The sequence below is a fragment of the Bufo bufo genome, chromosome 5, assembly GCF_905171765.1.
Source record: "Bufo bufo chromosome 5, aBufBuf1.1, whole genome shotgun sequence".
NCBI classification, from domain to species: Eukaryota; Metazoa; Chordata; class Amphibia; order Anura; family Bufonidae; genus Bufo; species Bufo bufo.
Window position 1 is genome coordinate 55,755,406 of NC_053393.1, and position 72,089 is coordinate 55,827,494.

The following is a 72,089-nucleotide window of genomic DNA, read 5'->3' on the forward strand; positions in this document are numbered from 1 at the left end:
TAGGAGATGAAGTAGAATGATGAGAGAGGCAGTAGTTGAACCAAACAGGAACTGTACTTGTAAATTGTAATCTTGCAATAGGTATCATCCAATAGCAGCACTTTGTCATAAATACAGATGGTAAAGCTGTAAATCCCAATAACAGGCTCAGTGAGGCGGTGTATGTAGGTTCCAGCTCAACTGTGTAGAAGTGATGATCTTACTTGTACTTGGTTCCTGATCTTGCTCTGGTTACTCAGCCTTTTAATAATGGTTTGGATCCTCTGTAAGTAAATATTCAGCAATATTCAGCACTTCAGTAATTCAGCAACCCAAGGGCGTTCTCTCTCATGGCAGGCAAACTCTCTGCTCCAGTCTTTGAAAAGGTTGCAAAAGATACAGCAATTATTCCCTTAGTCCCCGGAAGTGTCCCTAGACGGGGTATTACAGTAAAGGATCAATAAGTCCTAGTCTTGGACTACAAAGGTTGAAGTAGCCTCACTCCCTGGGCAAAGCCCAGGAGGACATAGCCAAGTATGGCTCCTCTCCTCCTAACCCCTCACTCCTTCTTCTATCACATCTCTCTAACTCCCTCTAATTTCCTGTGTGCTGACCTATATACATGGTATGAAAGTGACACCTATTGTTGGATGTATGTTATGCTTTGAACCATCCTGAAATGGGAATTTAACAGTATTGACAAAGAAAAATACAATAAATAGTGCAAAATGACATGTCTGCGGCTCTAGTGACTGACTGGGGGTGAGAGAAGCCTCAGTCAGTGGCTGCAGCTCATGCTCAGACAGCGCAGTGTTGCTGTCTGAGCGTGAGCTACTGCAAGGGTGGACAGCCCTGTATCCGTCCAGGCCCTGTGCCGGACGGAGGACAGGGAGCCAGAAAACCGGACTGTCCGGCCACCCTAATGTCATGCTTTAACCTAGCAACGCCCCTGATGTAGCACTTCCTGTTTCTGTATCCAACCATACCCATGATGCACTTCTCCTTTCTCTGATGTAGCTCTATTACCACCCCTAACAATGCCCAGCTATTTATAGCCCCTCCCACCAAGCTAGTTACATAGACACTCCCCTATCACTACCCCTAACAACGCCCAACTAGTTTATAGCTCCTCCCACCCAGCTAATTACATAGACAGTCTCCTATCCTTGCCCCTAACAACACCCAGCTAGTTTATAGCTCCTCCCACCAAGCTAGTTACATAGACACTCCCCTATCACTGCCCCGCTCATGGACATAACATCGCAGGAAATAAGAAAGAGCTACATGGACATAGTCATGTGACCACAGCCCAGAGCGGGAGATAGGAGCAATAAAGGTAAAAGAAATACATTACAAAATTTCAGCTACCTTTATAAAATGTTTATTTTAAAGGACAGTATCTTTGCCTAACCTGTAGTCTCTGACTTAGCCTGTTCCATGTATGAGAGACTGTTGTAGCCATTAAGCTTATTCCCTTAAGTGAGACTGTAACCACTAAGCCAGATGCCTTGCCTCTCACAAGACCAATGTTACCATCAAGTTTCTTACCCCACATGAGTTCAGTAAAAGCTGTTGTTCTAGGCTATGCTGTGTGCACCTGTTCCTTCCGCAGTCCTTGGGTGGGACCACTGATGAACCAAAAATATCCTGGCTTAAGGCCCCTTTCACACGAGCGAGTGAACGGGTTAAAAAAAAATAAAAAATAATTTAACTCACCTTAGTCCACTTGATCGCGATGCTGGCATCTCCTTCTGTCCCCTTTACTGAATAGAACCTGTGGTGAGCATTAATTATAGGTCAAGGACCTTTGATGACATCACTCCGGTCATCACATGGTACGTCACATGATCTTTTACCATGATGGATCACCATGGTAAAAGATCATGTGACGTAACATGTGATGACCGGAGTGACGTCATCAAAGGTCCTGTTACAGTAATTAATGCTCACCACAGGTCCTATTCAACAAAGGAGAAAGAAGCAGATGCCGGACTACGCGATCAAGTGGACTAAGGTGAGTTAAATTAAAAAAAATAATAATTTAACCCCTCCAGCGCTAGTTTACTATGCATTCTGTATTCAGAATGCTATTATTTTTCCTTATAACTATGTTATAAGGGAAAATAATACAATCTACAGAACACCGATCCCAAGCCCGAACTTCTGTGAAGAAGTTCGGGTTTGGGTACCAAACATGCGTGATTTTTCTCACGCGAGTACAAAACGCATTACAATGTTTTGCACTCACGCGGAAAAATCGCGGGTGTTCCCGCAACGCACCCGCACATTTTCCCGCAACGCCCGTGTGAAAGAGGCCTAAGGTCTGACCCCCTTACCTGTTATTGAAAGAAAATACAGTCACAAAGAACTGAATGTATTTATCACATCATTCTATAATAGTTCTTTATCGGATATCTGTCATGTTGTGCATATAGTTCTATGGAGACCAATTCACTGATCTACAAGCCATAAAACACAAATTATGTTTGAGTGTATCATGGACAATAGAAAGAAAAGTCCATGGTGTACAAATTTCCTGGCTCCGAAATACACCAGAAGCACCTGCAGTAGGTCAAACATTGACAATGCTTCCGAATGCTGAAATAAATGTGCCAATGATCAAAATGTCAAGTCACATTAGACAGCAAAGTCATCTGGATGGTTTATAAGCCTTGAGGTCAAAGCACTGATAGAGTGGAGAGCATATATCTGAGATATTATCTCTGCATGACGCCAGTGGAGAAATGGCATAGAGCCATGCGTAGCTTATAAACTGCAAACACTAAAAAGGAAACATAAATATGAATGCAAAAAAGTCTAAAGCCTTAACTTGTAGTTCAGTTGTAGGCGCTGTATATGGTACCTCGACATATGAGCTTTCCTGTCAGGTAGTTTCTACACATGTAGTGAGCAGTATGTTTGTGTGTAGGTCTTCAAATAATAGTGGTCCATACATGGGTTAATACTCTAAAGTGTGTATGTGTGTGTGTGTGTTTTTGTGTGCTGTGCTTTCTGTGTGTATTTATAGGCTGTGCTCTACTGTGATGGTGGCATTACTCATGTGAAGAGGTATAACTGTTATGTGGATCAGAATGGGCATTATTAGTGTGAAAGGGGCACAGTGGGCATAACTACTTTGAAGGGGGCACAGAGGGCATTGCTACTGTGAAGGGGCACAGAGGGCATTACTACTGTGAAGGGGCATAACTGTTATGGGGGCATAGTGAGGGCATAGCTACTCTGAAATGTCACAGATAGGGTATAACTATTGTGAAAAGGGCACAGAGAGGGCATAACTACTGTGGGGGCACAATGAGGGCATAACTACTGTGGGGGCACAATGAGGGCATAACTACTGTGAAGGAGGCACAATGAAGGGATATGTACTTTAAGAGGGGCACAATGTAGGCACAACTACTGTGAAGCAGGGGCGGACATACCGCCTGTGCAGCTGGTTCAGCTGCACAGGGGCCCAGCGTGCGAGGGGGCCCATACAGCTTGGACTGGTCCACTGGTGAGTGGGGCCCCTTCCTGAACTTTAGACTGAAAGATAATGTGCTGCTCAGGGACTGACAGGTTTTAGTGTAATCAGCACTCCTGGTCAGTAAGGCTGTGTCCACAGGGTCTGACTTTTACAAAATCGTGGCAAACAACAACGCATTTTTAAGTGATTTTCTTTAAAATAGGACCTTGTGGACCCAACCTTACTGACCAGGAGAGCTGATTGGTCTGAAAACTGTCACTCAAAAGCACTGACAGGCTCTCCTCCAATGGGCCAGCACTGCTAATCAGTGAGGAAGAAAGGACCCACTGCTGCTGTGTGGAGACCGAGCCCTGCTACTGAGCCTGGCTGAGGACACGAGAACCAGCAATACAGCCAGGAGGTGAGGAAGGGATCTGTATGTAACGTAGTGTGTAGTAATGTGTATGTGACAGTGCCTGCATGTGTGAGGATGTATGACCGTGTGTATGTGACAGTGCCTGCATGTGTGAGGATGTATGACAGTGCCTGCATGTGTACAAGTGTGTATGTGACAGTGCCTGCATGTGTACAAGTGTGTATGTGACAGTGCCTGCATTTGTACAAGTGTGTATGTGACAGTGCCTGCATGTGTGAGGATGCATGACCGTGTGTATGTGAGTGCCTGCATGTGTGAGGATGTTTGAAAAAGAGCGGTTGCATGTATGAAAGTCCAGTATGTGTGTTAGGGCTCATTCAGATGGCCGTATGAAGGAGTCCGCATCTGTTCTGCAATTTTGCAGAATGGGTGTGGATCCAATCATTTCAACGGGTACGCAGAAGATGCGTGCGTCACATCGTGTGTTGTCCACATCCATGTCCTCTCCGCAGCCCCGCAAAAACGATACAACATGTCCTATTTTTGACTGCAATTGCAGACAAGAATAGGCATTTTCTATCATAGGACGCACACGGCCAGTCTCCGTGTTTTGTGGATCCGTAATTTGCGGACTGTAAAGCACAGCTGTCGAAATGGGCCCTTAGGCTGGCACCACAACGTGGCTGTGGCTGCAACACACATTGTGCAGCCAAAGATTGCAGCGATACTACAATACATCACCACTAGTAAATGTAAATGAGGTCTTGACTAGAGTTGAGCGAACACCTGGATGTTCGGGTTCGAGAAGTTCGGCCGAACTTCCCGGAAATGTTTGGGTTCGGGATCCGAACCCGACCCGAACTTTGTCCCGAACCACATTGAAGTCAAAGGGGACCCGAACTTTTCGGCACTAAAAAGGCTGTAAAACAGCCCAGGAAAGAGCTAGAGGGCTGCAAAAGGCAGCAACATGTAGGTAAATCCCTTGCAAACAAATGTGGATAGGGAAATGAATTAAAATTAAAAAAAAAAAAAAAAAAATTAACCAATATCAATTTGACAGAGGTCCCATAGCAGAGAATCTGTCTTCACGTCAGCAGAGAATCAGTCTCTTCATGCCATAGCAGAGAATCTGGCTTCATGTCAGCAGAGAATCAGTCTCTTCATGCCATAGCAGAGAATCAGGCTTCACGTCACCCCCCACTGGAACAGGCCATTGTCACATATTTAGGCCCAGGCAGAGGAGAGAGGTCCCGTAACAGAGAATCTGGCTTCATGTCAGCACAGAATCAGTCTTCATGTAATAGCAGAGAATCAGGCTTCACGTCACCCACCACTGGAACAGGCCACTGTCACATATTTAGGCCCCGGCACCCAGGCAGAGGAGAGAGGTCCCGTAACAGAGAATCTGGCTTCATGTCAGCACAGAATCAGTCTTCATGTTATAGCAGAGAATCAGGCTTCACGTCACCCACCACTGAAACAGGCCACTGTCACATATTTAGGCCCCGGCACCCAGACAGAGGAGAGAGGTCCCGTAACAGAGAATCTGGCTTCATGTCAGCACAGAATCAGTCTTTGTCATAGCAGAGAATCAGGCTTCACGTCACCCACCACTGGAACAGGCCACTGTCACATATTTAGGCCCAGGCACCCAGGCAGAGGAGAGAGGTCCCGTAACATAGAATCTGGCTTCATGTCAGCACAGAATCAGTCTTCATGTTATAGTAGAGAATCAGGCTTCACGTCACCCACCACTGGAACAGGCCACTGTCACATATTTAGGCCCCGGCACCCAGACAGAGGAGAGGTTCATTCAACTTTGGGTTGCCCCGCAATATAATGGTAAAATGAAAATAAAAATAGGATTGAATGAGGAAGTGCCCTGGAGTACAATAATATATTGTTAAGGGGAGGTAGTTAATGTCTAATCTGCACAAGGGATGGACAGGTCCTGTGGGATCCATGCCTGGTTCATTTTTATGAACGTCAGCTTGTCCACATTGGCTGTAGACAGGCGGCTGCGTTTGTCTGTAATGACGCCCCCTGCCGTGCTGAATACACGTTCAGACAAAACGCTGGCCGCCGGGCAGGCCAGCACCTCCAAGGCATAAAAGGCTAGCTCTGGCCACGTGGACAATTTGGAGACCCAGAAGTTGAATGGGGCCGAACCATCAGTCAGTACGTGGAGGGGTGTGCACAGGTACTGTTCCACCATCTTATTGAAATGTTGCCTCCTGCTAACACGTTCCGTATCAGGTGGTGGTGCAGTTAGCTGTGGCGTGGTGACAAAACTTTTCCACATCTCTGCCATGCTAACCCTGCCCTCAGAGGAGCTGGCCGTGACACAGCTGCGTTGGCGACCTCTTGCTCCTCCTCTGCCTTCGCCTTGGGCTTCCACTTGTTCCCCTGTGACATTTGGGAATGCTCTCAGTAGCGCGTCTACCAACGTGCGCTTGTACTCGCGCATCTTACTATCACGCTCCAGTGCATGAAGTAAGGTGGGCACATTGTCTTTGTACCGTGGATCCAGCAGGGTGGCAACCCAGTAGTCCGCACACGTTAAAATGTGGGCAACTCTGCTGTTGTTGCGCAGGCACTGCAGCATGTAGTCGCTCATGTGTGCCAGGCTGCCCAGAGGTAAGGACATGGTGTCATAAACTCCATTGTAACCAATTTAACCACTTACTTACAATAAATACAACACTCAAAGTAATATTAATCAATTTATTTTATTTTCTTTCTTTTATTTGTTGGATAAAATTGGCCACGGTGTTACTTACGTTACTTAAAAGATATTTAAACAGAATTAAATCTGAAAAACCAATTCAATAAATATTAACTCCACCTAGTCCACTCAAAGAGTGACTATTACTCCATATAAATAATTAAAATCCACCTAGTCCACTCAAAGAGTGACTATTACCCCAAAGCTAACACCGTGACATAAATTTTAAAAGGGGATGGGGGGGAGGGGGTTTCTTCGCTTGCTGCTCACCAACTGACGATTAACCGTGCGATCCTTTTCTTTTATAGGTACTCACGTGCAGACCGTTGAACCATTCTCCAATCAAGAAGAAGATATTCCTTCCAGTCCAGATCGCACGAGGCATCTGTTACAGCAAAGACCCAGATCGCTATAGCATCTGTTACCAGGTAAGAATATGATTATTATTAATTGCACATGCATTTAAAGATGCCATGACACCATGTCACCCCTAATTGCATGCACAATCAGGTCTGTCCATGGTGTCATAAACTCCATTGTAACCAATTTAACCTCTTACTTACAATAAATACAACACTCAAAGTAATATTAATCAATTTATTTTATTTTATTTCTTTTATTTGTTTGATAAAATTGGCCACGGTGTTACTTACGTTACTTAAAAGATATTTAAACAGAATTAAATCTGAAAAACCAATTCAATAAATCTTAACTCCACCTAGTCCACTCAAAGAGTGACTATTACCCCACACCGCCAAATAGCGAAGCTAGATGGCTAATTAACACCGCAGCCTTTCTCCACCAAATTTTGCAATCCAACATTAAAAATGTCTAATCCTAAATCAGATAATGAATGGTTTTCTATATTATATAATCCTGCTGTGAACCCTTCTAATTCAATATGTCTATAAGACAACTTATTATGTAACCCCATGAACTTTCCAATATTCCTATTGATTCGTATTCTTATTTTTTCCATAAAAGATAATTGGGATGAATTCCAATCCCAATTTGGTATAATTTCAGAGAATGCTATTTTTGAGTATGGTAATAATGTTTGAATTTTACAAATTGTATCCTGTATATCTTTTAATAATATATGTGTGCTTATTCTGCCCAAGTCATCAGTACCTATATGAAAAATAATCAAATCGGGCGTAGGCCAAGTTAAAGAAAAAGAGCAACATAACGAGTAAATTTCCTGAATTCTGATACCATAAATACCTCTCCAAAACACAACCACTTTATTTCCAAAACCTAAATTATCGGATTTAAAACGCATCGTAGAACGATCACGTGCCAAAGAAATAAGCTGGTTTCCTATGATCCATACGATCTTTAAATCTGAAAAATATTAAAATAATAATTCAGGTCTAATATATAGTTGGTATCTGTTGGATTTCCATCTTCCAATTCGTTTTATTACTTTTTCCTTAAGTCCTAAAGAATGAGCATAAGTGGCTGCCCCTACACGAAATGAATGAGCAGATATTTTTTCCTGCTCTAATTGTAATTGAGACTTACATTTTGATAATATATAATTAAATGGAAATTTCGTTAGTGGGGATTTGTCAAAATGCATGAATAATGGACCTGGAATTACCCCTCTAGTTTGTAACCAATCCTTTATGGCTGAGACTGGGCATAATTCTGGAAAAGGGTATTTATTTAACATGCACCAATCGCCTTTACCCAACTGATCTGTTTTGGATTTTTTAATAAATATTTTTATTTTATTTTCATATAGGCATATATCCTTGAGGAGCAGCGGGGCCTCTGAAATTCTGTTTACTGCCGTTATCTCACTGATTCGGAAAGCTCCGAAAAAAGTCAGCAAGAATACAGCTTTAAATAGAACATTTTCATAATGATAAGAACAAATTTTTGGTAAGTATAATATAAAAAATGTTAAATTTTTTATAGATAAAGGTTTTGTTCTAACTGTGGTATTTTTTACTCGTTTAATTCCTTTTATGATCTGTTTTACTAAAAAATTATTTGAAAAAGGAGGAATATTAAGAACTTTTTGAAAGAACGAAATACCGTAAATCATTTTTTGAATATAATCCCCTTTTTTATCTTCCTTAAATAATTTTTGAATAAATAATAATAATTGCATATAATCATTCTCAGTTTCTTCAAAATTATTGACCGAGCAAAATTGCTGCCATTTAAACCATGCAGCTGAATATGCAGCCCATGTTGTGCTTGCTACCGAATTTTTTAGGAGCTTGTCTATAAATTCGCCATCAAGTCCCATAGTTGTGTTGGACATTCTATTCCTTCTTTGTCCGCATCTGGATTGAGATCCCAGAATAGTGTCATGTTCTGTCGGGACAAAGCGTCGGCAATAATATTATTCCTACCTTCAATGTATCTAGCTTTAAGCCAAATATTATTTTGCAAACATGTTAAAACGATTAGTCTAAGTAAACCGATAACAAAGGTAGAATGTGCGGATAGACAATTTATAGCGAATACTACACCTTTGTTATTTGAAAATAATAATATTTGTCTGTGTTTAAAATGTTCACTCCAAATAGATAAAGCAATCCAAACTGGGACAAGCTCTAAAAAATTTATGTTTTTCATGAATGGCTTTTCATGCCATTCTAATGGCCAACTACTGGCAGACCAGTGTGTACCATAACAAACTCCATAACCTACTGACATAGCTGCGTCAGTAAATAAATGGAGAGAATCCGAATCCACGAATTCATATTGCCAGACTGTACGTCCATTAAAATTTTCAAGAAAGCTTATCCACATGCGAATATCCTCTTTTAATTGATAGGACAATCGTATGTGATCGTATGGGTTTTTTACACCAGCCGTGGCAGCGTATAGTCTTTTAGAAAATATTCTGCCCATAGGAATAACTCTGGAAATAAAATTCAAAGAACCTAATACTGATTGCAATCGCTTGAGTGTAATTTTTTTTGTTGATAACATATTAATAAGCTGAACCCTTGTGGCGAATAATTTTTCCTCTGGAATTTTGAATTCCATTTTTTCTGAATCAATAAAGATTCCAAGGAATTTAATGTTTGTTGTTGGCAATACTGTTTTTTCTTTAGCTAATGTAATATTAAAATATTCTGCTATTCCACAAAAAGTATTCAGCAGATTAATGCATTCATCTGTTCCTTCCTTGCCGATGAATAAAAAATCATCCAGATAATGAATTGTATATCCAGAGTTATAATACTTTTCTACCATCCATTGTAAGAAGGTAGAAAAGGCTTCAAAATAATTGCAAGAAAGAGAGAACCCCATTGGAAGAGCTTTATCAAAATAAAATTTACCGTCGAAATGGAAACCTAGTGAATTGTAACCAGCTGGATTGATAGGTAATAGTCTAAATGCTGACTTAATATCAGTTTTAGCCATCTGAGCATTTCTGCCTGCCTTACGTAATAGAGATAAAGCCATATCAAAAGATGCATAATACCTTGGGGTGTCTTCTTTCCAAAATGGGGTAACTTGTGGGGTAGTTATACTGCCCTGGCATTTTAGGGGCCCTAATGCGTGAGAAGTAGTTTGAAATCAAAATGTGTAAAAAATGCCCTGTGAAATCCTAAAGGTGCTCTTTGGAATGTGGGCCCCTTTGCCCACCTAGGCTGCAAAAAAGTGTCACACATGTGGTGTTTTTCTACTGTCTGGGCATTGTAGAACCTCAGGAAACATGACAGGTGCTAAGAAAGTCAGAGCTGCTTCAAAAAGCGGAAATTCACATTTTTGTACCATAGTTTGTAAACGCTATAACTTTTACCCAAACCATTTTTTTTTTTTACCCAAACATTCTTTTCTTATCAAAGACATGTAGAACTATAAATTTTGAGAAAAATTCGGCGCAGGCGCTCTGAGATGAGGAGGCTCGTATCCTCAGCACTCCCTCAGTGCGCCTGCGCCGATGACATCACCGAAAGAGAAGACGTCATTGGCGCAGGCGCACTGAGGGAGTGCTGAGGATACGAGCCTCCTCATCTCAGAGCGCCTGCGCCGAATGACGCGAGGTGCGCGATGTTTGAATTACTGACAGGGCCGGCCGGAGGAGGAGATCCCGGCTGGCCCTGTCAATCAACACGGCGAGGGGGCGGATTTCTGCAGCAGCTACCAGCAAGTAGACGCCCTACTTGCTGGTAGAGCCCTCATTTACATATTATAAAAGTTCGTTTTATAAAGAATCGGCCGCATGAAAGTAAGTAAGAGCATTATATTCTGCTATATCGCACTATGAGGAATCTAACTATCCAAAAAAAAAAAAATGAGTTTTGCGGGGTGACAGAAACCCTTTAAAGTCTATAGCCATTCACACTAAAATATGAACCCATAAAGTCTGCTGTATCATTCTCTGGTCTGAATAAGAATGTACACTCAGTCTCCATGATAGTGATTATAGGAAGCAGGGCACATAACACTGCATATTGGCCGTGTGATGATAACATGGGAGGACGGGCCGTTTAGAACCCGGGGCTACATTGACCTTGTTATGTCAGTTCCATCTCTGAGCTCAGGGTTTGTAATGAAAGAGGAAGAAGTTGCAGTTGTTACTGGTGCCAAGAATTACTCATGATATCAGAGGAAATTGCCCTAAAATACATAGATCTGCAGAAAATTATATTCACATTGAAGGGAATCTGACACTAAGATGTTCACTCTAGGCTAGCTCTGCTGAATGTAATGAGTAGTGTAGTGATCCATTGCTTCATTCGGGAGAAAAACATACTTTTAATCCAAGATTTTTTTAACCCCTTAGGTACTGAGCTCATTTTCACCTTAAGGACCAGGCCATTTTTTGCAAATCTGACCAGTGTCACTTTATGTGGTGATAACTTTAAAACGCTTTGACTTATCCAGGCCATTCTGAGATTGTTTTTTTGTCACATATTGTACTTCATGACACTGGTAAAATGGAGTCAAAAAAATTCATTTTTATTTATAAAAAAATACCAAATTTACCAAACATTTGAAAAAAGTTGCAAATTTTTAAGTTTTAATTTCTCTACTTCTATAATACATAGTAATACCTACAAAAATAGTTATTACTTTACATTCCCCATATGTCTACTTCATGTTTGGATCATTTTGGGAATTACATTTTATTTTTTGGGGATGTTACAAGGCTTACCGTAGAGGTTTAGAAGCAAATCTTGAAATTTCTCAGACATTTTCAAAAACCCACCTTTTAAGAACCAGTTCAGGTCTGAAGTCACTTTGTGAGGCTTACATAAAATGACCCCATTTTATAAACTACACCCCTCAAGGTGTTCAAAACTGATTTTATAAACTTTGTTAACCCTTTAGGTGTTCCACAAGAATTAATGAAAAATTGAGATACAATTTAAAAATTTCACTTTTTTGGCAGATTTTCCATTTAAATATTTTTTTTCCAGTTACATAGCAAGGATTAACAGCTGAACAAAACTCAAAATGTATGGCCCTGATTCTGTAGTTTACAGAAACACCCCATATGTGGTCGTAAACTGCTGTATGGGCACACGGCAGGGCGCAGAAGGAAAGGAATGCCATACGGTTTTTGGAAGGCAGATTTTGCTGGACAGCTTTTTTGACACCATGTCCCATTTGAAGCCCCCCTGATGCACCCCTAGAGTAGAAACTCCAAAAAAGTGACCCCATTTTAGAAACTACGGGATAAAGTGGCAGTTTTGTTGGTACTAGTTTAGGGTACGTATGATTTTTGGTTGCTCTATATTACACTTTTGTGAGGCAAGGTAACAAGAAATAGCTGTTTTGGCACCGTTTTTATTTTTTGTTATTTACAACATTCATCTGACAGGTTAGATCATGTGGTATTTTTATAGAGCAGGTTGTCACGGACGCGGCGATACCTAATATGTATACAATTTTTTCTATTTATGTAAGTTTTACACAATGATTTCATTTTTGAAACAAAAAAAATCATGTTTTAGTGTTTCCATAGTCTGAGAGCCATAGTGTTTTCAGTTTTTGGGCGATTATCTTGGGTAGGGTATTATTTTTGTGGGATGAGATGACGGTTTGATTGGCACTATTTTGGGGTGCGTATGACTTTTTGATCGCTTGCTATTACACTTTTTGTGATGTAAGGTGACAAAAAATGGCTTTTTTTTTACACCGTTTTTTTTTTTTACGGTGTTCACCTGAGGGGTTAGGTCATGTCATTTTTTTTAGAGCAGGTTAACTTTTAAACAATAACAGCTTTTTTAAAACCCAAAAAAATGATGTTTTAGTGTCTCATATTCTGAGCCATAATTTTTTTATTTTTTGGGAGATTGTCTTAGGTAGGGGCTCATTTTTTGCGGGATGAGGTGACGGTTAGATTAGTACTATTTTGGTGGTCATACGCATTTTGATCGCTTGCTGTTGTACTTTTTGTGATGTAAGTTGACAAAAAAATGGTTTATTTAACACAGTTTTTATTTTTTATTATTTACGGTGTTCATCTGAAGGGTTAGGTCATGTGATATGTTTATAGAGCCGGTCGATACGGAAGCGTTTTCACCAATTTATTTTTACTTTATTTGGGGGAAATTACGTTTTTTGTTTTTTTTTACTTGAAACTTTACATTTTTGGGGGGAAAACTTTATTTTTTCAACTTTTTTTTTCACTTTATTTTCTGTCCCACTTTGGGACTCCAACATTTGGGGGTCTAATCTCCTTAACAATGCATTCCAATACTTCTGTATTGGAATGCATTGGCTGTATGAGTAATACAGTGTGTATTACTCATACAGGTTCATGCCTGTGAGATCCAAGGTCTGGATCTCACAGGCTCGTCACGGGAAGGCAGCGCCGATGCCTAAGGAAGGCATTGCGCTGCCTTCCATGACATCGGGTCCCCCTTACAGCCGGACGGGGACTTGATGGCGTTTCCGATCACCGCCGCAACCACTCTTAAAAGCCGCAAACCGCAGGTCTGAATTGACCCCCCCGCGCATTTTCCCAGGGTGCCTGCTCAATGATTTGAGCAGGCACCTTGTTCCGATCACCGCCTGCCGGGTGGCGGTGATCGGAACTACACATGACGTATCGGTACGTCATGTGTCCTTAAGTACCAGGTTAACTGATGACTTAACCTCTGGATCAGTATCTGATCGGTGAGGATCCTGAACCCAGGACCCCCACTAATCAACTGTTTGAGAAAGCACTGAGCTCACAGTGGCACTGCAGCCTTCTCCAGCTTTTCCTAGGCCAGTGACGTCACATTCATCAGTTACATGACCTAGGAGCAGCTCAGTCCCATTGAAGTGAGTTTGGCTGTGAGTGATACCAAGCATAGCCACCACACAATGTATGGCGCTGTGCTTGGCAAGCTGAGAGAAGGCTGCGGCTCTACCACAAGCGTCTATTCCTTTTCAAACAGTTGACTGGTGGGAGTCCCGGGTGTTGATGGATGGATAGGTCATCAGTTAAAAAATCGCAGAAAATTCCTGTAAACCCTAAACCACTCTGTGCACCATTGCTCCTCCCTCTCCTTGTTGATTGATAGGGCCTGGCAAAATGACTATGCAGTAATCTAGCCCTGAGGGGGTGGGGCTTAGGCCTCTTTCACAAGGGCGTTGCGGGAAAATGTGCGGGTGCGTTACGGGAACACTCGCGATTTTTCCGCGCGAGTGCAAAACATTGTCTTCTCAGGGCATTCCATAGGTCCCATCCTTAGAAGGTGGGCTCTGAGTGTCAGGAGTCCACTCGTAGAGGGAGGGGTACTGTCACCGCCAGATCTCTAAGAATTTCTGATAGACGTTCTTCAGTACCTCCTGCATGATGTTCTTTTGTTTTGCTTTCGCTTTGACATCTCTTCTCCCTCTCCCAGCTGTCATCTATTAGCAGTGATTGACTCCCTATATATCTCCTCCCATACTGCTTCACTTTGCGGTTTATACTACTTCCTGGATTGGGTTCACTGCTTTAAGTTGCTACTGCTGGTTCCTCAAGATAAGTCTATTTCTGTATTTGTGTTTTCCTGTTGGCTTGATTCTAGGTGACCCTGACTCCCTCCATATTGAGTGCAGGGAGCCGGTGGTCGTGTCCCCTCACTATTATAGGGTTTGCAGGTGTCACTCAGTCTAAGGTACGTGGACATGCAACTTTCTATCATTGAGATCTTTGCATGGGCTGAGCAGTGAGGGAGAGCTCTAGGGCATTAATAGGGCTCACCCTTTTGTTCCTTAGTTTGGGATCAAGTCAGTCGGATCTTTATTTGTTACTTATTGTTTCCTGCAACACCATCCGTGACACAATTCCATTCGTCCCCTTCTCTGACCCTGACCAGGTTGTATGCCCCTCTTCAATCCAACTTGGAAAAAACTTTAGCCCCAACAATCTGGTTAAACAGGTCCGGGATAGGAGGAAGCGGATAAGGGTCACAAACTGTGATACTGTTCAGCTCCCTGAAATCCAGACGTGGTCTTAAAGAACCATCTTTCTTCTTAACAAAAAAGAAACCAGCGGCAACAGGTGACTTCGAGGGTCGTATGTGTCCCTTTCTCAGGCTCTCAGCGATATAAGTACGCATAGCGACTCTTTCAGGTTGGGAGAGATTGTATAAACGAGATTTAGGCAGCTTGGCGCCTGGGATGAGATTAATAGGGCAATCGTACTCCCAGTGAGGGGGCAGCTCCTGAACACCACTCTCAGAAAACACATCCGAAAATTCAGAAAGAAAAGATGGTACAGTCTTAGTAGAAACCTCTGAACGAGACGTCGAGAGGCAATTCTCTCTGCAAAAGTCACTCCAACCATTTATTTGCCTCGCTTGCCAATCAATGGTGGGGTTATGTTTAGTGAGCCAGGGTAGCCCCAACACTAGAGGAGTAGGTAACCCGCTAAGGACGAAACATGACACATCCTCAACATGAGCATCACCCACAGTCAAACGGATATTGTGAACTATGCCCTTTAATGATTTTTGAGAAAGTGGAGCGGAATCAATAGCAAAAACAGGTATGTCCTTTCCCAAAGTGCATACCTGGAAACCATGTGTTATAGCAAATTGATTATCAATGAGATTGACAGCTGCTCCACTATCTACAAAAATCTCACAAACAATATTCTTGCTCTCTAGCGCCACCCTGGCAGGTAGGACAAAACGGGAACTACAAGCAAACGGAAAACCTTCAATTTCCGCATCAACCTTGCCAATAGTAACAGATGGAACGTTTTTAGAGGACTTTTTTCTTTTTGTTTCTTTATTATTCTCTAAAAACTCCCTGAATCTCCTAGAGGGACAAACATTTGCCAAATGATTTATACCTCCACAACAGAAAGAAACCCTCCTCTGAGAGCTGAATCCTCTGTTGTTAGAGGCAAGCAAACCCAGCTGCATGGGCTCCTGCTCAAATGGGATTGAGAGAGACTGAGACCCCGGCGCACTGAATGAGACCGCCTCACTGTCCTTGGAGTGAGTATGACAGGAAGGAGTGATCTCTCCTCTCTCTCTAAGACGCCTGTCAATACGAACAGCCCGAGACATGGCGGACTCTAAGGAGGTAGGTCTCTCATGAAAGGCAAATGCATCCTTCAATCCCTCTGAAAGACAATGGCAAAATTGACTTCAGAGTGCAGCATCATTCCAACCAGTATCAGCTGCCCATCTCTGAAATTCTGCATAAAAGACACAGTTTAGATTCAGCCTGAGCAATACGATCCGGATCATCATATATCTGACCCAGGGCTACAAAAAATTCATCCACTGATCGGAGGGGCCGTGCCCCCACCGGCAGCGAACAGGCCCAAGACTGATGTCACAACCAGACAGCTGAGAAGCTCTGAGAGAAGCCTTTCAGAACCTTCTCCTTGATTTTTCTTTGTTTTGGTTTTCAGTTCCTCATCTCGTTAGCCTCTCTCAGCTGTCATGTGTTTGGACTGATTGCATCCCTTTAAATTACTCCCCATAATGCAATAGTGTGCGGCTTATACAACTTCCTGGAGTGTGTGTGCATGCTGTTCCTATTGCCCAGTCTTCTACAAAGATAAGTGTTGTACTTTTATTTGTGATTTTCTGTTTGCTGGATCTCAGTTGACCCTGACTCCCTCCGTGTCTAGTGTAGGGAGCCGGTGGTCGTGTCCCCTCACTATTGTAGGGTGTTCAGGTGGTAGATAGTCGAGGTACGTGGATATGCGACCATCCACCTTTGGGGTGTTCGCATGGGCTGAGCAGTCAGGGAGAGTGATAGGTCTCATGCAGGGGTCTCCCTTTTGTTCCTTAGTTTTGTATCCAGTGAGTCATAGATTCTTTTGCTTTGTCTTGTTTTCTGTACACCATCCGTGACAACTGAGCGTTATCCCTGAGCAGTGAGATGATAATCCCCACCCTCTGCTCCTCATCACCAGAGGAATGGGGAAGTAGGCGAAAATGGAGATTGCAAGCCTCTCTAAAACAAACAAAATTCTCACTACCCCCAGAGAAGGTATCTGGAAGCGAGATCTTAGGCTCAGAACAAACTCCATGAATGCAAGCAGAACCGGTCACCTGAAACTGAGATACAGTTTTACGGAGCTCTGCGACCTCCAGTGAAAGACCCCGCTTGCGGTCCGTCAAGACTAAAACCGGATCCATGCTTAAGACGGTTTTGGGTGGTTTATAATGTCACGGATGGTGTTGCAGGAAACAATAAGTAACAAATAAAGATCCGACTGACTTGATCCCAAACTAAGGAACAAAAGGGTGAGCCCTATTAATGCCCTAGAGCTCTCCCTCACTGCTCAGCCCATGTAAAGATCTCAATGATAGAAAGTTGCATGTCCACGTACCTTAGACTGAGTGACACCTGCAAACCCTATAATAGTGAGGGGACACGACCACCGGCTCCCCGCACTCAATATGGAGGGAGTCAGGGTCACCTAGAATCAAGCCAACAGGAAAACACAAATACAGAAATAGACTTATCTTGAGGAACCAGCAGTAGCAACTTCAAGCAATGAACCCAATCCAGGAAGTAGTATAAACCGCAAAGTGAAGCAGTATGGGAGAAGATATATAGGGAGGCAATCACTGCTAATAGATGACAGCTGGGAGAGGGAGAAGAGATGTCAAAGCGAAAGCAAAACAAAAGAACATCATGCAGGAGGTACTGAAGAACGTCTATCAGAACTCAGAGATCTGGAGGTGACAGGCTGGGGGGGGGGACCGAGGACGACATTATTCTGGACGATGAGCAGGAGCCAGGCCACTCCACCACTTCCAGTTTAGTGCAAATGGGGGTCTTCATGCTCCAGTGTTTGAAGAGGGACCCCCGTATAAAAAGCAGAAAGGGCAAGGACCAGTACAATGTACTTAGACCCCAGCTGCAAACACAAAATGGGGGACATGTTACCATCATCACAGAGGGCTGTCAGAATGCAGCACTTCCAGGCTTTGCTTCGAGAAATGCTGCATTCTGCTTTTGCGGACGCTGGCAGAGGAATTACCACTCACAGAAAAACAGTTGCGGGTACCAATCCAACAGCGCATGCAAGAAGAGGGCGGTTTTAAGATGTGTTGGTCACTTCAGATATGAGATCATTTTTGCAGCTAACCCATCGACAGCCGACCTCTGGATCCAGCATCAGGGAACGCCTAGACCGACAGGTGTCCGACTACATCGGGTTAATGGCTGATGTGGACGCTATGAGAAGCGAGGAACCCCTGGACTACTGGTTGTGCAGGCTTGACTTGTGGCCAGAGCTGGCACAATTTGCATGGAACTGTTGGCTTGCCCCTCATCCATAGTACTGTCTGAAAGGACGTTCAGCGCAGCAGGGGGGTTTGTGAATCGTGAACGATAAGCGCACTCGCCTAGCTGAAGAAAGTGTGGACTACCTTACATTTCTAAAAATGAATGAGGCATGGATCTCGGAGGAATTCAACACCTGTGACGACCATGTTTAAGTGAATTTCCTTATGCCAGCCCACACATATCCTACAACACCAATAACAAAGAATGGTCCCCGTCTTATGTAAATAATGAGATATAAAAGGCCTTTTCTGTCGTTGAATACCTAATGTTTTGGGTCTCAGAGGAATTCAACACGTGTTTCAATTATCATTAGGGTTTTTTTTTCCATAGGAGGGATTTCTTTAGCCATGTTTTTAATTCAATTTTATATTTTTAGTTCTTTTAGACATATGTATTTGACCCGTATTTGTACTAGCCTTCAGTAAAATTAATATCCGTTGACCGTGTAATCTACCTCCAGCCACATACTTACTTGTTCTTTTCTGTCTGCTGAATACATAATTTTTGGGGCCTGTAGTCCACTGGCCTACTGTAAAATTGATATCCAATGACCGTGTAATCTACCTCCAGCCACATACTTACTTGTTCTTTTCTGTCTGCTGAATGCATAATTTTTGGGGCCTTTAGTCCACCGGCCTGCTGTAAAATTGATATCCAATGACCGTTTAATCTACCTCCAGTCACATACTTACTACTTCTTTTCTGTCCAGTGAATGCATAATTTTTGGGGCCTGTAGTCCACTGGCCTGCTGTAAACTTGATATCCAATGACCGTGTAATCTACCTCCAGCCACATACTTGTTCTTTTCATTCTGCTGAATGAATAATTTTTGGGGCCTGTAGTCCACTGGCCTGTTGTAAAATTGATATCCAATGACCGTGTAATCTACCTACAGCCACATACAACCTTGTTCTTTTCTTTGTGCTGAATACATAATTTTTGGGGCCTTTAGTCCACCGGCCTGCTGTAAAATTGATATTCAATGACCGTTTAATCTACCACCAGCCACATACATACTTGTTCTTTTATGTCCAGTGAATGCATAATTTTTGGGGCCTGTAGTCCACTGGCCTGCTATAAAATTTATATCTAATTACCGTGTAATCTATCTTCAACCACATACTTACTTGTTCTTTTCTGTACGGTGAATGCATAATTTTTGGGGCCTGTAGTCCACTGGCCTGCTGTAAAATTGATATCCAATGACTGTGTAATCTACCTCCAGCCACATACTTACTTGTTCTTTTCTTTCTGCTGAATGCATAATTTTTGGGGCCTGTAGTCCACTGGCCTGTTGTAAAATTGATATCCAATGACCATATAATCTACCTCCAGCCACATAGTTACTTGTTATTTTCTGTATGGTGAATGCATAATTTTTGGGGCCTGTAGTCCACTGGCCTGCTGTACAATTGATATCCTATTACCGTGTAATCTACCTCCAGCCACATAATTACTTGTTCTTTTCTGTACGGTGAATGAATAATTGTTGGGGCCTCGGAGGAATTCAACACCAGTGACGACCACGTGTTATCGAATTTCAATTTTTTCAAGAGGGGGATTTCGTTAGCCATGTTTTTAATCCAATTTTATATTTTTAGTTCTTTAAACATATGTATTTGACCTGTATTTGTACTGGTCTGCAGTAAAATTGATATCCATTGACCTTGAAATATACCTCCGGCCACATAATCAATTGATCTTTTCTGTCCGCTAAATGCCTAATGTTTGGGGCCTGTAGTCCAGTGGCCTACAGTAAATTTTTTATCCATTGACCGCATAATGTACCTCGAGCCACATAATCAGAATTTCTTTTATGTCAGATGAATGCTTAATTTTTAAGGCCTGTACTCCCGTGGGCTAATATAAAAATTTTATAGACTCCAACAGGGCACATTTCTGAGAATTTCCCTTTAAGACACATAAAAATATCTCCTGATTAAGATACATATTTTTAGTTGGAATTTTTGTCATTGATCCCCCTCTAATATGTCACTGCCTATGTTGTGGGACTATTTGTACACTTCTACTAAGTATTTAGTGGCTGCAAATATGAGCTGAAGGTTTTTCAGGTTCGCCTGCCATTAAAGTGAATTGGGTCCGCCGCAAACTTGCAGTTCGCAAACATTTGATCATGTTCACGTGATCGCGTTCGCGAACCGTCCTGGCCGATGTTCGTCTATCACTAATTGCAGCTTAGCGCCATTGATGTGAATGGGGCTGAGCTGCAATATCACTCATGACCTGTGGACAGGTGTGGCGCTGTTTGTGGTAGAAAGCAGCCATGTTATTTTCTAATTCCTTTGATGTACATTTTGGGAGACAATATGGTTAAAAATGGGACAATTGGGAGTTATGCCAAGGGCAGAAAATGGCATAATTTTAGCAGGCATTAAAATAGATACCTGAGCACTGACAGTCTCTGGATTTTCTAGGATGGGTGTTAGGGGGGGGGGATACGTATGGCAGGGTTGCTGTAGCATGCTTTCTGAGCAGAAGAGGGCACACGTATGGCAGATGGACTTTTACCTATGAACGAACACACCAATATGGAAGGCTTAGTGTATAAATACCTTCAGGTAGCAGACCAATAAAAAACATCAAACCAGAATTTATACAATTAAGTAAAAAGCGGATACTGCAAAAATTGCGGCACAATTTCCACCCCTGTTATGGCGGTGTACCTATTTTCACACCTCTGTACAGCACATCAGAGGATGCTGGAAGTGTATGGAGACACTGATTGAAAAGATGATATATAATATATGATGTATATAAAGGATTGGATACATAACATGGTGCTAGATAGTGTTACTTCATATAATCCACACAGTAAAGTCTCTTACTGCCATCTATTGGTAATATTTTGTATTGCAATACAAGGAATGAGACTTAAAGGAAACATGTAACCAAAAATTGTATCCACCACTTAAAAATCAGATAGTATCGCATATCTTTTTTTCTTGATATCTTTTTATTTTTTGATTGCAGATTTTTTTATTCTATTTCCTAAACATGTTTATGGGGCGGCCATCCCGCCTGAGCTCTTCTTAACAGCATTTAGAAAGCATTAAGAAAATTGCTTTACGGCAGCTCCATGGTCCATAGACACAATGGTCAGGAGGGGACCTCAGTGACTTCTATGGGAGAGTTTTCTAGACATGCTCTGTGACCTGTGCAGAGGACATTGTACAAGGAAAAAATAGCTTTGCCAATTGCCTGTTGTGAATGGAGAATCCTGTCTTATCTGTACACAGAGGTGATATCATTACAGACAGGATTAGAATGATAGATAAGCATATAACTATAGTAAGGTGATCTGTACAGACCAAGAAGTGGCGCCTATTATTAGGCTTAGTGGCTGCAGGTTTTTCTTTTTTTTCTTTAAATATATACTGTATACAATTATGTTAAATGTAAAAATGCTATTTAAATAATAGGTAATTTTCTGATGACACATTTCCTTTAAAATAATTATTGCAGTTTTTTAAAATAAGTTTTTAAATCTGTGTCTGGCTCTTTTGGTCCACCGCACTCCAGTCACTGCATATAAACTTCTGCCACCGAGAGGGGTTACATGTTCTGCTGTAGCAATGCAAGCAGTGCAACCGAAGTTACTGGAACCGAGAGGCGGAAGAATTCTGTTTTTCTTGATCTAATTATCTATCTAAAGTCCATCTAATATTTGTATATCTGTCTATCCAAAATAACCATAAATAAGTCAGCACTGCAATATAAATTACACTCTGTTTGTCACATTATGTTTTTGTTATTTTACTGACAAGGACCTTGAGCCAAGGGTCTAGAGAGGATTTGTGCAACGTGACACCCGCCAGGGCCGATCGTGTCCCACGTTTTTTAGGAATGCGTCCTGGATAATGTTGCTCCCCAGGGTTAGGCTCCGTAGCAATTAAGAGTGGAGTCATAGCTGGTGGAAAATAAGCCGAGTCCAGACTTGATAAAGTTTAATGACTTTACTTGAATAAACTTGCATCCAGACAATAATTGGTCTTTCTCTTGCTAGAATAAATTTTGGGGTAAACTGGAAGGCAAACTTGGATACCTTGCTTATTCTCTCTGCTGTGCCAATCTCTGGCTTCGGTCTGGTAGCTGGACTTTCTCAAAATTCTGGTACCTTTGAGTGGGGTATTGACCCCCTCATAAAACTCAGTCTATAAACTGTAAAGAGTTATGTGCTCTATGAGCTGCTTCCCTTGCGAGACTCCTGCTGCAGAAGGGGGAGGAGCATTTGTAACACCCCAGAGTTGTGTTACTACACGCCTCTACCCCGCTACTACCTTCTAAGAGCTTTTACACTGTCATCAGATGTGATTTTGCTTATGTCCTCCAGAAATGTGCATAAAGCTATGTTAAATGTAATGGTTCATGTAATTATCCTGTTTACCAGCGGGTGGCAGCATCATTGGCAGAGATAGTCTTAATGTTATGGCAGGTCAGAGTGGAACATTCCTGTTCTATTCTGCCCCCCCCCCCTTCTAGAGAGAGTTGAGCTAGTCCCTCTTCCTGCAGCACGGGAGGGAAAAAACAATTAGAACCAGATATAGTTTACCCCCTGCATAGAGAAGACAGCAAGGACCTAGTCTCAGCTGTGACTTGGCCATATACCCAGTCTAAGCACCTTCAGCACTGCTGGATGAGAAAGCATAAACTACAGACCACTCCAGAGTTCCAGGAAGAAAGCATCCCCTAAGAATCCATCTCTGAGATAAGTCCAGAATCCTAGGAGAAGCCAATTCCTGCTCAGTTAGTCTGTTCCCACACAGCAGAAGTTACAGATAAGTGCAGAAGCTAATCCTGCCACAGTTACAGAGCTATCAAACGTTTATCCTGCAAGCTCCACATTTAAAAGCAGAAGTACTCATTCCTGCCAATCCTTGCCAAAACCTGCTGGGACCAAGAGACCAAAGCTGTATACCATTTGGATTCAAGTTATTTCAAGTAAAGCAACGTTTGAACTTCATCTAAAGGTTTGGACATAATTTATTCTGCAAAGTTCCTCTATTAATCCTACTATCACTACACTCAAATTTATTGCAAGTGAGCCAGGAGCCAGGAGTCCGGCCGTACCCCGGTAGGAGACATTTTGACACAACTCTCACAAAACTATAGAGACATTATGGGCCATTACACCACTCTGGCATTCCTAATCTGGGATGCGCGTTATAACACATTGGAAGGGCCCTGGGATAGTATCCTGCGCACGCTGCAATTGGCGTCATGACAAATACAGAATATTATCCACCCGTACCTGGCCAGTGCACATTCCCCTCACTTGAAGCAAGCTATAGTTAGTTGAGAACTGGAGAGAGACAAGACATTTGTCTCTCTCCAGTTCTTAACTAACTATAGCTTGCTTCAACTCTTCCCTTGGTAGGAAGCAGGGCTAGCCCACTTCTAACCAAAAGGGGGAGAATGGAATGGGAAGTTCCATTCTATCTAAAGAGCTCTCTGCCAGATACACTGCCACTCGCTGGACAACCAGGCACAAGACATGAAATACGATACATAAGTTACATAGCCATGTTATTAATGCACAATATCAAAGGCCCTGGAATCAAATATACAGATGACATTAATGGTTAGCCATTAGAGACAGTAGCAGGGTGAAGGAATGGTAGTGCCCGCTCTGGGGTGATACACTGGCACCTGGTCTTTTGTACTAATTGTGTTAGTATCTATCTATCTATCTATCTATCTATCTATCTATCTATCTATCTATCTATCTATCCTCACTCAGACTCAGACTCTTTTTTTGGACCACAACCCAAGTGTGAACAGAACCTTATTCTATTGATCAGTCTAGCAAGCCTATTTATAACCAGTGCAATTCAATATTGCTACATGATAAAACATGAAAAAGCCCAAGGACGTGAATATTTTCCATTAGAAGCACTTGACATTCCCTATAAATTTATGAGTACAAGTTTGTGTCTGTATTTGATTTTAGACTCTATTTTTTCAAGTTGTTCTTTTGCAGGTCTGGAAAGCACTCAAAGTAATAGCTGTTTAGAACACCGCTGTGATATATATATATATATATATATATATATATATATATATATATAGTAGAGAGAGCTCGTGAACTTGTGTCAGCGCAGTAACAACCCTGGAGGCTGATAACCTGAGTGACTCAGAAACCAGAAGCTCAGTAAAACTTCGAAGTCGAAAAGAAATGCTGGCAAAACAAACTAGAAAAATATACTGTATGTTCCTGTAGATAAATTCAACTGGAGATGCTTTATTGTGATGGTATCTACAACATTCATCATTAAAACCTTGTTCTACTACAGTAAGGCTAAAATCACACGGCCATGGTGAACTCCACATCGCGGTGTGGACCCATTGACATCTATGGGTCCACGATCTGCAAGATACAGCGAAAGACAGGACATGTCATATCTTTTTTTAGCACAGAGGCATGGACCCAGAAACTCACAGAAGCCTTTTTGTGGGCTTCCGTGTCCATGCCTCCAAGATACGACATGTCCTATCTTTCGCCGAATCTTTCAGATCAAGGACCCATTAAAGTCAATGGGTCCGCACCATGATGTGAAGTTCACACGGCTGGTGGCCGTGTTTTTCGGGGCCTTCAGTTTGCGGTATGCAACACAGGCATTACAGCACCACGGCCATGTGAATGTTGTCTAATAGGTAATATGACTATATTTACTCCTGTAGCCTCCTCTTTTTATATTCCGCATGGAGTAGTACTTAAAGCCTATGTACACCTTTGGAGGCCAATTTTTTTTTATGATTACATGTTTCTCAGTTTTGGCTAAAAATCATATTTTCAATTGGCCTTTATTCAAAATATTGAGCCGTTATGTCACAAAGGGTTAAATGTTTTTCTAGTTGTGTGACTAGTATGTTCACTTTGTGCCAGTCATCTAATAAACCTTGTCTCTAAACTACTAAGAGGTCATAAACACTTTCTTAAGCCACATTCTTATCAGTAAGAACTGAGCTATAATGAGAACAGAGATAAGGAGCCCGTCAGCCCCCCAACTGACGGAAAAGACAGAAAATCCAAAGGGTGATAGTAGAGCATCTCAGCTCTGTACAGAAAAAAGGAAGCCATATTTTTAATAAAGACCAATTTATAAAAAAAATGTTTTTTACTCAAAATGAGCACAATGCAATAATTAAAAAAAAAATGCCCCCAAAGGTGTACATAGCCTTTAAAGTTGCTTAGCAACCATTTGACTTTCTTTTGGTGACACCCATATAAGTACATGAAGTCATGTCTACTGAACTGCTCACAGGAAGTTCTTTCTGCTGTATAATAAACTATAGTGGCATAACAAATGCAGTTAAAGAGGGTGCAACTACGACTGGGTCCAGAGGGGAAGAAGGACTCACTGAAGACCAATATTAATTTCAACTGAATCTGTGTCCTCAGGGAGTAGACCCAGTTAAAAGTATGATGGAGCAAAGAGCCATTGACTCCCTCCCTGTCACTTTAGTATATTTGTTCAAAGGGAGGGGCACACGGACGCACAAAGAAGTACTTTGCTACTGTAGGAGCACATAGGGGATATTACTGCTGTGCGGGGGCCAAAAAGAGGAACATGCAGTTGTGTGGGGCAATTGCGTGGGAGTACATATTGAGGTATTGCTGTGTGGGATGCACAAAGGGCACTATTATTGGGTGGGGTACCCTGGAGGGCACTATTAGTGTGTGGGCAGTCTGTGCACTATTTCTGCTTGGTGAACACTATTACATTGTGGAACAGAAAAGGGGCATTATGGCATTATTACCACCTGGGGCACTAAAGGGCACATTATTACTGCCTGGGACACCAAGGGGGATTATTCCTGTCTGGGAAGTTTCTGTAGAGGTGGGTAAAAGGTAGGGAGGGTGCTGGAAAAGCGATGATCCAAAATGTTGCATGTTTTTCAATGTACTATTAGTTGTTATACTATGTTTTGAGTATGAATGTATACTATGAATTGTAGGTAATCCCAGGAGATTGACAATAGTCTCCAGGAAGGGGAGGGCCCACACCCCTGGGCTTGGCTCTTTCCTGTGGAGTGCATTCATCTGGAGGTAGATATTGGTAGTGTTAGCAGAATACAGAGACTGCAGTCCTGTGGCATACACAGTCAGCATTTTGGGACCCAGAGAATACTCCAGAAAACGTATGCAACTGAGAGTAGAAGAAAACTATTCAGAAGGTTGAGCAGCCAAAAAACAGGGTGCATGGAAGTAGTCTGTGAAGGTAACACACATTTATGGCTCTTGGACTTCACAGCCCTCTGGCTCCCAGTCATACCAGTGTGACAGATTGTGCATCTGTCTTAGGGCTCATGCACACAACCGTGTCATTTTTTGCGGTCCGCAAAAAATGGATGCTGCCCGTGTGCCTACCGCAATTTGCGGAACGGAACAGGAGGCCCATTATAGAAATGCTTATTCTTGTCCGCAAAACAGACAAGAATAGGACATGCCTCATAATTTTTGTGGGGCCACGGAATGGAGCAACGGATGCGGACAGCACACAGAGTGCTGTCCGCATCTTTTGCGGACCCATTAAAATGAATGGTTCCGTATACGGAATCAAAATACCCCCATATACGGAACACAAAAAACATTTGTGTGCATGAGCCCTTAGGGTTAACACCCCACAGTGGGAATTGTAGACAAGTTTTGTGAGGGTTGTACTCCTAGCCTGAATTAAAGTGTGGAAAAGTCTGATTCAAGCAAGTGCATCTAAAAGGTGCCTGGAGATAATCCCAGGAACCTACAGGGAAACTCGAAAAATTAGAATAAAGTTCATTTATTTCAGTAATGCAACTTAAAAGGTGAAACTAACATATGAGATAGACTCATTACCTGCAAAGTGAGATATTTCAAGCCTTTATTTGTTATAATTTGGATGATTATGGTTTACACCTTATGAAAACCCAAAGTCACAATTTTGAGGTCCCCTTTGCTCAGGGGGTATGGATTAATTAGCTGACTAGAGTGTGACACTTTGAGCCCAGAATATTGAACCTTTTCACAAAATTCTAATTTTAAGCTGCATTAATGCAATTCCTTTAAATTTGCATTACTGAAATAAATGGACTTTTGCACGATATTCAAATTTTTTGAGTTTCACCTGTATTAGGACTATTTAAGGAATGTGCCTCCATTTTATGGAAGATTACCTGAAGCTTTAGTAAAGACTCTTGGGGTCATTTATAAGACCAGTGTTTTAGAGGCCGGTTTTAATAACCCTGCGCTGGCACTTGATGCGTCTAAGTTATGTAGAGGCACTGGCAGAGGATCTCAATACCGGAAAAAAAATATTTCCGTTTAATCCCCATGCCTGAACGGAAAGAGATCTGTTCAGGATGTATCAGGATGTCTTCCGTTCCGGCACCATTTGGTCATAAAAACTGAACAAAACAGATCCGGCACTGAAAACAATGTAAGCTAATGGTGACAGATCCTGGGAACCTAAAAAACTGGATCCTTCACCTATTGACTTTCAATGTATTTAGTGAGGGATCCTTTTTTTCTGTTTTCATTTCACACAAACGCATCTTAACGGATGCATCCTGATGTGCAAAATCAAAATGGATCTCTGCTGGATCTCAATACCAGAATTAACAACGCAAGTGTGAAAGTAGCCTAACTTATTGTGGAGCCCAAACAGAGAATGAGAAGACAGAGTAAATATGAACATACATGCAACTGTCACATTGTTGGTTATTTTGCAGAAAATCCAGACATTTTTATAAGTAGCTGGGGCCACGTTCCACTTATTTGATGCACCAAGTTAAAGAGTTTGACATTGGAATAAAAGGCTTCAGGCGGGCAAGGAAAGAAAGATAAGATGTATACATTTTACATTTCCTGAAGTCCAGATGAAGATGACACACAAGGTTCTGATCTATTCAACCAGAGCGTCACACTGCAAACCGGATTGTCACTAACTGCTCAACTCCAAGGTCCTCAGGACTTCTGTTTATTGAATATATTTTCCCTTTCTGCTTGCAGCATGTTGTGTTATATCACATATGGCATGACTCTTCATTAGCTCCACGGTCATAATAACGAGATGCTTTAAATAATGCTATCTCATAAAGGGTTAAACTTGCTGGCGTTCTGAGCTTCCTAGTCACAGTTTTGTAGCTGAAAAGGACATATGAAGCCTTTGTGAGAAGAGACCTGTCTGACAACTGCTCTCAGCCAGTCTGTATCACTAGAAATGTTGTCAGCCATGCTAACATTTAAAGCTGTCTTAACAAAGCTTCTCTCAGTTGTCCAGTGGCGTAGCTGTAGGGGTCGCAACGGTTGCAATTGTGACCGGGCCCCCATCCAGTCCCTTCTCCCATTGTGCACTGCTAATGACTGTCTTTTTCACTTTATAGGATGTTGTGCGTCTTATAAAGTGAATATTAGTGGAAGAGCTCACTAGTATGCAGGAGGTGGGGAGAGAGGTGAGTGAGGCGCGGTACTCGCCCCTCTTCCCTGGTCTTCTTGGGGCCCATGCGACACTGTCCTGATTGTACAACTATAAGTACAAAAAAGTGTTATTTCTTGGGAACGCCACAACTGATTTTCACTAGGCAGGTTATAATTTCAATCAGCAGGATCAACTCTGCCAACCAGTATGCCTTCTTTTTTAGGGTTGATCCTGTTAATAGGTGCTCTATAATGCTCTATACAGTTTTATAAAGTAGCATTGGTCTGTTATATCCATATTTCTCAGCTTCTGCTGCTATATATCTTATTTTCGGAAACGTATCTGATTCATTTAGTAACACAATTACGTCTACATTATTATCACATACGCCCTAATTTATGAGAAGTCGCAGGGAGAATATAAGTGCTGCATATAGCACGCCATTGCTACAGTTTTATTAATATCAAAGTCATGTATCAAGGCTTAGCTAAAGAGCTGAACATTGACTTCTAGGATAGCTGCCTTACATCTGGTGGCATTAGAGGCAGAGCTTGTTAAGAGCTCATTTGCAGCCCTTTCCTCCCATTTAACTGTGAGACATGCCCCATCTGACCTGTAGAAATGCTGCCCTATAAAAATCTGATGTAACGCCATGAAAAAAAAGTTATGCAAATGATGCACTAAATTACGTATATGTGCAGTGCCCCAGAGGGCCACTGCAAAGGGTAGGTAGCTCAGCTTAGTTTTCATGCCCTAGTGAGCAGAAGGAAGCCTGAACCTTCCCCCTCTGAGGGAGCACATGGGTAGTCTGATTGCATCAGCCACTGAGACTGGCTTGAACAGCTAAAGTGCTGCATGGGACTGTGCATTGTGAGGCCTGCTACAAGAGGTTCTCCATCCTTACATACTGGGGACAAATGCCAGACATCTGAGAGAAGGACACAAGGAATTTATAGACTGTCTAGGATCAAATGGGTTTGTGCGTGTTAGCAAAAATAGCGCTCGTTTATGGCTATGGACTTTGCTGCTTGTGGAGAGGGTATCTTGCTACGGTGCCTACCACACTTAAATAACTGATTGGTCATCCATTTGAGGATCTGCACCCCGCTGATGCTATCTCATCTATAGGTGACACATTGTGACATGCAATGTGTGATGCACAATGTAATGTGCCTTGTGCCACTGTGAGATGCAGAGTCATATTTCAGTAATACATGCACCACTGTGGATAAAACACTGATTTCACGTGTACGTTCTACATTGCCATCACAGGTGGTCAGTGAAATGGGGATAAGGCCCATGTGAGTTAGATTCCCTCAGGATGACGATGGTTTTTAAGGAACCACAAAGTGATTCATCCTAACTGCACTGTATACGTTATGAACAATTGCACTGTAAATTGTTGGCATGTGCCTGTTGGTAAAAGATTAATGGCCAAAAACACTGTAGTGCTGGGTCTGGGATTACACCTAGGAAATCCCCACACTGTGCATCGTGTTTCATAATTTGTTAAAAAGAGATGAAGACCTCATGGTCAGAGTACATAGAGAGGGCTGGGAGAACACTGCAGCTGCTGGACCAGCCGCCCTGCATGGTAGTTAGCTGGCAAGTCAGGGTAACGGATGCTTGAGGGTAAGGTCAGAGCAGCGAAATCCACAGCAAAGAGGAGAACTTAGCAGGGACAGCCAACCATATCACTCCCTAGCCCTCAAACCCGCGAGCATTCAGAGGCTCTCTGGTCAGGAGGAAAAGACCAGCCAGCTTGCCTTAGTAAGAATAACCCATGTAGAGACTGACTTATTGGACTGTGTAAAGAAAAACAGCCTGTGAGTGCAAATGCTGTGGCTGGTAGAGTGCCATGCCTGAGGTCTACGTGTATATGTGTGCTGTACGGAGTGTAACCACTAAGCCAGCTACCTCTGGTGGGACTCGTGTAACCACTAAGCCAGTTGCCTTTTTTGAGACTCTTGTAACTGTCAAACTTGTTGTCCCACATGAGCTCAGTAAAACCAATGTTTTCAAGTGATAACCATACTTTAATGGGAAGCCCACATAGACCACTCACTGACCAAAAGGTATTACAATTAATGTTGGGCCATCTTTTCTGAGGAATACGGGATGCATAGCTGGTAACAGTCCCAATATTTAAGGGACTATCCCAAGAAATGGGTAGCTAAAGGGGTAGAGTTTCTACAAATTTTCCCAAAAAGAGGCCTTTCCAGGTGCCTGGGGGTGTTCCTGGTCGGAAAAGGGATGGGGCTTCAAATGTCTCACACTTTGGGGCACGCATTTTCACATTAATTATTTGGGATGTGACAGTTTTATACAGTACATAAGCCTCAGACAGCTTTACTGAGCTTGAGCTTATCTCCACTTTTTAAGTACTAGTTTATCTTTGAAATCCAGTACAGTAGACAACTTGTTTTGTAAGTTCCTATCAATGTTATTATCTGTAGAAGGACATATCTATTTTGTGTTAAGTTCTTTATAGCAGTGGAACAGAACATCGTTTACATTGGCACAATGCAGAGAGTGCATAAAGAATGTCATCCATCCTCCTATACCACCGTCAGCACTGTGACCTATATAAATTACACCACTATGACTCCTGTGACTTGATACTCTTTTTATAGGGAAAGGGAAACCTTGAGAGATTTCAAGTGAGTTCATGTTCATACCATACGTAAGCTTATGTACCTGTACATAATTGAAGCACTCGCTGTTCTCTCGACCAAGGACAATGTTCGAAAGAACATGAGTGGAATATTAATATGATATTTTTGCGAAAAAATTGGACACATAAGCTGGTGAATACAAAGGTACAGCCTGAAGCCCCTGGACTCCAATGCAAACTCTGTCATATCATGTATACTTTATAATACTGATAATACTGGTGTCTTTTTAAAAGAAGACCATTGGGTAGGGTGGCCACTTTCATAACCTCCAAATGGAGAACATAATATCCAGGACAGTGGGTGACAATACAACACTCAGAATAAAAGCCACCATCTATGTGCCAGCGTCAGAGGACATTAGAGGGAGGAGGTATAAGATTAGAGGACTACAATCCCCAGTATGTCCAGGCAGCTATTATGGGATATCAGATGACATTACAAGGATGTTGTATGTTCAGGCTGATATAATCTGATATCAGAGGACATTACAGGGAGGGGGTACAAGAGGAGGGGGGACTACAACTCTCAGCATGTCCAGGCTGATATTGTGGGATATCGGAGAAAGGGAGGGGGTTTAATACAAATGAACTACAACTCAAAGCATGCCCAGGCAGATATAATGAGATATCAGAGGTCATTACAGGGAGGGGGTACAAGAGAAGAGGACTACAACTCCCAGAATGTCAAGACTGTTATATGACATCATTGCACATTACAGGGATGAGGTATTGTAGTACCCCAGAGCAGACACTACCATTCCTTCACCCTGCTACTGTCTCTAATGGCTAACCATTAATGTCATTTGTATATTTATTCCAGGTCCTTTTATACTGTTCATTCCTAATATTGCTATGTAACTGTTATTTATTATATTGCATGTCATGTGCCTGGTTGTCCAGCAGGTGGCAGTGTATCCAGCAGAGAGAGAGAGAGAGATCTTTAGATAGAATGGAACTTACCATTCCATTCTCCCCCTTTTAGATAGAAGTGGGATAGTCCTGCTGCCTATCAAGGGAAAGGTTGCAGGAAGATATAGTGTAGTTCAGTTAAAGGTTGGAAGGACAGGAGACATGGTGCAGTGAGGGGAGCTTCCCCCTTCTTGCAGAAGGAGTCTTCCAGGGGAAGCAGCTCATAGAGCACCGCAACTTCTTGCAGAGACTGAGTATTATGAGGGGTTCAATAGCCAAAGGCACCACACTCAAAGGTACCAGAACTGCTAAAAAGCCCAGATACCAGACAGAAGCCAGAGATTAATACAGCATAGAAAGACAAAGCAAAGTGTCCAAGTCGACCTGCCAGTGCATCACAAAACCTGATGGAACCAGAAAAAGATCAAGTATTGTTTGAATGCAAGTTTATTCAAGTAAAGCTGTTGAACTTTAGTCTGGACTAGTCTTATTCTTCACCATTTACAACTCACTCACTTTGAATGCTACGGAGCCTAACCCTGGGGAGCGACGGTATCCAGGTAGGAGCACTGTGACACACAGAACTAGTAAGGCCGCACCACCACAACTCACAACATGTCCAGGCTGATATTGTGGGATAGAGGAAGGGAGGAGGTTTAAGAGGAAAGAGCTACAACTCCCGGCATGTCCAGGCTGATATAATGTGATATCAGAGGACATTACAGAAAGGGGTACAAGAAGAAAGAACTACAACTCTCAGCATGTCTAGGCTGAAATTATGGGATATCAACTTAGAGAGAGAGAGTATGAGGAGAGGACTACAACTTCCAAGGTTTCTCAGGTTCACCGCTTCTCCACTATTGAACTCAAACCCCCTGCTCTGATTACATGATGGTAACATCATGACAGGTCCTTACCACATGTTCTCTCCACTGCTAAGCTGCAGCCCTTCCTGCACTGATCACATGATGGTGACATCATCACAGGTCCTTAAGCTCTTGCACTGCAGTGCCCCCCTCTCCCTTTGAGAATCACAGACATTGTTGGTAACTTATAAATCCCGGCTGAAATTTTTTTTTTAGGACGCTGAAAGAGGAAATGTCCGTTGTGTTCATTGTGTGAGTCTTTTCCTGTCCGGATAGTATCTGGATTGCATAAGTTTTTCACGTGGGTGAGGAGAAATTGAAGAATAACTACGTCTCCCGGCAACCATCAGTGAAAAACGCATCGCATCATGATGCCTTCTGTTTTTCACGCAAGCCCATTTCATTTCTGTGGGGCCAGGGTTGCATCAAAATGCACAATATAGAAGATGCGATATTTGCTGAACACAAAAATGGTGTGGGTGCACAGACCCACTGAAATGAATAGGTCTGGAAGGATGCTATGTGGCTGGTGCGAAAGACCCCTTAGGCCTCTTTCACACGGGCGTTGCGGGAAAATGTGCGGGTGCGTTACGGGAACACCCGCGATTTGTGCAAAACATTGTAATGCGTTTTGCACTCGCGTGAGAAAAATTGCGCATGTTTGGTACCCAAACCCGAACTTCTTCACAGAAGTTCAGGCTTGGGATTGGTGTTCTGTAGATTGAATTATTTTCCCTTATAACATGGTTATAAGGGAAAATAATAGCATTCTGAATACAGAATGCATAGTAAAACATCGCTGGAGGGGTTAAAAAAAAAAAATTATAATTTTAACTCACCTTAGTCCACTTGATCGCGTAGCCCGGCATCTCCTTCTGTCTTCATCTTAGCTCTGTGGAGCAACAAGACCTGTGGTGACGTCATTCCGGTCATCACATGATCCATCACCATGGTAAAAGATGATGTGATGGATCATGTGATGACCGGAGTGACATCACCACAGGTCCGATTGCTGCACAGAGATCAGATGAAGACAGAAGGAGATGCCGGGCTACGCGATCAAGTGGACTAAGGTGAGTTAAATTATTTTTTTATTTTTTTTAACCCCTCCAGCGATGTTTTACTATGTATTCTGTATTCAGAATGCTATTATTTTCCCTTATAACCATGTTATAAGGGAAAATAATAATGATCGGGTCTCCATCCCGATCGTCTCCTAGCAACCGTGCGTGAAAATCGCACCGCATCCGCACTTGCTTGTGGATGCTTGCGATTTTCACGCAACCCCATTCACTTCTATGGGGCCTGCGTTGCGTGAAAAACGCAGAATGTAGAGCATGCTGCGATTTTCACGCAACGCACAAGTGATGCGTGAAAATCACCGCTCATGTGAACAGCCCCATAGAAATGAATGGGTCGGTATTCAGTGCGGGTGCAATGCGTTCAACTCACGCATCGCATCCACGCGGAATACTCGCCCGTGTGAAAGGGGCCTTATACTACAGTATCTGTGAACTACAGTTTGGTATTTTGATATGGTTGCTATGATTGGTATGCTTGCACGCCCAGTTTTCAATAGTATGTCTGGTGCGGTGCTATATTATGGTCACTGTATGGCACTATTATGTACGATATATACAGGATGATGTTGTTTTGGAGGTGTGGCCTATGATAGCCATGGGAGATGTAATAAATACTGGTGTTCTGCTTTTCTCCCTTTTGCAGAAAATTGGAATTAGTGGCAAACCTATACCGGATGGGTTAATTTCAGGCTTTTGAAAGATAAGACAAAAGTGCTTAAATTCTATATGTTAAAGGGTAAATTATTTTGAATAGTAAATGGATATTTAACATTTAAAGCTGTTTTATGCTTTTTTCTGGGGTGATGCATTTGGAGATAAACGGGAAAGTCATGTAACGGAAATACTTACAACAGCAAAATTAATTGGCATACAGAGTACAAGGTCTGAGAACCAGAGGTCGTTGTGCACCTGGTATTTTCCTGTATTAGAGTTGACATTTAATTAATTGTACAGTCATCTTCTGGTATATTCTTTTAGATCATTTTTATAGTTTAAGCATATCAGATGTTTAAAGGGGCTGTGCAGCCTATAAAAAAAGGAAAGATTTTTGGACCAAAGCAGGGCTGAGTTGTAATACCCTGGACGCGAGTGGAAAAAGTTTGTGGACAAAAAGCAGAACATTCCCTTACGTCCTACCAGCAGCACAGATAGGGTTAACTGCCTCCTGTGGACTGGTAGGACCGGCGGAATTTTTAATGAGCCCAAGACCAATAAGCGATCTTTAGCTCCCTGAAAGGGAGGAGATCGCCCCCCAGCCCACCGTGTTTTTTTCTGTCCTTTGGACAGGTGGACTGGCGTGAGGCTCCCCCTTCGGGGAGCTGAAGAGTGCTGTAGGGGGCTCGCTTGTTGTTTTTTAAACAAATCGCCCCTTTGTTTACATTGCCATTTTGCCTATTACTTAGGCCTAATTGCGGCTATATATTTAAACAGGTGTACCGTCGGGGGGGGGGGGGGGGGGGCTCCCTCCCTTCCTCTTCGCTCCCTCCCTTCCTCTTCGCTCCCTCCCTTCTTCTTCCGCCTGGTTTTGGCGACTCAGCGGTGCCCCGTTTTGCTCTCGGCCGCGTTCGTGCGGCGCCGTGGGCGCCGCCATCTTCCGGAAGTGACGCGCAGGTGCGCAACGTCACTTCCGGTTTCTCGTATGTCCGATGCGGTGGGGTTTTTCTCCTCACCGCTCGGTTGTTTTCTCCTCCATGGGCATCCTGAAGTTTCAGGATAGTTTGGAAGATGTATAAGTTAAAGCTGAGCCTATAATAAGGCTCCTTAAGGTCTCTGGGGTTGTCTCTGGAGGTCCCGCCCAGGGGGCGGGGCTTCCCCTTTTTAAACGGCCCAGAGCCGGTCATTCAGTCTCTGGTAGCATCGCTTTGACAAGCTAGCTCCAGAGTTCCCTGTGCTTGCATATATTGCTTTGCTTTGGGTAGTTTTCTTCCAGCTCTAATTGCTTCAAGTGCTGGTGGGCACCCATATGGTCTTTTTTCCACCTCCCTGTGTGTTTGTAGGTGTTATGACCTGTCTCTTTTTCTGTTACAGTGATGGCTTCCCCTAGGGATTCTGATCAACAGCGGAAGTCCGGGGCCAAAAGAAAGCACTTGGCCTGTTACGACTGTAACACACCCTTGGACGACAACTGCCCTTACTCAAGGTGTGAAAGTTGTCGCACACACGCAACCACGGAACCCACGATGCAGGAGATGTTCCAGTGGACGAAAACCTACGTGGATGATTCCATAAAGGGAGTTGTGCGCCTTCTTAATGAGAGGCTACCTGGATCCTCCCAGACTCCCATGGTAGTGGCTGCACCGGTCGAGAGACCCACCCCCTGTTCGGTGGGGTCATCTTCTGAGGAAGAAGAACTAACTTCTTGTTTTTTCCCTCCAGAGAAAACACAGAAGTTGCTGAAGTCCATCAGGTCGGGGGACCATGATGTTGACATGGGGGAGTCCTCCGATCCCGCCGTCCGGACACAGCATGTCTTTAGGGCGGATGAGACCCTTCTCTCTGTGATGCGCACAGAGTGGAGAAAGCCTGAGAAAGGTCCAGTCCTCACCAGGAAGTTCAAGCTTATGTACCCGATGGCTAAACCCTTGGTGGAATCGTGGGGTTCCATTCCCAAGGTGGACATGGCAATAGCCAAGCTGTCCAGGCACACTCTGGTCCCTGCAGACGATGGGTCTAGTCTGCAGGACCCTCTAGATCGGAGGGCAGAGTGCACCCTTGGAAGGGGTTACGCGGCGGCCGCTGCCTCCGCCGCAACATCTATTGCAGCCACTGAAGTAGCCTCCTTTCTACGCTCCAAGCTGAATCAAATTCAGACAGACGTGGACCAGAGCGTTTCCAGAGATGACATCTTGTCCGCCTTCAAGTCAGTCAATCTGGCTATGGATTTGTTGTGTGACTCCACCCAGATGCAACTAAAACTGGCAGCCAAAACAATGGCTCTGGTCTCGGCTGCCCGTAGACCACTATGGCTGAAGCCGTGGAATGCGGACAACGCGTCCAAATTTAATTTATGCGCACTCCCTTTCGAGCCGGATAGGCTGTTCGGGGCCGAATTGGATAAGATTATGGAGGGACTCTCCGACAAGAAAGGGAAGAGTCTCCCCCAGCAGCCCTTTCGAGGACGCACCAGACAGGATCGTGGAGGTCGTTCAGGGCAGCAGACTAGGCGTAGAGATTGGGGGGGGGGGGGGGCGTCTCGTAGACCCTCTAGACGCCCCCGCAAACCCACTAGGGAGGCGAAACCCTCCTGACTTTGGGCCTCCCAGAGGCTCTTGGATAAATCCTCCTGCCTCTGCCGTGACCCCTCTAGACTTTCCCGTACCCCTCCCCCAGATTCCTGTGGGGGGCCGTCTCTCCCATTTCAAACATCTTTGGGCCCAGCAGATTGCAGACCCCTGGGTTCAGGGTATAGTCTCTGCCGGTTACCAGGTAGATCTCATATCTCTCCCCCCAGAAAGATTCACCGCCACGCGAAGTTTCGGGTCTGCCAAACAGAAAATTCTAGAATCCTACATACAGGATTACATTTCCAAGGGAGCTCTGGAGGAGGTACCGGCAAGGGAGAGAGGACTAGGGATCTATTCTCCAGTATTTCTGGTCCCCAAAAAGATGGGAGATCTCCGGATGATCATCGACTTGAGATTCCTCAATCGATTTGTAAGGAAAACCAGGTTTCGGATGGAAACCATAAGGTCAGTCAGCCATATCCTCAACCCGGGGGACGTCATGGCTAGTCTGGACCTCAAGGATGCTTGCCTCCACATCCCGATCCATCCCGCCTCCCGGAAGTTCCTCAGGATCTCGGTCCAGATTTCAGGGGTTCGCAGGCATTTTCAGTTTGCCGCTCTTCCCTTCGGAATCTCTTCTGCCCCTCTTATCTTCACCAAGGTGGTGGTGTCGGTGGTGGCAGCTTTGAGACTCCAAGGACTGACTATTGTTCCTTATATGGACGATTGGCTTTTCATAGCCTCTTCAGTTCCGACCCTTACCCACCATCTTCAGATCGCAATCTCCTTTCTCCTCCGCCTGGGCTGGATTATCAACTGGCAGAAGTCGAATGTGAGCCCATCGACTTCAATCCATTATTTAGGATTCGTGGTCGACTCTGTGGAGATGTCCCTCCGGTTGACTCTAGAAAGGAGAGCGCGGATTCAGGACCTGGCAAGGGTCCTTTATGTCCCTCGTCGAGTCTCCATCCGGACTCTCATGAAGATGCTGGGGCTCATGTCAGCGGCTGCGGACGCAGTCCCTTGGGCGCTATGGCACCTCCGTCCCCTTCAGTCGGAGGTCTTACACTTATGGAATGGCAGCCCTGCGGGGCTAGATTCCCTGTGCTCCCTGTCCGGTCAAACCCGGAATTCCCTCAGATGGTGGTTCCAGCTACCAGCAGGGAAATCTATGACCCAACCAGTTTGGCATATATTGACTACAGACGCATCCCTTGTAGGCTGGGGCGCTCATCTGGACGGATCCCCAGTACAGGGATCTTGGTCTCCTCTGGAGCGGCGTCTCTCTTCCAATCTTCGCGAGATGCGAGCTATTCGGCTAGCCCTCCTTCACTTCGCCCCTCAGATCCGGGGCAAAGCAGTGAAAGTCCAATCAGACAATATGACTGCGGTTCTCTATATAAACAAGCAGGGAGGCACAAGATCATTACCCCTTCTGTCAGAGATTGGGGTAATTTTTCGGTGGGCAGAGACGAACCTTTCCCATCTATCTGCCACTCATATTCGAGGCTGCCTCAATATGATCGCAGACCGCTTAAGTCGAGGATTACCGACAATGGAGTGGTCTCCGGAGATCTTCAGGCAGTTAGTTCACAGATGGGGTATGCCAGAGGTGGATCTCATGGCGACCAGGTTCAACGCCAAGGTGCTGAGGTTCTGTTCCCTGTACAGGGAAGACAACCCCCTGGCGATAGATGCTCTGTCGATACCGTGGAGGTTCAGGCTGGCTTACATCTTCCCTCCGTTTTCCATGATACCGAGGGTATTGACGAAAATCCGTCAGGATCAGGCCTCGGTAATAGCCATCATACCGTTCTGGCCCAGGAGATCCTGGTTTACCCAGCTCATTCAGATGAGTCGGGGACAATACTGGAGACTCCCCCCGGAGCAGACCCTGGTGTCGTGGGACACTCACCTCTGCTCAGATCTGCACAGGTTCAACCTGACAGCCTGGAGGTTGATCAGTCCCTTCCCAACATAGAAGGGCTTTCCGAGTCGGTCCTGAGAACTTTGTCGCATTCCAGAGCAGAGTCTACGAAGAAGGCCTACTCCAGAATTATGAGAATCTTCATGTCATGGTGTGATTCCAAACAGGTGGCGTCTGCAGATCCGCCCCTTCCTGCGATATTACAATTTCTCCAGGATGGACTAGATAAAGGTCTCTCTCCAGCTACCTTGAGAGTACAGATACAGTGGGGGAAATAATTATTTGACCCCTCACTGATTTTGTAAGTTTGTCCAATGACAAAGAAATGAAAAGTCTCAGAACAGTATCATTTCAATGGTAGGTTTATTGTAACAGTGGCAGATAGCACATCAAAAGGAAAATCGAAAAAATAATTTTAAATAAAAGATAGCAACTGATTTGCATTTCATTGAGTGAAATAAGTATTTGAACCCCTACCAACCATTAAGAGTTCTGGCTCCCACAGAGTGGTTAGACACTTCTACTCAATTAGTCACCCTCATTAAGGACACCTGTCTTAACTAGTCACCTGTATAAAAGACACCTGTCCACAGAATCAATCAATCAAGCAGACTCCAAACTCTCCAACATGGGAAAGACCAAAGAGCTGTCCAAGGATGTCAGAGACAAAATTGTAGACCTGCACAAGGCTGGAATGGGCTACAAAACCATTAGCAAGAAGCTGGGAGAGAAGGTGACAACTGTTGGTGCGATTGTTCGAAAATGGAAGGAGCACAAAATGAACATCAATCGACCTCGCTCTGGGGCTCCACGCAAGATCTCACCTCGTGGGGTGTCAATGGTTCTGAGAAAGGTGAAAAAGCATCCTAGAACTACACGGGAGGAGTTAGTTAATGACCTCAAATTAGCAGGGACCACAGTCACCAAGAAAACCATTGGAAACACATTACACCGCAATGGATTAAAATCCTGCAGGGCTCGCAAGGTCCCCCTGCTCAGGAAGGCACATGTGCAGGCCCGTCTGAAGTTTGCCAATGAACACCTGAATGATTCAGAGAGTGACTGGGAGAAGGTGCTGTGGTCTGATGAGACCAAAATAGAGCTCTTTGGCATTAACTCAACTCGCTGTGTTTGGAGGAAGAAAAATGCTGCCTATGACCCCCAAAACACCGTCCCCACCGTCAAGCATGGGGGTGGAAACATTTTGCTTTGGGGGTGTTTTTCTGCTAAGGGCACAGGACAACTTATTCGCATAAACGGGAAAATGGACGGAGCCATGTATCGTGAAATCCTGAGCGACAACCTCCTTCCCTCTGCCAGGAAACTGAAAATGGGTCGTGGATGGGTGTTCCAGCACGACAATGACCCAAAACATACAGCAAAGGCAACAAAGGAGTGGCTCAAGAAGAAGCACATTAAGGTCATGGAGTGGCCTAGTCAGTCTCCGGACCTTAATCCAATCGAAAACCTATGGAGGGAGCTCAAGCTCAGAGTTGCACAGAGACAGCCTCGAAACCTTAGGGATTTAGAGATGATCTGCAAAGAGGAGTGGACCAACATTCCTCCTAAAATGTGCGCAAACTTGGTCATCAATTACAAGAAACGTTTGACCTCTGTGCTTGCAAACAAGGGTTTTTCCACCAAGTATTAAGTCTTTTTTTGTTAGAGGGTTCAAATACTTATTTCACTCAATGAAATGCAAATCAGTTGCTATCTTTTATTTAAAGTTTTTTTTTCGATTTTCCTTTTGATGTGCTATCTGCCACTGTTACAATAAACCTACCATTGAAATGATACTGTTCTGAGACTTTTCATTTCTTTGTCATTGGACAAACTTACAAAATCAGTGAGGGGTCAAATAATTATTTCCCCCACTGTATGTGCCATCTCGGCCTGCCTTAACAGGCCGCATTCTCGGGACCCACTCATCAAACGCTTCCTGAAGGGAGCTGAAAGACTAAAGCCTACTATACTGAAACCTATTCCCCAGTGGGATCTTTCAGTAGTGCTCAGGGGGTTAGCATCTCCCCCCTTTGAGCCTTTAGAGGAGGTGGAATTAATATTTTTGACCTTAAAGGTGGTTTTTCTTCTGGCTGTAGCTTCAGCCAAAAGGGTCTCTGAACTACAGGCTTTTTCTGCAATTCACCCTTACATCATCTTCTTGCAGGACAGAGTACTCCTGAAGTTCTTACCCTACTTCAGGCCTAAGGTTCCAACCTTCCAAAATATTAACCAGGTAATCTCTTTATCAGTTTTGTTTTCAGCCTCCTCCTCTGATACTCCAGCCAGACACCCGCTGGATATTTCGAGATGCCCCCAGGTCTATGTGGATAGATCCAGAGAGTTCAGGATAGATGAGAATCTCCTTATCCTGTTTGCCGGTAAGTCTAAAGGCCGTAAAGCATCTAAAGCTACCATTAGTCGCTGGATCAAGGAAGCCATTAGGGAGGCTTTCGTCTCCCAATCTCTAGATCCTCCGGAGTTTGTGAGGGCCCATTCTACTAGGGCTGTCTCCACCTCTGTTGCGGAGAGAAGACTTCTCCCCTTAGAGTTGATCTGTAAGGCGGCTTCCTGGAGCTCTGAGTCAACCTTCATCTCCCATTATAGGATAGATGCTAGGGTGGCAGAGTTTTCGGCTTTTGGGCAGACAGTTCTTACTTCTGCCAGGCATGAGGACCCTCCCTAGGGGATTCTTCTTGCTATCTCCCTATCTGTGCTGCTGGTAGGACGAAAGGGAATCGTTAATTTCTAACGATAATTTGTTTTCCCTTAGTCCTAACAGCAGCACATAAATATCCCACCCAGGGGTCAAGTCCTGGGAAAAAAAGTGTGGGAACTCACCCAAGTGCCTCCGCGTGATGTCACGGCGTTCGCAAAGGGCAGGGGAGGTCGGCTGGAGCAAGCAAGTACTGTATTTTTTGCCCTATTAGACGCACCGGCCCATAAGACGCACCTAGGTTTTAGAGGGGGACAATAAGAAAAAAATATATTTCATTACACCTCAGGTCAGACCACCAATCAGACCCCCAATGTTAATCAGACCTCAGCTAACAGCCCCAATAAGATCTCAGATCAGATCTCAATATGAATGACCAACAATCAGACCTCAGATAATAGCCCCTTGCCTCTCCATCAGCCCCCCCAGTGCCTCTCCATCAGCCCCCCCAGTGCCTCTCCATCAGGCCCCCCCAGTGCCTCTCCATCACCCCCCCCCAGTGCCTCTCCATCAGCCCCCTCAGTGCCTCTCCATCAGCCCCCCCCAGTGCCTCTCCATCAGCCCCCCCCCAGTGCCTCTCCATCAGCCCCCCCAGTGCCTCTCCATCAGCCCCCCCCAGTGCCTCTCCATCAGCCCCCCCAGTGCCTCTCCATCAGCCCCCCCAGTGCCTCTCCATCAGCCCCCCCAGTGCCTCTCCATCAGCCCCCCCAGTGCCTCTCCATCAGCCCCCCCAGTGCCTCTCCATCAGCCCCCCCAAGTGCCTCTCCATCAGCCCCCCCAAGTGCCTCTCCATCAGCCCCCCCAAGTGCCTCTCCTTCAGCCCCCCCAAGTGCCTCTCCATCAGCCCCCCCCAAAGTGCCTCTCCATCAGCCCCCCCAGTGCCTCTCCATCAGCCCCCCCAGTGCCTCTCCATCAGCCCCCCCAGTGCCTCTCCATCAGCCCCCCCAGTGCCTCTCCATCAGCCCCCCCAGTGCCTCTCCATCAGCCCCCCCAGTGCCTCTCCATCAGCCCCCCCAGTGCCTCTCCATCAGCCCCCTCAGTTCCTCTCCATCAGCCCCCTCAGTTCCTCTCCATCAGCCCCCCCAGTGCCTCTCCATCAGCCCCCCCCAGTGCCTCTCCATCAGCCCCCCCAGTGCCTCTCCATCAGCCCCCCCAGTGCCTCTCAATCAGCCCCCCCCGTGCCTTTCCATCAGCCCCCCCCAGTGCTTCTCATCAGCCCCCCCCCCCCAGTGCCTCTCATCAGCCCACTGCCCATAATATATGAAAAAAAAAAAACACTTACCTCTCCTGGACTCAGACGTTCCTCTTCTCCTGCTGTCGGCTGTGCTGTGAAGGCTGCGCACAGCGTGACGTCACAGAGCGACTCACTCCTGTGCGCACTGCGCAGCCTGCAGAGCCGACAGCCGAGGACCAGGAAGCGGTGAGTACAAAGCATTCACCGCTTCCTTCCTAGTCCTTTTGCCCTGAAACTTTGGGAACGGCATTCCTGCCATGAAAAAAGTTCCCCCTCGACTCGAGCCCTGATCCCACCCTAGTTACATTAGGCTTGTTAAAGACACGGTGGGGTGGGGGGCGATCTCCTCCCTTTCAGGGAGCTGAAGATCAGTTATTGGTCTTGGGCTCATTAAAAATTCCGCCAGTCCTACCAGTCCACAGGGGCAGTTAACGCCATCTGTGCTGCTGTTAGGACTAAGGGAAAACAAATTATCGTTAGAAAAACGATTTTTAAAATCCCGAACAACCTGTTCAAATGAGCAGAAAAGTAAACATTCACTACAATCATTGTATGCTTGTTACATTGTCACTGGTGGTCTTTAGGGAAGTTTTCTGGGATTTTATATTGATGGATAGCGATGTAGGCCATCAATGAATGATCCATACCTTCAGGACTCCCACTAACGACTAGAATTAAATAGCCTCAGCGCTCAGTTACTGCAGTACATGGCACATCAATGTTGATCTCGCTGTGTTTGGTAATGCAGATGCCGAGAGCCCCTGTGGGAGCCGGTGTAGAGAATAGGAGTAGTAGTGTCCCTGATGATGATGTTGTTGTGTCATACCTCAGGCTGTCGCTCCCTGGGGTTTGAAGCATTGAAAAAGGTGATAAAAGGAATCACGCAGAGATAGAGTTAAAAAAAATAATGTCTTCTTTTACTAAGTGTAAAAGACGGATACCAGCACATTCATCAGCAGCTCATACAAAGTTCACTTTGTCTCATCCAACGTGAGGGGTTATGATGGCTTGTAATGTAACAAAGATGCATCTCAGAAACTTGCTAGCTGACGCTGTCTGTCTATCTGATTTCCTTTCCTTATGGCTTTAGTCTGGCACCTGTGGCTGTAGGTGTCCAATGTATGATTCAGCCTTCTAGCTATGTCTGTCCTGAACTCTCATGATGGTGTCTGTACATGTTACCCACCACTTTGTAGCAGAGTTTTGATAGCTCAGTCGCTTGATCACTCTGCTGACTCAAATACGCCGTAGCTTACAAATCTTCGGTGGCCTAGGACCCTGCAGTCCCCCTAGGGCAATTGTGTCCTCTTAGTTGAGCTGCCTCTGTGGGCTACCTGATCTGGAGAAGCGGGAGATGGATCACATTCTCCCTCACTCCCCACTCTCCTCTCTACAACTCTAGATTAGAAACATAGAAACATAGAATGTGTCGGCAGATAAGAACCATTTGGCCCATCTAGTCTGCCCAATATACTGAATACTATGAATAGCCCTTGGCCCTATCTTATATGAAGGATGGCCTTCTGCCTATCCCATGCATGCTTAAACTCCTTCACTGTATTTGCAGCTACCACTTCTGCAGGAAGGCTATTCCATGCATCCACTACTCTCTCAGTAAAGTAATACTTCCTGATATTACTTTTAAACCTTTGCCCCTCTAATTTAAAACTATGTCCTCTTGTGGCAGTTTTTCTTCTTTTAAATATTCTCTTCTCTTTTCCCTTGTTGATTCCCTTTATGTATTTAAAAGTTCATATCATATCTCGTCTTTCTTCCAAGCTATACATGTTAAGGTCCTTTAATCTTTCCTGGTAAGTTTTATCTTGCAATCCATGTACTAGTTTAGTAGCTCTTCTCTGAACTCTCTCCAAAGTATTAATATCCTTCTGGAGATATGGTCTCCAGTACTGCGCACAATACTCCAAATGAAGTCTCACTAGAGCTCTGTAGAGCGGCATGAGCACCTCCCTCTTTCTACTGGTAATGCCTCTCCCTATACACCCAATCATTCTGCTAGCATTTCCTGCTGCTCTATGACATTGTCTGTCTACCTTTAAGTCTTCTGAAATAATGACCCCTAAATCCCTTTCCTCAGATACTGAGGTTAGGACTGTGTCACTGATTTTATATTCTGCTCTTGGGTTTTTACGCCCCAGGTGCATTATCTTGCACTTATCAACATTAAATTTTAGTTGCCAGATTTTTGACCATTCCTCTAGTTTTCCTAAATCCTTTTCCATTTGGTGTATCCCTCCAGGAACATCAACCCTGTTACAAATCTTTGTGTCATCAGCAAAAAGACACACCTTACCATCGAGGCCTTCTGCAATTTCGCTGATAAAGATATTAAACAATATGGGTCCCAGAACAGATCCCTGAGGTACCCCACTGGTAACAAGACTATGGTCTGAATATACTCCTTTGACTACAACCCTCTGTTGTCTGTCCCTCAGCCACTGCCTAAACTATTCAACAATATGGGAGTCCAAGCCCAAAGACTGCAATTTATTGATAAGCCTTCTATGTGGGACAGTATCAAAAGCCTTATTAAAGTCCAGATAAGCGATGTCTACTGCACCTCTGCCATCTATTATTTTAGTCACCCAATCAAAAAAATCGGTAAGATTAGTTTGACATGATCTCCCTGAAGTAAACCCATGCTGTTTTTCATCTTTCAATCCATGGGATTTTAGATGTTCCACAATCCTCTCCTTAAGTATGGTTTCCATTAATTTCCCCACTATTGATGTCAGGCTTACTGGCCTATAGTTTCCCGATTCCTCCCTACTACCTTTCTTGTGAATGGGCACAACATTTTTCAATTTCCATTCTTCTGGGACGACTCCTGTTGCCAGTGATTGGTTAAATAAATCTGTTAATAGTTTTGCTAGTTCGCCGCTAAGCTCTTTTAATAGCTTTGGGTGTATCCCATCAGGCCCCTGTGACTTATTTGTATTAATTTTAGACAGCTGACTTAGAACCTCTTCCTCTGTAAAGACACATGCATCAAAAGATTCATTAGTCTTCTTTCCTAACTGAGGTCCTTTTCCTTCATTTTCCTTTGTAAAAACTGAACAGAAGTATTCATTGAGGCAGTCAGCTAGTTTTTTTTATCTTCTTACATATACCTTCCTTCTTTTGTTTTTAATTTGGTAATTCCTTGTTTTAGTTTCCTTTTTTCATTTATGTATCTGAAGAATGTCTTATCTCCTTTTTTCACTGACTGACCTAATTTATCTTCTGCCTGTGCTTTAGAAGCTCTTATAACTTGTTTGGCCTCTCTCTGCCTAATCTTATAAATTTGCCTGTCATCCTCGTTTTTTTTTTTTTTTTTTTTAGAATTACTAAATGCTATCTTTTTGTTTTTGGCCACTTCTGCTGAGTACCACAGTGGTCTCTTCCTTTTTTTACTTTTACTGACAAGCTTAATGCAATTTTTTGTTGCCTTCAATAGTGCCACTTTTAAGTAGTCCTATTTCTCCTGGACTCCATTGAAACTGTTCCAATCTGATAGGGACTCATATACCACTAATCTAATTTTAGAAAAGTCCGTTTTTCTAAAATCTAAAACGTTTGTTTTTGTGTGGTGTGACTCAGTCACTGTACTTATAGTAAACAACACTGACTGGTGATCACTAGATCCCAATCTTTCCCCTACAGTAATATCAGATACCAAATTCCCATTTGGGAATACTAAATCTAAAATGGCCTCCTTCCAGGTTGGCTCCTCAACTACTTGCTGTAGAGATAATCCCAGTAGGGAATTTAGAATACCTGTACTCCTGGTAGAACTAGCTATTTTGGTTTTCCAGTTTACATCAGGAAGATTATAGTCTCCCATAATGATAACTTACCCCTTCAATGTCATTTTAGCTATTTCCTCAACTAGTAGATCATCTAATTCTTTGACTTGTCTAGGTGGTCTATATTTTACACCTACACAAGTTACCTTATGATTATCAAGCTGCAAGGTAACCCAAACGGACTCTAAATTGGTCTCGCTAACTTGTATCAAATTAGATTTCATGCTATCTTTCACATACAGGGCCACCCCTCCCCCTTCTTGCCTTCTCTGTCTTTCCTGTATAGAGAGAACCCTGGTATTGTTATATCCCAGTCATTACTCCCATTGAACCACATCTCAGTAACAGCCACTAAATCTATATTCTCAGATGCCATTATAGCCTCAAGTTCATTGATCTTATTCCCTAAACTGCGAGCATTTGTAGACAAGAATCTGAGCTTGTCATTTAGAATCTGAGCTTGTCATTTGACTCTCCCTTGTTCAGCCCCACCCTTGGCAGGAAGTTGAACCAGCCCACTCCTAACAAGAGGCGAGGAATGGAATGGTAACTTCCATTCCTGGTTACCAGACATTGCCAACCATACCCCATCAACTGATGAACTCGGTGCATTACATGAAAGGTCACATAGCATGACTTTACAAAGCATTCAATTTTGAACTAATTGGAGTACCTCCAGGTCTGGGGTCCTACACTGACTTGGATTTAACACCAGCAGGGTATAGATTAGGTTTTAATAAATACCCCTCTATATGTCTATAAGTGGCCACCCAGTGTCTGTGATGTGAACTGCAGCCTTTCAAGGGTTTTGCTACCAAGTTGTGATATTGTATTGCATCATGAGAAATTGAATACTTTAACAAAATTAGAGGAAAGGTAAGGGTGTACACATCTGTAACTGTATGACAACTGTATGTATTGTTGGCGAGTACGGGCCAAACAATTGGCTGCACTTTATGTCTCCTTCTTGTGACTGTTGGGGAACAGATCATATCTTCTGATCTATCTCTAAAACAAGTTAAAGGGTTTTCCGGTCCCACATAAATTTGCATTATCTGCTCAGAGTACCCCAAACACTACATTTTTGCCCCATATATCTGTTCTTCGTGTCAGAATTTAAAATGTAAAATTCTCTTCTGACAAATTTAATTCTTCTCTGAAGTTATAAATAAAATTGTCTCCATTGCCTTTTTTATGCACTTTTCCTAATTTTAGATTTCCAGGGACATTTTTTTAAGCCGGTTTACTCTTTACACCTAGAAAATTAAATGATACAATCACGTAGCCAAAAGGTTCAGTCAGTGCTGTTTCTAAAATTCCAATTACATGCCACAGAGCGGTAATGCCTTGGTTAAAATGCATTAGGTACACAGCATCTGATGGGTGCATTCAGCTGAGTGGAATTGCTTAACATATGAAATTGAATTTTTTGTGCGTAACTTAGCTTATTTAAAGTCTATTGAAAGCAGGTTTAATTAAAGGGGCTCGGCACTCCCCGACCTGTTGTCCCTTGACAGTAAGCAGATCTCAATATGTCCCTCTGATCGGACACCTAATCATTAGCTGTTATCTGTGGGAATGCAAAAAACAAAGTTGGTCAACACTTCCAAGCACAGAAAATACTACTTCAACTGCTAAGGTACATGCAAGTATTTGGATTTTAAATGATATTACTGCTACAGTCAGGTCCATAAATATTGGGACATCGACACAATTCTAACATTTTTGGCTCTATACACCACCACAATTGATTTGAAATGAAACGAACAAGATGTGCTTTAACTGCAGACTGTCAGCTTTAATTTGAGGGTATTTACATCCAAATCAGGTGAACGGTATAGGAATTACAACAGTTTGCATATGTACATCCTACTTGTTAAGTGACCAAGTTGATCTTGGTCTCATCTGTCTATAGGATGTTGTTCCAGAACTGTGAAGGCTTTTTTAGATGTCGTTTGGTAAACTTTAATCTGACCTTCCTGTTTTTGAGGCTCACCAATGGTTTACATCTTGTGGTGAACCCTCTATATTCACTCTGGTGAAGTCTTCTCTTGATTGTTGACTTTGACACACATACACCTACCTCCTGGAGAGTGGCCAACTGTTGTGAAGGGTGTTTTCTTTACCAGGGAAAGAATTCTTCGGTCATCCACCACAGTTGTTTTCCGTGGTCTTCAGGGTCTTTTGGTGTTGCTGAGCTCACCGGTGCGTTCCTTCTTTTTAAGAATGTTCCAAATTGTTTTGGCCACACCTAATGTTTTTGCTATCTCTCTGATGGGTTTGTTTTGTTTTTTCAGCCTAATGATGGCTTGCTTCACTGATAGTGACAGCTCTTTGGATCTCATCTTGAGAGTTGACAGCAACAGATTCCAAATACAAATAGCACACTTGAAATGAACTCTGGACCTTTTATCTGCTGATTGTAATTGGGATAATAAGGGAATAACACACACCTGCCCATGGAACAGCTGAGAAGCCAATTGTCCTATTACTTTTGGTCACATATGCAAACTGTTGTAATTCCTACACCCTTCACCTGATTTGTAGGTAAATACCCTCAAATTAAAGCTGACAGTCTGCAGTTAAAGCACATCTTGTTCGTTTCATTTTAAATCCATTGTGGTGGTGTATAGAGCCAAAAATGTTAGAATTGTGTTGATGTCCCAATATTTATGGACCTGAATGTATATTGATTATACTTGTAAATTTGATTTATTTTTATATACTAGTGTATATGCCCAGGGTTCCCCAGGTATACATTTATCTATATAAGGAGGACCTTTCATGAATTTATATGATAGAAACTTGTATGCTTACCAGATAGGGAGGCCCTTACAGATGGCAGCACTTTTTTTTTTGTTCTAAAATACCCCTACGTTCCGGTGCTGTGTCCCCCGCAGTTTTTCGCGCCTGACATGTTAATTTAGAGTATCGGTACAGAGAGGAAGAGACGGACGGGTTTCTCAATGGGCGTCTCCTTCTCCCTGGCTGTAGCGCAGTCCAATCACAGCGGAGAGCGTCACAGCCAAGGAGAAAAAAAAAAGCTTGCCTTCTCCCTACCAGGGAGGAGATGCCCATTGAGAAACGCCTCTGTCTCCTCCTCCCTGTACCTATTCTCTAAATTAACATATCAGGTGCCAAAAACAGCAGGGGACACAGCGTCAGAACAGAGGAGTATTTAAAAAAAAAGAAGGGCTGGCCTCTGTAGGGGCCACCCTATCTGGTAAGCATGCCAGTTTCTAACATTTAAACCCATGAAAGGTCCTCTTTTAATATTTTCTAATGCTCTTTCTTAGGCTAGTTTCACATTTGTGGCAAGAGATCCGGTAGGTTGTTCCGGCAGAGAACAGCCTGCCAGAGCTCTCTGGATCTGGCATTACCAGAATGCCTGCCGGCCCCATTACCTGTAATGGGGTCTGGTGAGATCTGGCCGTCACCAGGCAAATATGGCGAGAATTGGCCAGACAAAAACCTCTGCACCCGGCCGCAGTTCTGAAAGAAGGCTTAGCTAGAAATACTGATTGTTGTTTTTGGCCCAATAAAAAAGATAAAGAAAACATCTACTATTTTTTTAAATCATTTATTTATATTTTTTTTCTTTAAAGGCTCCTATACACATTAATGTATTATTATCCAAACCTGCCATTTGTGGAATGCTCCCTACTCTCCCCTGACAGATGATGTTGGGAGATAAAAGGATCAGGTGAAATTAATATTTTTGCCTGATGCTTTTGTTCCCTTGGAGCATAAGTCACCTCCAGAAGTCCCTGGCAATTATTTTGTTCTCTCCCCCCATTAAATACTGATACACGTCCGGCCAAGAGGGGAGGAGCAGGGTGGTTAGCCCTGTTCCTTCCAACTATTGCCAACCATTCCTCTTTTGGCTGAAATACACGGCCAATACAAAACATTACATCACATAAGTAATGCAGGTCTGGAGTACTGCATATGGTCAGCAGCAATGATGGATGTTGTAGTACTCCTTCTCTCTGTCTCTCTAAATTTTCTCAATACAACCATAGAAATGCAATAATGTTCTTGTTAAGAGGTGTGCAGATGTAAGATACAGAAGGTCAAACCAAAGTATGGAATGGTGTGTTAGCAATGTTCCATCTCACAGCAGCAAAGTCTCTCAGCCTTAAATGTGCACAATACCTTGCTGTCTGACTCCAATGCATAGCCTTGAGGATCATCTCATTTCCTACTCTTCAGAGCACTTTGAATGTCAAGTTGCTTCCTTGGCAGAGATGAGGATTTTCTGACCTTTAGCCTAGCTCTGAGGGGCTTCCACATCTAGGTGTTTACTGTAGCACAGCTAGAACTCAAATCCCCTAACTAGAGAGCGTACCCAGGTTCATCTCCTAGGAACCTAAAGAAATTTGCCAAACTGTTAACCATTAATTGTCCATACAATGCTATTAGGTACACAGACACAACAAATCACAACATTTTAACTCGACAATATAACATTGCCGCATTTAACCCTTTGCTGTAACCCTTTTCTGGGGTACTGTAGAGGCACAGCTCAGTTCAAAGTGTAGCTGTCATGCCAGATTACTGCAGCTCAGCTACCGTTCACTTCAATAGGAAATTAACTCCAGTAACCCAGCCCGCTGCTACACTTTGGACCAGGGGTGGACTGGGAACCTAAAGCGGCCCTGGAAATAATACTAAAAGTGGGCCTGTTTTGTAGTCAAGTCAAAATTGATGGAAGGCATGGCCAGCAATACCATATTGTGTCACATTATACCACCCCAACAGAGACAAATACCACAGTCCATCATAACATACTGCCAGCAGCACAAAATACATCTCCAAAAACTTCCACTGGCTGGCTGTGAGGAGGGCCCAGGTGGCCCCTTGGACATCAGCCCACCGGGAAATTTCCCTGTAAGGTCTGTGACCAATCAACCCCTGCTTTGGACAGAGCCATGCTTCCTGCCCCATTCGAAGTGCTAGGTCCACTTTGGGGTGTGCAGATGATTGGTGGAGTGAGAGATGTCAGACCCTCACCGATTGGATATTAATGACCTATCATGAGGATAGGTCATCAATATCAGGAGCCTGAAAACCCCTAAGGACTGGGGAGCTAGGGTCCCAATCTTGCCACCAAGGACCCTAACCGATCAGCCAAGCAATGGCCTCCACCCTCAGTGAGCCCATCCCTCACCAAGTGTAAGGAGACCAATGACTCCAAAGAGCAGGACACGCGGTAGGAGCCAGGGACGCAGCACACAGAGACACAGTGTGACACTCACATGTTCCTCCTTACTGACACATAGTGACAAAATTGAGGTCCTTAGCACACCTTTTCATCAAATTGTGTGAACCCATGTACCTGCAAGGTGGCCTCAAATGAGAGCCATCAATTTTGCTACTAAATATTGCTAAATGCAATGCTGATACATTGGTTCTCTGCTGTGCAAGCGCAATATTTAGGGGAGCCTGTGGGTGACTTATGTGGCGTCATCTGTGCCCTTCAAAGAAAATAGGCTGTTAAAGTCACCAGGACACTTGCACGGTTTGGATACACCTAGCAGACATGTAAGTGCTCTTTTGTATAAGGTGCAGCAGGAGTTTTCCAAATCCAGTATGATGGGCTTCCGGAGACTAAGAGCCAAAACTTCAGATGGGATTTTGAAGGCATGCAGCAAGGCTGGAACTGTTATAAGGGTAATATTAGGGATAAACCTATATTTTTTTATGTTAAAACATATTGCTAGGGCATAACCTCATGATAATTGGTGGTTTGCCTTTCACTTGCTTGACCTCTTTCTGAATGGGTCTGTTTTTCAATTCTCTACACAGCAAAGTAGACAGGAAAGATGCAAAACATTTTGAAGAACCTGCATCATTATAATTAGGATTGGTGGCGGTCCCGGTAGTGGTATCCCCTTGGAGAAGGAAGTGATGGCATCCGTTCTAACGGGGGCACAACAGACGTAGGTGGAATTTCCCTTTAATCCCCTGCAATAATATTCGTTCAATAAACTCCTATTTTTTTATATGTCAGTAGATAAATCTTTTACTGTGTTTCCAAAGAGGTCCGCAAAGACTGTATTATCCGGTATCTAATATAAAAGTGTCATTATGGATGGATGGCATTTTGTAACTCATGTGGAAAACAGGTTATTATAAAATACAAAATGATACAGAGAAATTACAGAATGATTACCATTTAATGATGTAGATAATGAAATTACTGCTTCCTAATTTACATAATATTTTAGCATAACAATGAATATTAATTGCATCCACACAGAGGTAATCACCATAATGGTTCATACAGTAGCAGCACTATTTTCCAGTTGTATGTTTGAAAACCTCCATCAATTATCCCATCAGCGCAATTTGTTAAAATTGATCTCAAACACATCTCTTCATAAAGGACATTACTGATGGGGTGATTGCAGAAAGATAATGAAGACCAAAGGAAAGCCAAGCTACCGTAAATGCTGTGGTCGGTGGGACCAGTGCTCGATGGTGACATACAGTATAGCATGCGATATGCTATAGTGGTAAGTAGTTCTTTCTATTGGATTTGTGATTGCTATATCCCAGATGCAGGAAATGTGATGTCATGCAATCCACGTGATGTTATTTTCCTGAACATGTGCAGTTATTACACCCTGCCTGTGTTATCGTAGGATCTGAAATTGGGGAAAAAATAGTCTTAAAGAGGACCTGTCACAACTCCTGACAGGCCTGTTTTAATAGTTACATGCATTCCCATGTAATAACAATTCTAGAGCATCTATTCTTATGGTTCTAGCAGAAGCCTGAAGGTTTTGTGCCAATATTGACTGGTATTTGGAACTGTTCATAATTCCCTCTAGCTTAACTAAGGCCCCAGTTCCAGCTAAAGAAAAACAGCCCCTTGACATGATTCTGCCACCACCATGCTTCACTGTGGGTATGGTGTTCTTTTGGTGATGTGCAGTGTTGTTTTTGCGCCAAACATATCTTTTGGAATTATGGCCAAAAAGTTGAACCTTGGTATTATCAGACCATAACACCTTTTCCCACATGCTTTTGGGAGACTTCAGATGTGTTTTTGCAAGATGTAGCCTGGCTTGGATGTTTTTCTTCGTAAGAAAATACTTTCGTCTTGCCACTCTACCCCATAGCCCAGACATATGAAGAATACGGGAGGTTGTTGTCACATGTACCACATAACAATTTTACTGTAGGCCAGTATAGGCCCCAAAAATTAGGCATTCACCTGACAGAAAAGAACAAGTGATTATGTGGCTGGAGGTATATTAGACGGTCAGTGGATAACAATTTTACTGTAGGCCAGTGGAGTACAGGCCCTAAAAATTAGGCATTCACCTGACAGAAAAGAACTTGTGATGATGTGGCTGGAGGTAATATAGGCGGTCACCAGCTAAAAATTTTACTGTAGGCAAGTACCGGCCCCAAAAATTAGGCATTCACCTGACAGAAAAGAACAAGTGATTATGTGTGTGGAGGTACATTAGATGGTCACTGGATAAAATTGTTACTGTAGGCCACTGGAGTAGAGGCCCCAAAAATCAGGCATTCAACTGACAGAAAAGGCCTTTTATGCAGCTGTTTATACATAAGACAAGGACCATTCTTTGTTCTGGGTGTTGGCGGATATGAGTGTGCTGGAATGAGGAAATTCAATTACACGTGGTCGTCACAGATGTTGAATTCCTCTGAGATCCATGCCTCACAAATTTTTTGAAATGTGAGGTAGTCCACACTGTCGTGAGCTAGGCGAGTGCGCCTATCCGTCACAATCCCCCCTGCTGCACTGAACGTCCTTTCAGACAGGACACTCGACGAGGAGCAAGCCAAGAGTTCCATGGCAAATTGTGCCAGCTCTGGCCACAGGTCAAGCCTGCACACCCAGTAGTCCAGGGGTTCCTTGCTTCTCAGAGCGTCCACATCGACCGTTAACCTGATGTAGTTGGACACCTGTAGGTCTAGGCGTTCCCTGAGGCTGGACCCGGAGGGTGGCTGTCGATGGGTTGGCTGCAAGAATGATCTCATATCCGAAGTGACCAACATATCTTCAAACCGTCCTCTTCTTGCAGGTGAGGTAGGATTGGTATCCGCACCTGTTTCGCTGTGGGTGGTAATTCCTCTGCCAGCGCCCGCAACAGCAGAATGCAGCATCGCTCGCAGAAAGGCCTGGAAATACTGCATTCTGACAGTACTCTGTGATGCTGTTAACATGTCCACCATTTTGTGTTTGAACCAGGGGTCTAAGTACGTTGCAACCCAGTACTGGTCCTTGCCCTTTATGCTTTTTATACCAGTGTCCCTTTCAAACACTGAAGCATGAAGGCCCCCATTTGCACTAAATTGGAAGCGGTGGAGCGCCCTGGCTCCTGCTCATCGCCCAGGAGAATGTCGTTCTCGGTCTCCTCCCCCTAGCCATGGACAACACCAGGGATAAAGTCCCCCTCAAAGTCTGCTCTTCTTCCTCCTCCTCCTCCTCATCCCCCCAGCCACCATCCTTCTCTGACTTTCTCAGATGGAGTAGCCCCCCTGGGAATTCATTCAGCATTGCGACTTTCTCATCTTCCAGCTCCTTCTCCTCGACAGCCTGATTAATTACACAACACAATGCACGCTCCAGAAAGAAGGCGTAAGGTACGATGTCACTGATAGCTCCCTGGCTGCGACTGACCAGTTTGGTTGATCTCATCAAATGGGCGCAGAAGTCTGCATGTGTCGTGCATGAGCAGTCACTGGCGCGGTGAAAAGAAACCAAGCTCCCCAGAACCTGTCCTGCTGCAGAGTTCGTACAGGTAGTCATTAATGGCACGTTGCTGCTGGAACAGCCTATCAAGCATATACAAGGTGGAGTTCCAGCGCGTCGGGCTGTCACAAATCAGAAGTCTGACAGGCAGGTGGTGTCGCCGCTGAACAAAGGCTGTGTAAGATCTTCTAAAATGGCCAGAGATTTTCCTGGCCTGCCGCAAGATGTCCTGGACCCTGGGGTATTTGGCTACGAATCGCTGCACGACTAAGTTCATGATGTGTCACATGCACGGCACGTGTGTCATTTTGCCCTGTTTCAACGCGCTCAGCAGATTGGCACTGTTGTCGCACAACACTTTACCAACTGTCAAATTGAGCGGGGTTAGCCACTGATTGGCCTGTGACCGCAGAGCTGAAAGCAGTGCATGACTGGTGTGGCTCTTGGCTTCCAGGCACAACAGCCGCAGCACAGCATGGCAACGTCTCACCTGGCACATCGAATAGGTTCTGGGGAGCTTGGGGAGTGCAGCGGAAGAGACAGTAGCAGTGGAAAAGGAGGAGTCTGCCGAGGAGGAGACGGAGGATAGAGGAGGGGAAGAGGCAGGCCTGCATGCAGTCCATGGCGTTAACAACAAATCCACACAGGTTACATGCTTGACAGCTGTCAAAAGGTTCACCCAGTGGGCAGTAAAAGTTATGTACCTTCCCTGCCCGTGTTTGCTAGGCCATATGTCTGTGGTCAGATGTATCTTGACACTGACACTGTGTGCCCGAGATATATTCACTTGCTGCTGAATGTGGCCAAAGAGCTCTGGGATGCCCTTCTGAGAGAAATATTTCCTTCAGGGGATCTTCTGATGCGGTGTGCCAATGGCCACAAATTTTCTAAAGGCCTCCAAGTCCACCAGTTTATATGGCAGTAGTTGGCGGGTTAGCAGCTCTGACAAGCCAGCTGTCAGCCGTTGGGCAAGAGTGTTATCCAGCGTCATCAACTTTTTACGCTCGAACAGTTGGGCCACGAAAGCCTACCTTCTGCCAGATGAACGCGACGACGGAACGGTGGAAGGTGGAGTGGAGGACAATGGGAGGAGAGAGGAGAAGGAGAAGAGGCAGGACGTGGAGCGCCGGGAGTGTGGCTTTGTGGGTTCTGACAGCGTTTCTCCCACTGGGCTCAGTGATGGGAGGCCAGGTGCCTTCTTAAAGGGTTTCTATCACTTCGTATCACATATTTAGGTGTCAGACACTAGCGATCCGCTAGTGTCTGCTCTAACAAACCATCCTAATATGATAGGTTTTGGGGCAGCCGTTTCGCTAAAATAACAACTTATATCTATATGCTAATGAGCCTCTAGGTGCTATGGGGGCGTCATTAGAACCTAGAGGCTCCGTCTACCTTCATAAACTGCCGCCGCCCAGCGCGTCCCTCCAGCCCGCCCATCTCCTGCTGAATGCGATCCTCTCCGTGCGCGTCTCTGTTCTGCGCATGCGCAGTGAATGTCTGACCGCTTCCCTGCTCAGACATCTCCACTGCGCCTGTTCCTCGGAGCACTATGATGTCATCGGCGCAAGGCGCTGTGGGCGGCGGCAGTTTATGAAGGTAGACGGAGCCTCTAGGTGCTAATGACGCCCCCATAGCACCTAGAGGCTCATTAGCATATAGATATAAGTTGTTATTTTAGCAAAACGGCTGCCCCAAAACCTATCATATTAGGATGGTTTGTTAGAGCAGACACTAGCGGATCGCTAGTGTCTGACAGCTAAATATGTGATACCAAGTGATAGAAACCCTTTAAGGCGGTCGTCCCTGGGCTTACCGCGACTTATGCGTTGACAGCACAGGCTGCAGTTGGCAACACTATTGTCAGCAGTGGACACGTTAAAAAATGCCCACACTGCGGAGCCATGTGCCAGCATCCTGGGAGATCAAGATGTGACTGCGAGTTCTGCCTGCTTCTCCTCCTTCTCCTCCCTATATGCTGCCTCTCCCTCTGAACTCTCTCCTCTTCCTCTCTTGCGGGCACCCACGTGATGTCCATCGACACGTCATCATCGTCACCTTCACCACCACTGACATTAGAGATCTCGGAGTAGGCAGCGGGGACCCTCCTCCTTGGGCTGATCTGGGTACTGTCGTCAGACCGCTGGGTGGCGGCCGTTGCTACTTCCTCTTCCTCATCCAATGCCAAGAATGGCTGCACATTGGTAATGTCTAGGAATGGATGGGAAAATAATTCTTCTGACTCCAGTGGAGGGGCTATGGTGGTGGTGGTGTCTTTGGGGATGCACACAGGAGAGAGTGAGGAGGGTGCAAATAGAGAGGATGAGGAGGGTGCAGAAGCCGAAGGCTGAGTGAGCCACTCAACCAACTCTGGTGTGTCCTTTGACGTAATCGCACGCACCTTTTCAAAATCCCCACCTAGGCTCCGGCCTGATGCACCTGCCCGGCCCCTAGCACCCCTGCAGAACGGCCTGCCTCATCCTCTGCCTGTCATTTTCAAAATGACCCTGTGCCAAAGTCCTTAGAGAAAAGCAGTATTTGTGGAAGCAGGTATATCGCAGTCCTCAATTAGTATTTGGTGGAAGCTGGTATATCAAACCCCTTAATCAGTATTTTGTGGAAGCAGGTGTATTGCAGGCCTCAATCAATATTTGGTGGAAGCTGGTATATCAAACCCCTCAATCTGTATTTTGGGGAAGCAGGTATAAATCAATATTTGGTGGAAGCAGGTATATCGCACCCCTCAATCAGTATTTTGTGGAAGCAGGTATATAGAACCCCTTAATCAATATTTGGTGGAAGCAGGTATATCGCACCCCTCAATCAGTATTTTGTGGAAGCAGGTATTATAAACCCCCTAATCAGTATTTTGCAGAAGTAAATGTATTGCTGGCCTCAATCAATATTTGGTGGAAGCAGGTTTATCAATACCCTTTATCAGTATTTTGTGGAAGCATGTGTATCGCAGGCCTCAATCAGTATTTTGTGGAAGCTGGTGTATTGCAGGCCTCAATCAAAATTTGGTGGAAGCAGGTATACCAATCCCTTTAATCAGTATTTTGTGGAAGCAGGTGTATCGCAGGCCTCAATTAATATTTGGTGGAAACAGGTATATCAATCCCTTTAATCAGCAGTTTGTGGAAGCAGGTATATTGCACCCCTCAAACAGTATTTTGTGAAAGCAGGTATATAGAACCCTTTAATCAATATTTGGTGGAAGCAGGTATATCGCACCCCTCAATCTGTATTTTGTGGAAGCAGGTATATCAAACCCCTTAATAAGCATTTTGCGGAAGCAGGTATATTGCAGGTCTCAATCAATTTTTGGTAGAAACAGGTATATCAATCCCCTTAATCAGTATTTTGTAGAAGCAGGTGTATCGCAGGCCTCAATCAATATTTGGTGGAATCATTTATATGATTCCCCTTAATCAGTATTGTGGAGGCAGGTATATCAATCCCCTTAATCAGTATTTTGTGGAAGCAGGTATATAGAACCCCTTAATCAATATTTGGTGGAAGCAGGTATATCGCACCCCTCAATCTGTATTTTGTGGAAGCAGGTATATCAAACCCCTTAATCAGTATTTTGTGGTAGCAGGTATAGCTCACCCCTCAATCAGTATTTTGTGGAAACAGGTATCTAGAACCCCTTATTCAAAATTTGGTGAAAGTAGGTATATCAATCCCCTTAATCAATATTTTGTGGAAGCAGGTATAGCACACCCCTCAATCTGTATTTTGTGGAAGCAGGTATATCAAACCCCTTATTCAGTATTTTTGGAAGCAGGTATATCGCACCCCTCATTTAGTATTTTGTGGAAGTAGGTATATAAAACCCCTTAATTAATATTTGGTGGAAGCAGGTATTTCGCACCCCTCAATCTGTATTTTGTGGAAGCAGGTATATCAAACCTTTTAAACAGAATTTTGCGGAAGCAGATATATCGCACCCCTCAATCAGTATTTTGTGGAAGCAGGTATATCAAACCCCTTAATCAGTATTTTGTGGAAGCAGGTGTATCGCATGCCTGAATCAATATTTTTTGGGGCAACAGGTATATCACACAGGTTGCAATTAGCTATTCCAGCAGTGTTTTGTCCCTCTATATAGCTGCGGTATCGCAGCAGAACCGCACACAACTGCTGCACAATACAAATGCACTATAATATACTTTCTATGTTAGAAAGTATATTATAAGTATATCACACCCCTCAGTATATCACACCTATCAATAGCACACCTATACCAGTCCTTAAAAGGACTTTTGTGGCCCTATTAGCTAGCGTTTGGTGTCCCTAACATTCTGTCCCTGCTCCACAAAGCAACCTCCCCCTACACTTGCAAAACACAGAATGTAAAATGGCTGACAGACCAGGTTCTGTGATAGGGTGGGGGTGTGTCCATGTGCTGAAACATCTCAATTGGCTGTCCTGTCCCACCTGATGGATGAGTTATAGGCCAAAGTTCGGCGTAATGCAAAAGAATATGGCGCATGCGAACATCGCCATATGTTTGAATGTTCGGCAAATCGCGAACGAGCAAAGTTCGGCGCAAAACAAACCGCAAGGCCATCTCTACTTAGGAGTACTACTGCACCCAGCAAAATGTCAACTGTCACTCCTGCGTGTTGCCATAAACAAGGGTGTGCCTCTGATCCTTACTGTATACCATCCTGTTCCACACAGATTACTAGGATGACAGGTTCTCTCCTGACTGCACAGCAGATTCTGAATATCTCACCATCTTGACCCTGCAGCCAATACCAAAGGGCCTTGAAGGGGATGTCCAGAATTAGAAAAACATATCCACTCTCTTCCAGATCTGTACCATACCTGTCCGTGGTGTGTCACTGGTATTGAAGCTTAGCTCCATGGAAGTACTAAGCTGCAATATGACACACCACATGGACAGCATGGTGCTGTCTGTGGAAGAAAGCAGGCCTGATTTTTCTTAATTTTGGACAACCCCAAGATTATCTAGAGAATGTGGTTGGTTTTCCTACTTTGCATCCCTTCTAGATCACCGGGACACTAATAATTATGAAGATTATGCATTGAAAGTTTGCCACAGTCCTTCTGCAGGAATACTTTCTCACTAAAGATGTAGCGAATGTTGACTTGACGCTTAATGCATTAACTACACAGGTGCAGCATACTTCAACTTGACTTTCTCAGTGGCCATTGTGTCATGTCATTTGAGAATCATGCAAGAATGCTTTCCCCATAATCATATACAAAACCAGAATAAAACAGGATAAAAAGTGTACTACCAGTGCAAAAAATTTCTTTTCAAATATAGACAGCGAAATAGGAACTTAAAAATATCTCCAAAAATTCTACAAAACATGACAATCTCTTTATAACAAAGCTAGGACCAGCCCTGTACCCGATATGGATCTAGAGACCTCCCTATTCACTGCTCAGATTTCTCTTCTAGATTCACTTCAGGCTGGCAGCTCTGAGGCTATGTCCCTTTTCAGGGGGGTATATCCTTATCATGGGGTGTGTCCTTTCTTCTGCAACTCTCTCCCTGTAGCTTTTAACAGAAGATATGGCTGGTGGCAGTTGAAGGATGAAATTGAGCATGTTCAAGCACCTCAGCAGGTGGACATGCCCATTACTATACAGATTAAAGACCAGGAACACTTATTTAAGCCACATTCTTAACAGTAAGATAAGAACTGAGCTATAATGACAGCGATAAAGTCAGAGATCTGAGATAAGGAGCCGTCAGCTGAGCTGCTGATGGAACAGAGTGAAAATTCTGAATCTGCTACTACAGAAACTGAAGGCTGCACAGAGACAGGGGTTCAAAATTTTTAATAAAGACCGACTGAAAAAATTATTTTAGCTCAAATGAGTACAATGCAATGGTAAGGAAAAGTGCCGCCTTAGGTGTACCTAGCCTTTAACTGTATTTCATAGGAATCCAACTCACTTCTCAGTATGTTTTTGGTGTGTGAGAAGAAACAATTCAGAACTTCAGACAGTTGTTGTCCTTGTAAAGACTTGAACCCAGGATCCCAGTGCTTCAATGCAACAGTGCTAACCACTGAGACAGGACACCACATGAGCGGTCTCATTTTATACTATCAACGACCCTAATGACATTGCAGGAATCCACCCCATTGCTATGTGATCAATCTTTTAACTTGTGATTACAGGACATTAATCTGCATCAATAAAATTTGTAATTTATAAGGATGAATTTCTAGTTTGTCCTCCTCCAATTCCTCACTTTTGCTTTTGTTTAGTAAAAAGGTTACAAAATGCCACTGAAATCCAGAATAATTACACTGAATGCAGATTTAATCAATCAGCCCTATACTGTGGGATACACTGAATGATAATAACCCACTGCTATAGCAACTAGATAATCATATTTCCCAGATTAAGAACCTGTTTCTTTTATCTTTTTGCTGTGCAGCTTATTCTTTTGTTTTCCTCTTTTATCTGGCCACTTCTCCCTTTCCCTCCTACATAGATTTTAAGAGGGTTGTCAGGTGTAGAAAACCAATTTTCAAACTGCACATTGCTTTAAAGGTACTTTCACATTTGTGTTGTGAGGATCCGGCAGGCAGTTCCGTCGCCGGAAATACCGTAAAGGGGCTGAACTGAAGACATCCTGATGCATACTGAATGGAATTTTTTTTCGGTATTGAGCCCCTGTGATGGAACTCAATGCCGGAAAAGAATTACGCTAGTGTGAAAGTACCTAAAGGCTATGAATGCCTTTGGAGACAAATTTTTTTTATCATTCCATTTCATTTTTTTTTCACACATCAGGTTAGGCAGCGGAGCAACAGAGTCAGGAATTGGGCAGAGGTTGGTACACTGGCATACAGAACACCTACAGCAGGAACTAGTCAACCTATTGCTCAGGCACCCTACCCTAGGAAAAGGTGCCTTAAGTACCCAGAGGTGTATGGTGAATATGAAAGGTGTTCACTCCTCGAATCGATAGAGGAAGAGCAACCTTGTAAGTCACCCGATTGATCTTCTGTGTCACAGGATATGGACCAATGAATCAAGGCCCCAGATTGGCAGATGGTTGGCGCAAGGGAATGTTCCAGGTGGAGACCCACACTGGATCTCCTACCTTAAACTCTTGCTCCGCAATGCGATGACGATCAGCAAATCTTTTTTTGCACCACCGCACTACGAAGATTCCGCTGTGCCAACTGGGTTGCCTATCCTTGAACCATTGGTCCGCCACCAGTGAGTCAGTGGAGGCCCCTACCAGAGAGGAGAGTCTTGGATTCCTGCCCCAACACACGTGAACGGAGACATCTTGGTTAAGGCATGTTCGGAGTTGTTATAAGCCATCTCCGCAAAGGGAAGGGTGAGCTGCCCATTCCTCCTGGCAGTCTGACACGAAACACCAGAGATATTGTTCCAGAGTCTGGTTCGTTCTCTCTGTCTGCCCGTTGGTCTCTGGGTGAAAACCAGATGAAAATGACAGCCCCAACCAAGAGCAGAAAGAACGCCAAAACCGGGAGATAAACTGGACTCCTCTATCTAAAACAATGTCCTCCAGCACACCATGTAATCGAAAGACATGTTTGACAAACAGATCTGACAGCTCTCCGGCCGATGGCAATCCGGGGAGTGGTATAAAATGGGCCATCTTACTAAAACGGTCCAAAACTACCCAAATTACCGTACAACCAGAAGACCTAGGAAGATCTGTTATGAAGTCTATGGACACATGGGGCCGAAGGAATAGGCAGCAAAAGCAAAGTACCAGAGCGAGCGGACCGAGCCGGTTTACATCAAGCACAAATACTACATGCCTGAAATGTAGGCTTCAATATAAAAAAAATCTTAGGCCACCAGACATGACATTTACAAAGGGACATGGTCTTTTTCATCCCCAGATGCCCGGCCGACTTAGAATCATGTAACTGTTGTATGACTCTGAGCCTGACAGGCACAAACAGCTGACCTTCAGGTTTGTTAGGAGGGCTCTCTGCCTGCAAAGGCAGAAGAAGAGAAGACAAATCCTCCATTATATCTGGGGTGTTCAAAGCGGCTACGAAGCACCTCGCAGGAATAATGGGCTCAGGCTCAGAGTCACGTACTGAAATGACCTCTGGGAAACAACGGGAGAGGGCATCTGCTTTGACATTTTTGGGTCCCGGTTTGTAAGTTAACCGGTAATTAAAACAACTGAAAAATAATGCCCAACGAGCTTGACAAGAATTTAACTTTTTGGCACCTTCAATGTATCCGAGGTTTTTGTGGTCGGTGTAAACCATAATGGGATGTTCTGCACTCTCAAGCCAATGTCTCCACTCTTGAAAGACCAACTTAACTCCCAGAAGCTCTCTATTGCCGATGTTATAATTGCATTCGGCTGGTAAAAGTTTCCGGGAGAAAAAGGCACAAGGATGAAGCCTCAGAGGATTTCCAGAATACTGGGAGAGAACCGCCCCCATACCAACCTCAGAGGCGTCAATCTCGAGGAAAAAAGGTTGAGAAGTGTCTGGATGAATGAGGATTGGAGCGGAGCAGAAGGCCTGCTTCAGCGTCTCAAAGGCTTCGCCAGCCTCTCTCGTCCACTTAGATGGGTTCGCCCCCTTCTTAGTGAGGTTCGTGATGGGGCACTACCATTACCACTAATAAATTTGCGGTAGAAGTTGGCGAAACCTAAGAAACGCTGTAATCCCTTCAGGTCCTTAGGCGGAGGTCAATCCAGAACAGCTGAGAGCTTGGATGGATCCATCACCAAAGCTCGTTCAGAGACAATATACCCTAGGAAGAGCAAATCTCTCACATCAAACAGGCACTTTTTGAGTTTGCCGTATAGGCAATTCTCCCTCAGCTTTTGGAAAACCTGACACACATGATCCTGGTGAGTCTGCGGGTCCGATGAGTAGATTCGTATATCGTCTAAATAGACGACCACGAATCTACCCAAGAAATCCCGGAGGACATCATTAATGAACTCCTCGAAGACTGCAGGGGCATTACAGAGACTGAAAGGCATTAGGAGATACTCACCCTTACGAATGCGTACCAAATTATATGCACCCCGCAAATTGAGTTTGGCGAAGACTCGGACCCCAACCACCTGAGAGAATAAGTCCCCAATAAGTGGAAGAGGGTACTGATTCTTCACCGTAATTCGATTGAGGCCGCGGAAATCGATACAGGGTCTCAATCCGCCGTCTTTCTTCCCCACGAAGAAGAATCCTGCGGGAGAAGTAGACGGTCAAATGAAACCCTTATCGAGGTTCTCTTTTATATAATCCCGCTAGGCCTGAATCTCAGGCCCAGTGAGATTATACAGATGTCCTCTGGGTGGCATGGTACCTGGCAACAAATCAATAGGACAATCATATGGCCTATGAGAAGGTAACACATCAATTCCCTGTGAGCTGAACACATCCTGGAAGTAATGATAATGTTTAGGTAACACACTCAGAACTTCCGTGGATGCCAGTGGCAATTTCAGACAAATGCACCTAGTGAGGCAATCAGAACTTCACTGGCAAATTTGTCCGGAGCGCCAGTCCACTAATGGATTATGAAGTGTCAACCAGGGGAGACCCAAAATCACAGGAGTGGATGGCATGTCCAGGGTTAAAAGGTTAAAAGACTCCTGGTGACCAGCCCCGACCATTACCTGCAACCTGGGTGTCATCCACAGCGACCGGCCTTCTTGAAGGTGAGACCCATCCACAGCAGTGACGGAAATGGCTGCTTCCAGCTTAACAACTGGAATCTGTAACTGTCGAATCAGGGAAGAGTCGATAAAATTTCCGGCAGCTCCCGAGTCAAGTAAGGCGGAAAAAGGATGGTCCTTCTCTTGCCATTCAATAGAAATGGGTATTAGAAGCCGACTTCTTTTAAGAGGAGGCAGCAGAGCACCTAGTGGGTTCTCCTAGATTCCCACTAGGCTTTCTCTTTAGCTGGTGACAAACTCCTCCACAATATAGGAAAAGACCCTCGATTTGGCGACGAGCCCTCTCAGTAGAGGTAAGAGGAGAGGACCCCAGTTCAATGGATTCCTCAGCCGGTTTACTGGGTTTTGGAGATGGACTGGATAAGGCTGGGCGACAAGCCCGTTCCAGATGGCGTTCCCGAATTCGACGATCAGCGTCGATTGCCTGCTGGATTGCCAGGTCTAGTGATGGTGGGGATGGTAGAGATAACAAGTCTCTGACAGGGTCAGATAGTCCCAACCGGAACTGGTGCCGGAGAGCGGCATCCCCCCAGTTGGTAAAAGTGGCCCAGCGACGGAACTCTGCAGCAAATTCCTCCACTGGGCGTCGTCCTTGTTGGAGATGTTCCAGCTGGGTCTCAGCAGTACGGAGTGCGGTCCGGATCATCATATAATACACTCATGGCATGAAAGAAGGTCTCTACTGAGCCAAACGCGGGATCTCCCCCGCCGGGAGATTAAATGCCCATCGTTGCGGATCCTTCCTCAATAGGGACATAACAATGCCCATTTTCTGTTTGGTTTTCCCCGAAGATGCAGGACGTAATTCAAAATATAAATAGCAGGAATCACGGAAGTTGAGAAACTCCTGCCTATTTCCCGAAAAAACCTCAGGTAGCGGTATCTTGGGTTCCACTCAGGGTTCTGCTGGAGTCGGGTCGGGCACAGGGCCGTTTCTTGGACCGGGTGGCCGCCCGGGGCGCTGTCAGAAGGGGGGGGCGCCGCCGCACCGGCAGGGCACAGCAGGAGATGAGCGCTGCGCTTCCATTGTGGAAGTGCTCACTCATCTTTATAGTCATCTGTATCGCCGTCCTCGGGACGGCGATACAAATGTCTGTGCTGTGGCAGCCGGCAGGGGAGGGAGAGATGTGTCCCCTCCCTGTTCCTCTGATAGGCTTCCAGCACTAGGCCGGCTGCCTATCAGAGGCCGGTGCAGGTGGAGCGATGACGTCATCGTGCCGCCTGAGCCAGCGAGGGACACAGGCTGGAAGAGGCCTGCATCGCATCCTGGAGGAGGTAAGTATACATTTAAAAAAAAAAAAAAATATATATATATATATATATATGTACAAATTATAATAACGGCACATAAGGGGGTCTGCTGGCACATAAGGGGGGCAACTGGGCTGGCACAGACATAAGGGGGACTAATGGCACATAAGGGGGGCTGCTGGCACATAAGGGGCTACTGGCACATAAGGGGAGCTACTGGCAAATAAGGGGGGCTACTGTCCCACATGATAGGGGGACTACTAGCACATAAGGGGGGCTACTGGCACATAAGGGGGGCTACTGGCACATGATGGGACTACTGGCACATAAGGGGGGCTATTGGCACATAAGGGGGACTACTGGCACATAAGGGGGGCTACTGGCACATAAGGGGAGCTACTGGCACTTAAGGGGGGCTACTGGCACATAAGGGGGGCTACTGGCACATAAGGGGGGCAACTGGCACATGATAGGGGGCTACTGGCACATAAGGGGGCTACTGGCACTTGATAGGGGGGCGACTGGCACATAAGGGGGCTACTGGCATATGATAGGGGGGCACTCTGGCTACTAGCACATGATGGTGGGGGGCTCTTATTGCTAGCACATGATTGGGGGGCATCTATGGGGCACATCTTACTGGTACATTATTGGGTGGCACTATAGGGACATCTACTGAGGCTAAAAAGAAGGGGTATTTTATATGGGGGGCTCTGTATAGGGGCATTTTATACTGAGACACATTATGGTGGGTACTATGGGGAAGGGGTTAGAGGAGCACTATGGGGTCATCTACGGGGGCACTAAGAAGGGGTATTTTATATTGGCACATTATGGGAACATTAGCTCAACTGGGGGCATTACAAGGGGGTATGTTTTGCACATTATAAGGAGAATTATTTCTACTGGGGGGGCATTAGGTGGGCTTTATTACTCCCCCATGGTATGACCCCCTAGTAGCAGCACCAGCCTCTCCCTGCTCTGCTACCCCACTGCCCCTTCTCCAAATCCTTATTATGAAATCTTTCTCATTAGGATAAAGCACAACATCAGCTCCACCGAGCCCCCGGCCAAAGTGTTGAAGTGGCGTCCGAGATCCCCAAGGGCCAAGCCAAGTAACTGTAAGTTTTCATGTGGAATATGTTTATGTTATACACATATAGCCTACACTGTGCCACACAATATACAGTATACCTCTACACTGTGCCACACAATATACAGTATACCGCTGCACTGTGTAGGGGTTATACTGTTTATTGTACAGCATGGCACAGAGGTTATATTGTACGGCATGGTGTAACCTCCATACATTTTATGTACAGTATACAGTAAACCGCCTTGCCATTTATGCTTTGAATCTGGTTTTATATGTTACTTGGTTTTTGTACATTTACTTGCGTGTGCTAGTTGAGACCTGCTGTGATTGGGTTTTAGTTAGTTATTAAATGCTAACATGACAGTTTTTTGGTTTTGCACATTATTGATGATTGTATTTCATGACTACTCTTCTAAGGGTATTGCCTTCCTTTATACTGAAGTTCTCCTGTACCACTCTGCCTGTGACTTTTAGCAGTTTAAGCAGTAATTTATGATTTTCTTTTGCTCTTAATAAATCTTGTGTTAAGCATAAAAAAAAAAATAATATATGGTGAGACGGTTGCAAGTACTCTTCTGATATGATTTCATCGAGCAGTTTTGATGGGGGGGGGGGGATTTTTTGACACTTGCCCTGAGAGAAACTTTACCTAGAAACTGCACTGGTCGGGCAAACCCTGAACTCCCTGAAGGAAGAGTTTAAGCTCGTCCCTGACTGTTGCCAGTTGTGCATGGATCTTGTTAAGATTTACAGCAGAAATGTTCATCATCTGTTGGGCCAAGAGATTGGCTTCCCCGGTCAATTCCACTAATTGCTGCTGGATATGATCCATGATAACTGGAGGTTGGGTTCCCACTGTTCTGTAATGGTGCAGAACCCCAAACAACCAGAGAGTTTAAACAATGATGGATTTATTAAATGACGGAAGTACAGTCCAAACCAGAAATCATATGCAGGTAATCAATCCAAATAATAACTTGTGTAGGAAAACTCACGAGGGACAGCCAGACCGTGTAACGTAGTACCTAGGGACGAGACATTTCCAGGGTCTGATCTGAGGTCCAACACGAGACAAACTGTTCCGCATAGAAGTTTCCCACAGGCAGTCTCTAGAGATGGATTGAGGAATTCAGAGGTCGTGCACAGGTAGTCTGGAAGAATGTGAACAGCAACATACATCCGGGTTGTCAAAACAACAGTGGGCACTGACCAGCCAGGGAGATCACCTCTTAACCCCTTCACGACCGCAATCCGTCTATATACGTGATAGCACATACCCCATGCAGCTACCTCGTGTATAGACGTCATGGCATTTCTTTAATCCAAGCGCTGCAAAGCGCTAGGATTAAAGCTTCTGCCCCTGCCCTGGTGCTGTCACAGACAGCATACAGTCTAGTAATGCCGGCAAGGGACCAATCAGAGTGGTCCCTTGCCGGCAATCGATCCGATTGGTTAGTCTGTGCAGACTAACCAATCGGATCGCGGCAGTGTTAAAATGCCGGTTTCAGGCTCTGATCTGCGCTCTGCAGATGTCACGGATGGTGTTGCAGAAAGCTGGAACTTATAAATAAACATCCAACTGGCTTGATCCCAAACTAAGGAGCATATGGGTGAGCCCTATAAAACCCCTAGAGCTCTCCCTGACTGCTATGCCCATGCAAAGATCTTTATGGTAGACGATTGCATGCCCTCGTACCTTATACTATGTGACACCTGAAAACCCTATAATAGTGAGTGGACACGACCACCGGCTCCCTGCACTTAATACGGATGGAGTCAGGGTCATCTACAATCAAGCCAGCAAGAATAAAGGAAACAGACTTATCTGAGGAATCAGGAGAAGCAGCCTCCAGCGGTGAACACAATCTAGAAGAAGTATAAACCGCAAAGTGAGGCAGTATGGGAGGGAATATAAAGGGAGACAATCAGTGCAAATAGGTGACAGCTGGGAGAGGGAAAGGAGATGAGAAAGTGAAACCAAAACAAAGAACATCATACAACAGGTAGAGAAGAACGTCTGCCAGATCTTCTCACAGAGCTGGCGGTGACAGCAGATCAGAGCCTGAAATCAGATAATGTGTCCTGAAGCCCCCCGATCTGTGCCCCCTTCCTGTGCACCTCCAACCCCCCACCACCACCATGAGCCCTGCCTCTGCCATCTGTCCCCGCCCCCCATCCATGTAGCATGCCCCTGATGCGGTCCGGCCCCTCCCCGCCCAATACATTCATCCTGCCCCGATCTGTTCTTTCTCAATGCTGGCCGTATCTTCCCCCCTTTTCCAGCGCTGCCCCCGATGCGGTCCCCCTGCTGTGTGTGATGGCGGCGGCTCCATTCCTGCCATCAGCATTCCTGCCATCAGCAGCGAGTGTCAGCTCTATGCTGACACTCTGCTGTAACACCAGAGATGCCGCGGCAGCGGCATCCATGGGTTTAATATAGGGAGGGGGCTCCCTCTCTTAACCATCGGGGCTGCTGCGCTGCGATTGCAGCGCCCGATGGTTGCCATGGCAACCGGACGCTTTGCACCTACAGGAAATCTGGTAGTATTATACTTTGCAATGCAAGAGCATTGCAAAGTATAGTACAACCATCAGCGCCACTGGATCTTCAAGATCCAAGAGGGAACTGATAAAAAAAAAAGTGAAAATAATAAAAGTAAAAATAAATAAATAAAAATGTAAATTAAAAAAATAAATTTCCTTTTCCTATAAAAAAACCAAAAAAAAAACCACACATATTAGGTATCACCGCGTCCGTAACGACCATCTCTATAAATATATCACATGATCAACCCCTTCTAATAAACACCATAAAAAATAAAAAATAAAAACTGTGTAAAAAAAGACATTTTTGTCACCTTACATCACAAAAAGTGCAACACCAATCAATCAAAAAGGCGTATACACCCCAAAATAGTACCAATCAAACTGTCACCTTATCCCCTAGTTTCCAAAATAGGGTCACTTTTTGGGAGTTTCTACTGTAGGGGTGCATCAGGGGGGCTTTAAATGGGACATGGCATCTAAAACCAGTCCAGCAAAATCTGCCTTCCAAAAACCATATGGCGTTCTTTTCCTTCTGCTCCCAGCCCTGTGCCCTTACATCAGTTTACGACCACATGTGGGGTGTTTCTGTAAACCGCAGAATCAGGGTAACAAATATTGAGTTTTGTTTGGCTGTTAACCCTCAATGGGTTAAAGAAAATTTTTTAATAAAATGGAAAATCTGCCAAAAAAGTGAAATTTTGAAATTTCATCTCCATTTTCCTTTAATTCTTGTGGAACACCTAAAGGGTTAACAAAGTTTGTAAAATCTGTTTTGAGTAACTTGAGGACTGTAGTTTCTACAATGGAGTCATTTATAGGGGGTATCCCCTATGTAGGTCCCACAAAGTGAGTTCAGACCTAAACTGGTCCTTAAAAAGTGGGTTTTGGAAATTTTCTTAAAAATTTTAAGAATTGCTTCTAAACTTCTAAGGCCTCTTTCACACTTGCGTTGTTGGGATCCGGCATGCACTTCCTTTGCCGGAGGTGCCTGCCGGATCCGTAACACCCCAAGTGAACTGAAAGCATTTGAAGACGGATCCGTCTTCAAAATGTGTTCAGTGTTACTATGGCACCCAGGACGCTATTAAAGTCCTGGCTGCCATAGTAGTAGTGGGGAGCGAGGGAGCAGTATACTTACCGTCCGTGCGGCTCCCTGGGTGCTCCAGAATGACGTCAGAGCGCCCCATGCGCATGGATGACGTGATCCATGTGATCACGTGATCCATGCGCTTGGGGCGCCCTGACGTCATTTTGGAGCGCCCGGGGAGCCGCACGGACGGTAAGTACACTGCTCCCCCGCTCCCCGCTACACTTTACCATGGCTGCCAGGACTTTAGCGTCCCGGCAGCCATGGTAACCACTCTGAAAAAGCTAAATGTCGGGTCCGGCAATGCGCCGAAACGACGTTTAGCTGGATCCGGCCTTATGGCAAGTGTTCAGGATTTTTGACCGGAGCAAAAAGCGCAGCATGCTGCGGTATTTTCTCCGGCCAAAAAACGTTCCGGTCCTGAACTGAAGACATCCTGATGCATCCTGAACGGATTTCTCTCCATTCAGAATGCATTGGGATAATCCTGATCAGGATTCTTCTGGCATAGAGCCCCGACGATGGAACTCTATGCAGGAACAGAACAACGCAAGTGTCAAAGAGCCCT